The sequence below is a fragment of the Sciurus carolinensis genome, chromosome 11 (assembly GCF_902686445.1).
Source record: "Sciurus carolinensis chromosome 11, mSciCar1.2, whole genome shotgun sequence".
Lineage (NCBI taxonomy): Eukaryota > Metazoa > Chordata > Mammalia > Rodentia > Sciuridae > Sciurus > Sciurus carolinensis.
Genome location: NC_062223.1, coordinates 23,830,503 through 23,902,591, shown reverse-complemented (window position 1 = coordinate 23,902,591; position 72,089 = coordinate 23,830,503). Strand labels below are relative to the sequence as shown.

Genomic DNA, 72,089 nt, shown 5'->3' with positions numbered 1-72,089 from the left:
TCTCTGGATTTAGCATGATCTTAAAAAAACCTGACAATCAAAGGAAAGTAAAATCCTCTTCCAAATGTGATTTTCTGGCTACTATTTTTAGAGGAATTAAACTAGTTCAAATTATGTTTTGTATTTCACTCGTGTCTGTTGTGATGTTTCCTTGTTCATTCCGAATTTTAGTAATTTGAGTTTTCTCCCTCTTTCTCTTTGTTAGTGTGGCTAAGGGTTTATCAATTTTGTTTACTTTTTCAAAGAACCAACTATTTATTTTGTTAATTTTTCCAATTGTTTCTTTTGTTTCGATTTCGTTGATTTCGGCTCTGATTTTAACTATTTCCTGTCTTCTACTACTTTTGGTATTGGTCTGCTCTTCTTTTTCTAGCGCTTTGAGCTGTAGTGTTAAGTTGTTTATTTGTTGATTTCTACTTCTTGTTTTGAATGCGCCCCATGAAATAAATCTTCCTCTAAGTAGTGCTTTCATAGTGTCCCAGAGATTTTGATATGATGTGTCTTTGTTCTCGTTTACTTCTAAGAATTTTATTTCCCTCCTGATCTCTTCTGTTATCCATTCATCATATAATAGTGTATTATTTAATCTCCAGGTATTGGAGAAGTTTCTGTTTTTTATTCTGTCATTTATTTCTAATTTCAATTCATTATGATCTGATAGAGTACAAGGTAGTATCACTATCTTCTTGTATTTGCTAACAGTAGCCTTGTGGCATAAAATATGGTCTATTTTAGAGAAGGATCCATGTGCTGCTGAGAAGAAAGTGTATTCGTTCTTTGTTGGATGGTATATTCTATATATGTCCGTTAAGTCTAAATTGTTGATTGTGTTGTTGAGATCTATAGTTTCTTTATTCAATTTTTGTTTGGACGATCTATCCAGTGGTGAGAGAGGTGTGTTAAAATTGCCTAGTATTATTGTGTTGTGGTCTATTTGATTTCTGGAATTGAGAAGGATTTGTTTGACGTACGTAGATGAGCCAATGTTTGGGGCATAGATATTTATGATTGTTAAGTCTTGCTGATTTATGCTTCCCTTAAGCAGCATGTAATGTCCTTCTTTATCCCTTCTGACTAGTTTTGGTTTGAAGTCCACATTATCTGAAATGAGGATGGATACTCCAGCTTTTTTGCTGTGTCCGTGTGCATGGTATGTTTTTCCCCATCCTTTCACCTTTAGTCTATGGGTCTCTCTTTCTATGAGATGAGTCTCTTGCAGGCAGCATATTGTTGGATTTTTCTTTTTAATCCAATAGGCCAGTCTGTGTCTTTTGATTGATGAATTCAGGCCATTAACATTCAGGGTTATAATTGTGATATGATTTGTATTCCCAGTCAATTGACTCATATTTGTTTTTGACATGATTTGGTTTCTCAAATTGTTTTAAAGAATCAGCATGTGCTGGATTCAAGCCAAACACCTCTTCAAAGATATTTTTCAAAACTAATGAAAACTTTTTTTTTTTTTTTTATAAAATAAAGGTTAACAGGAAATGTTATATGGTAGATTCATCACTTATGTATAAAAATGCATTGGATTTATGAGCATTGATCTTGTAACCTGCTACTTTACTGAATTCACTTATGAGTTCTAAAAGTTTTCTGGTGGAATTTCCAGGTTCCTCTAAATATATAATCATGTCATCAGCGAACAGGGATAGTTTGAGTTCTTCTTTTCCTATTCGTATCCCTTTAATTTCTTTGGTTTGTCTGATTGCTCTGGCTAGAGTCTCAAGGACAATGTTGAATAGAAGTGGTGAAAGAGGTCATCCCTGCCTTGTTCCAGTTTTTAGGGGGAACGCTTTCAGTTTTTCACCATTTAGAATGATATTAGCGATGGGCTTATGTAGATTGCCTTTATAATATTAAGGAATGTTCCCACTACCCCAATTTTTTCTAGTGTTTTGAGCATGAAGGGATGCTGTATTTTATCTAATGCTTTTTCTGCATCTATTGAAATAATCATGTGATTCTTAACTTTAAGTCTGTTGATATGGTGAATGACATTTATTGATTTCTGAATGTTGAACCAACCTTGCATCCCTGGGATAAAACCCACTTGATCATGGTGCACTATCTTTTTAACATATATTTGTATGCGATTTGCTAAAATTTTGTTGAGAATTTTTGCGTTGATGTTCATTAAGGATATTGGTGTGAAATTTTCTTTCCTCGATGTGTCTCTGTCTGGTTTAGGTATCAGGGTGATATTGGCTTCATAGAATGAGTTTGGGAGGGTTCCCTCCTCTTCTATTTCATGGAATAGTTTGAGGAGTATTGGAATGAGCTCTTCTTTAAAGGTTTTGTAGAACTCGGCTGAGAACCCATCTGGTCCTGGACTTTTCTTTGTTGGTAGGCTTTTGATGACCTCTTCTATTTCATTGCTTGAAATTGGTTTATTTAAGTTGTGTATGTCCTCCTGGTTCAGTTTAGGTAATTCATATGTCTCTAGAAAGTTGTTGATGTCTTCGAGGTTTTCTGTTTTGTTGGAGTATAGATTTTCAAAATAGCTTCTAAGTAAAACACATAGACTGGCAGTTGGATTAAAAAGAAAGCCCCAAGATTATGCTGCCTTCAAGAGACTCATCTCATAGAAAAAGACATCCATAGACTAAAAGTGAAAGAATGGGGAAAAGCATCACACACATGGACTTAGTAAAAAAGCTGGGGTTTCCATCCTTATATCAGATGAAGTGAACTTCAAGCCAAAGTTAGAATGGATAAAGAAGGACATTTCATACTGCTTAAGGGAACCATAAATCAGGAAGACATAATGATAGTAAATATTTATGCCACAAACAATGGTGCATCCCTGTACATCAAACAAATCCTTTTCAATTTTAGGAATCAAATAGACCAACACAATAATTCTGGATGACTTTAACACACCACTGTCACCACTAGATGGATCTTCCAAACAAAAACCAAACAAAGAAACCATAGAACTCAAAAACACAATCAATAATTTAGATTTAGCAGACATATATAGAATATTCCATCCATCAATGAGTAAATATGGTTTTTTCTCAACAGCACATGGATCTCCCTTTAAAATAGACCATATTTTATACCACAAAGAAACCTTAGTAAATATTAAAAAAATAGAGATACTACCTTGTATTCTATTGATCAAAATGTAATCAAATTAGAAACCAATGATAAAATAAAAAATAGAAACTACTCCAACACCTGGAGATTACTAATATGCTATTGAATGAAGCATGAATGACAGAAAACATCAGGGAGGAGATAAAAAAATTTTAGAGGTAAATTAGAATGATGATACAACATATCAAAATCTCTGGAACACTCTGAAAGCAGTACTAAGAGGAAAATTTATTGCATGGAGTCAATTCAAGAAAAGAATAAAAAGTCAAGAACTAAATGATCTAACATTACATTTCAAAGCCCTAGAAAAAGAAGATCAATGCCAAAAGTCATAGAAAACAGGAATATTTAAAATAAGAACTGAAATCAATGTAATTGAAACAAAAGAAACAATTCAAAAAATTCACAAAGCAAAAAGTTTGTTATTTGAAAAAGTATATAAAACTGATGAACCCTTAGCCACAGTAACAAAAAGAAGGAGAGAGAAAACTCAAATTTCTAAAATTTGTGATGGAAAAAGGAAATATCACGACATCAGTAATAGGCCATGAACATTCAGGGTTATTATTGAGATATGATTTTCATTCCCAGTCATTTTGGCTTATTTTTTGATTTGAAACTTGATTTGGTTTCTCCTTTGTCTTTTCCTTTAGGGTAGTTCCTCACTTTTCTGAGTTACATTGTTGTTTTTTATTTCCTCCTCATAGAATATTTTGCTGAGAATGTTCTCTAATGCAGGTTTTCTACTTGTAAATTCTCTTAACTTTTGTTTATCATGGAAGGATTTATTTCATCTTCAAATCTGAAGTTTAGTCTTGTGGGGTATAAGATTCCTGTTTGGCTTTCATGTTTTTTCAGAGCTTGAAATATGTTGTTCCAGGAACTTCTACGTTTTAGGGTCTAGGCTGAGAAATCTACTGATATTTTTATTGGTTTCCCCCTATATGTAATCTGATGCTTTTCTCTCACAGTCATTAAATTCTATTTTTATTTTTGATGTTAGGCATTTTCAGTATAATGTGCCTTGATGTGGTTCTGTTGTAATTTCATACATTTGAGTTCTGTACACCTCTTGTAGTTGATTTTCCATTTCATTCTTTAGATATGAAATGGAAATGCACAGAGGCAGCACCGCCAACAGCCAGCACCAGTTCACCTGACATGAGCAGATGCCATCTTGGGGTGACAAAGTGTGAGCACAGGTTGTGTTCCCATAAGTGCTGCACTGTGCAGGCACCCTAGTGATACTGGCAGAAGATCTAACCAGTCAGCTTGCAGAATGGCAAGAAATACTTTTTAGTTACTGAGTTCTGTTTATTTTTTCCCCCTCATTAAATAATAACTGAAATTTATTTAGTAGAGGGCTGCACAAAAGCATGCACTGCCCCAGCTAAGGAACAAAGAAACACTGCCAGTAGAGAGAGGGGCTTCAGGTGGCGCTAGCGGGGCTGTACTTTCCACTCCTAGGCCTCTGCAACCTCTTGCAGGATGCTGCCTCTGCTGCACCGAAGTTCCCCAGCGTTGGGCGCCACCCCTCTGCTGTGGCAGCTGCTGCAGTCGGCACTGCGACTGTGCGTTTGGTCCTTTGTACTGCTGTCCATGGAGCCAGGTTCCATCTTGGACGCGGTGGCCCGGCCTTCTGCAATGTCCGGGACCCTGCGGCTGCTGCTGAGGCTGCTGCGCGCTGCACGTGGATGGAGAAAAAGCTTTTGTTGAATGCCTGACGGATGAAATAGAGGAACCGGAGCCCAAACTGACATCCACTTGCAATTTCGTGGTTGAAGTTAGGAAGAGTGATGGAAAGAAGTCCCTTGTACTGGACGTCACAGGAGGAGATTGGACAAGAGGAGGAAGATGAGAGCAACATTTTCTGTGTTAAGAAAGTTAGCTTTAAGGCCACCGGCGAGTATGAATGGAAGGACTCTAATTATACACTGGACACAGAGTCCCTGAACTGGGCCTGGTATGACCACCTATGGGTTTCCTTGCAGACTGAGAGGTGGACGACACTTTTGCAGATGAGTTGGTGGAACCCAGCACAACTCTGGAGCACCAGGAGTACATTACTTTTCTTGAGACCTCAAAAGTTTCGTCAAGAGCCAGTAGAGCAATCAGAGACACTGAAGGCTTTAATTTTATTGTGAGCTTTGACCAATGAACAAAATCTACTCTGACTGCAGACTGTGTGCTTCAAAGTGCTTATAATTGTAACATCATGGGTAAAATAATAAGAAAATTTAAATTATTGCTGTTATGCTCTCATTTACTATTCATTTGGGAGTTTTCCTGTACAAATTTATTATTTCTAGATTTTTGTATAACATAGATGGGCAATAAAATTCTTTTATCTCCTCAAAAAGAAAGAAAGAAAGAAAGAAAAAGAAAGAAAGAAAGCAGGGAGTCCATAGGGTTGAGAGAGGACAGCAGTAGAAGTCACAGGGGGAAAATTCTAAGTTTACTCTGTCCCATATGGTAGCACTCGCCACAGGTGGCTTTTGAGATCTTGAAATGTGACAACTCTGAATTCAGGTGTACTGCATGTGTGAACTTCACACTTTTTAAAACTTAGTAAGCAAAAGAGAATGTAAAGTATTGTAAATTTATTTTCTAATTTTATGTTGATGTTACAATATTTTACATATATTAGTTTAAATAAATATCATTACAGGTAAAATAACTAAAATTTGTACTAAGTTGCAATTTCAATGAATTCATTGGTTTAAAAAATAGTTGTAATATGCATGTGGTGGGTTTCAAAAGCATCAAGTGTATTGGAAACCACATACCCACACTCGCACACATGCACACTTACATATTCATGTATACAGACAAATAGAAATTGGAATATAAATAAAAGTACGTAGGTCATTTCTTGTCATTAGAAAATCATGGAAAACAGATACAATTTTTCAAAACTGAGGTGAACAAATACCTACATACCTTATTCCTTTTACACAGTCAGTGTGTGTACTGATGTGGTTATATTTTCATAAATAATATTTGACCAGGGATGTGTGGTGTGTGTGTGGGGGGGGAGAGAGATAGAAAGAGATAGAGACTGAGAGAGAGAGAGACAGAGAGAGACAGAGAGACTGAGAGACAGAGAGACTGAGAGAGGGAGAGAAAAAGGTGAGGGAGAGAGAGAGAGAGGGAGGGATAGATTTAAAACAACTAAAACATAAAACAATTCACAGTGAGCCATTCTATATTAGTAGGTCTCACGTAATGGAATCATTTATGGTTTGTTTCCATTCTAGTGGAATTAGAGAAGAATACAATATTGGTTTTCTCTAGATTCATGGATGAACTCACTGTTCTCTATTCTTTCATCTAATTTGCATAATGTATCCAAAGAGCTAATACATTTAACTTTGCACATAGCTGACTCTATGAAACCTGATTTTACTTTCTATTTGTTTCTGTGAGCTATTTTGTAATTCCTTCTAGATGTTAAATGATATTCTAATGTACTTATTTTACATGTCAAACAAAGTTTTAAGCCTTTTTTGATTGATGATGTTGATCGAGAGATTTAGACTTCTCTGCAGTTTTCTGAAATGGTATGATGACTCCTCTCGGGTGTGGCCACCACATGGTGCTCTTCACAGGAACAGGGACTTGCTCCACACCTGCTTCAAGAGACTGCTCTCCACTTTCTTCCTGCTTTCCTGGGTTGAGGTCAGGCAGAGGAGTGGAGGGCTCTTTTTCCATCTTGTCATGGAATGGTAGGAGCAGACGCTCTTCCTCTCATTCAGGTCACCTGATTGGCTTGTGCTCTTGCCTCCTCCCAGTTAGTGGGTTCATCAGTGTCTTGACTAGTGCTTTTATTTACTAACATTCTGTGTGTATACCTTCTAGGAGTTAAACTTAAATAATGTTTATACAGTTGCCATGCAATGCCAGACAGCAAGCACACCTGAGCCTCTGATCTGTTTCCTGATAACTTATTTTCTTCTTCTTTGCCCATTATGGGAGGAGTATAGTTACATATGTAATATGAAAATGTTGTTGAACTTTTGTACATTGTTTACTTCATACAAATAACCTTCATTTTAACATTAGCCAATTTTTGATGAATTAAAAAAGTTCACACCCATTGCTTCTCAACATTCATACAGTTCAACCTCTACTGTTAACCCTGCCATCCATTGAATAAAAAGAAAACTAAGAACATTTACCATATGCCAGAGGTAGTTAAAAAGATAGAAAGTTAAATAGCATCAGAAATACCTCGATGACAGCATTGATACACACCTTATATATTTTCCAGAATTTTGTGAGTAAACACGCATTATCAAAATTAAATTTGATGAAATACTGTGAGGTCAATAATATTAGTCAAAATTAGGATGGAAGAAACTGAGGATTGAAGAAGTTAAATTTTGACAAACTAAAAACTCAGAGTCAAAGTACCAAGTCAGGCTTTCATGAACTCAAGCATATTGTATTTCAAACGTTATTATAGATAAAGGACACAAACTTCATTGAAACAAGTGAATACAATTTAGAAACTAAAATATTAATGCAGCTACAAAGTGTCAGTGGTATACATCAATCAAAAATGAATGAGTAGATATGATTTAGAAAAAGTTTCCCTATTTTCCTGGTGAATTATTTGAATGCATAATTTTATTGAACCTAACACATGAAATATAGGTGAACATGAACACCAGATCTGCAAATTTATGTTTCAGTTATTTGTGCCTTTGCTTTGCCTCCTTCCCACATTCTAAATCACCCTTTCTATGCTAAATGAAATTTGCAAACAAAGAATATTTTATCAGACCAAAGATACAAGCAAAGAACTTGAACAGAGGTTAGAAATGCACTTGTTTCATCAATCATTTCATCTACAATGAATTGCAGTGTTAGTACGAACAAAAAGAGAAATCATGCAGTGAAAAAAAAAGACAATTCAGAAATTTTGTTGCCCATAATAATGTTTTCTAAATGGTTACAAATATGTATGAGGGAGAGAGAGAGAGACAGATATAGAAGGATTAATTATCTACTAGGGATCAATCTAAGTTGATGCTTTCAGGCTCTATAATTCAATATTCCTAAATTATTTGTGAAATTATTACTATATTCTACATGAAATGAGATATTATCTTGGGTTCAAACAATACTGAACATCTGGATGACTGAAGTAAAAAGGAAAAAATAGTAAATAATACATATATATATATATATAAAATAACAAAACAAAACAAAAACATACATGATTGAGTATGTACATATAGATTTGTCATTCTATGGGCACACTCTCAATGCTATCATCTTCATTATAAAATTACAGAGATTCTTTTCTGACAAGAATCATAGATTCATGAATCATGGAAACTGATATAATATTGTGATTCTTATGTTCATCTTTAACTTGCAAAGATTTTATACCAAACACAATATGTGTGTCTTAGTAGGCCATTAACCATATTCATTTTAACATTACTGATTATTTTAAAATTTAAAAAAGGGGCTAAATTTTTTGAAGAATATTTAAGGCCACAGTTGTAAATTAAAAAGACACAAATATAAATAAATCAGAAAGACTCACTCATGACTGTTTAACTCATTCCTCTTCTCTCCACTCCAATGCTACAGCCCACGTATCACCCCTCCAGTTACCTCTGCTTTGCAGCCTGAGTCCTGCCAAGCTCACATTCTCTAGGAATGTGTATTAGAGCTGAGAGCTTTTCTGAGGAGCTTCATTCACATCCTTGTTCCTCAGGCTGTAGATCAGGGGTTCAGCACGGGAATCACCACAGTGTAGAAGACTGTGGTCACTTTGTCAATGTCCAGACTAGTGCCAGAATTGGGCTGGCAATAAATAAACAGAATTGTTCCATGGAAGACGACTATGGCTGTGAGGTGGGAGGCACAGGTGGAAAAAGTTTTGCGCCTCCCCTCTGCAGAGCGCATCTTCAGGATGGTGATGAGGATGAACAGGTAGGAGGTGAGGATGATGGTGATGGTAATGACCTCATTGAAATTGACCACAATGAAGAGCAGCACTTCATTCACAGTGACATCAGAGCAAGCAGATTTAAGAGTGGGGGGAGATCACAGAAGAAGTGGTTAATCACATTTGACTTATAACCTGGGATCTCAAGAGTTAAGCACAAGTGAACGAGAGCAGACACTGATGCTAAGAGGTAACAGCCAGAGACTAGCTCTGCACAGAGCTTCTGGGACATGATGACCATGTACAGCAATGGGTTGCAGATGGCCACAAAGCGGTCATAGGCCATCACTGCCAGCAGGAAGATCTCTGTGACCACACAAGTGAAAAACAAATAGAATTGTACCATGCAGGCTGGGAAGGAGATGTCTTGTCCTTGGTAAATATGTTGGCCAGCATTTGGGGCACTGTGACTGAGGAGTAGCAGAAGTCCACAAAGGACAAGTGACTGAGGAAAAAGTACATGGGAGTGTGCAGGTGAGGGCTGAGCTGGATCAGTGCGACCATGCCCAGGTTGGGCAGAACTGTGGCTCCATAGATGAGAAAGAACACCAGGAAGAGAGGGACTCTCAGCTTGGGGACATCTGACAATCCCAGGAGAATGAACTGTGTCACAGTGCTGAGTTTCTTCAGTCATGTACCCACTTTAGATGTGTCTAAGGAAAAGAAAACCTAAAAATTATTTATTTATATATTTATTAATTTATTTTTCAGACTGCATTTTGATTCATTGTATACAAATGGGGTACATCATTTAGTTTCTATGGTTGTACACATTGTAGATTCATACCATTCATGTATTCATACATGTACATAGGGTAATGATATCTGTCTCGTTCCACCATTTTTCATACCCACCCCTGATTTCCTTCTACATAATCTAAAGTTGCTCCATTCTTCTCTCATTCCTCAACCCCTCAACCCCATTATTTTTCATCATTCACTTATCATGGAAAACATTCAGCCTTTGGTTTTTTTGGGGATTGACTTATTTCACTTAGCATGATAGTCTCCAATTGCATCCATTTATTTGCAAGTGCCATAATATTGTTCTTCTTTATGTCTAAATAATATTCCATTGTGTATATACACCACAGTTTCTTTATCCATTCATCTGTTGAAGGACATCTAGGTTGGTTCCACAATCTAGCTATTGTGAATTGAGCTTCTATAAACATTGATGTGGCTGCGTTAAAATTTATACTTTATTATGTGATCCAAATTTAGTTTAGGCTGGTATAAATAAATAAATGAAAAAATAAATACATAGATAATTTTAAAAAACAGAAGCAATAGTATAGTTAATATTATCCACAATGAAATAAAGCATCTTTCATATGAAATTTATCAAAAGTTAAGCACAGCATAATGGAGATTCATAGCGTCTTTAGTTTAATTCTGAGATCACATGAAATCATTAATATTTATAAAAACTTTTATATATGCTTTGATTAGTTTTCAAAATTTCTAACTTGGTATTGAGTCATGAGGGATCATGTTATCATTTTATTTGATCGAACTTTTTTTCTGTATAATATTCAAAGCCATTTTACCTAGCTTATTCTATGATCAATGCTTTAAATATTGTGATTGTAGGAAATAAATTTTATAATCTAGGGTAACATTTTCTGAGTTTCCACTCTGACAGCTGACGAGATAGGCTTCTTTGTGACTATTAACCCACAAGAGTTTATGTTTTATTGATTTATTTTATATGGGAAAGTAGTTAGTTATTATACTCCCTATCATCATTCATTTTTCAAAAATTAGCCTAGTGTTTCAGTTTAATAAGATTGTCTAATGTTGGTCATGGTTCAGGGAATTAGTACTCTTGAGAACAGTCTTCCTATATTGATGCATTTTCCACCTTCAAAAGATGTTTTTGATAACTAATTTTACTCTTTGGACTGTATATCAAGAACTTTTCAAAGAATTGTACAAGACGTAATTGAGAAAAATGACCAAAGCATCACAGCATTGCTTATGATACAAAAATTTTAGGAATGAACAGTCAGGTAGAAGGAAATGTTCAAAATCATAATATATATATATATATATATATATATATATATACACACACACACACACACACACACACACACACATATCTGAGAAAATACACTTCTCTTTAAATGACCATGTCAAATAATTTAATGACATAATAATTGACCCTGATAAATTAATACTTTGTGAACAATAAAACTGAGGGACAGCTGTAATATTATGTATATGTAATCATATGCCTTTCTTTCTCTAAATGACCAGGAAAAGTGATTGTCTTTCTCTCAGTGCAAAGTAACACATAAATTTGAAAATGTTTTCCTGTTTTCAAGTTTGAACAAATAAATCAGGTGATTGTTTGCTCACAGAGCACTGCTTTTACACTAGGAATGAATGAAACTACTATGTGACTTTGGTTGGTGACATTTTGGTTGTCACCATGGCAGGTGGCATGTGCTGCTGACATCTAGTAAGGACCCTGCTAAACACTCTACAAGGTACATGACCACCCCTCTCCCTCACCCCCACCTCCAACACAGCCAAACTCCACCAGGATGATACTGTAAGTCATTCCACAGTTGAGAAACCTGCCGATAAGAGATATTCTAATGTGCTTTATACAGAACTAATGTAAGTCTTCCCTTTCCTGCTTCAGGGATGATTCACTTGTATATGTCCCTCCATGGAAGTTCTCATGGCTGTCTCATTGCCACCCTCAGCATTGGGGTGACCATCAGGATCCTCTCCATGCAGACTTGACCAGGTTGCACAGATGGACATGTTGTAAGAGAGATGTGAAGGGAGGGTGGAAAAGGCATTTATCCCCCTTGTTCACATTGATTTTCCTCTCTTGCTGGCATTTCTTATGAGATATGTGCTTCTGCAGATTAAAGTGTTCCCATTTCCCATTGAAAATGTCCTTTACCTCAAAAGGAGAAGTATATTTTCTTAAAGGAATGATTAAAACTTGGCATCTCTCAAAGGATTCTTCAGAGGAGAAGGGAATAGTACAAAGATTTAAAACAAAATCTGTAATACTATTTTCCTCCTTTACACATCATTCTTCTATCATAAAAGAAATCAAGTTTCTATTTCCCAGAAAATATTATTCATGTCCACACCCGGCAAAGTAATGAGCATGTATTCCAACCCACCGAGGAGTAGATATTCAATTGCTTTGCCTGTTTCTGAAGATGTTATGATGGAAAATGTCATAGACTTAATGGTTCTGGATGTTTCTCTGGGATACATGTTCCCTAAGCTTCTCAACACAATTACTGATCTCTGTGGAACATCCACAAAAAATCAGGAAAACTCTTGAGATTCAAACAATTTTTTCCACTGTGGAATATAAATGGGGAAAATAAATAATGTAGTACACTTTAGAGTTCTGTTTTTTTCATATGTTATTATAGATTAACATCATCCATTCAGAGTTTCTGATGAATTTGAAACACTGCACCCCACAGCCATTGCATCTTTGAGATCTAACCTTGGCATTATGAACTGTATGAATAAATCTATTTATTTTAATTTTTTTGAATTATATTTGCTCTTTTTAGTTATACATTATGGTAGAATGTGTTTTGGCATATTATACTACATAATTAGGATTCTATTTTTGTGGATGTACATGATGTAGATTTTACTAGTCATATATTCAAATATAAGTCTAAGAAATTTATGCCTGATTAATTCTCTGTCCTTCCTATTTCCCTCCCCACTCCTTTCCCTTTGGTTCCCTTTGTCTAATCCAGTGGACTTCTGTTCTTCCCCTCCACCCCATTTTGTGGTTGAATATTTGACCTTTTTGTTTGGGGATTGGCTTATTTCACTTGGTATAATATTATGTAGTTCCATCCACTTACTGGCAAATGCCATAATTTCATTCTTCTTTATGACTGAGTAATATTCCACTGTGTGTATATAATACATTTTCTTTATCCATTCATCCATTGAAGGACACCTACATTGATTCCATAGCTTGGCTACTGTGAAGTGAGCTTCAATAAACATTCCTGTGACTGTATCACTGTAGTATGTTGATTTTAAGTCCTTTGGGTATAGACCAAGGAGTGGGATAACTGGAGAGAACTGTGGCTTCATTCCAGGTTTACTAAGGAATCTCCATACTGCTTTCCATAGTGGTGACACCAAAGTGCAGTCCCACCAGCTGTATGAGAGTAACTTCTCCCCACATTCTCACTAGCACTTATTATTACTTGCATTTTTATTTACTGTTCTGACTTGAGTGAGATAGAATCTCAGTGTAGTTTTAATTTGCATTTCTCTTAATTGCTAGAGATGTTGAACATTTTTTCACATTTCTTATGATCATTCCTATTTCTTCTTCTATGAGATGCCTGACCAGTTCCTTTGCTCATTTATTCACTTGGTTATTTGTTTCTTTGGTCTTTAGTTTCTTTAGTTCTTTGTATATCCTGGAGATTGCTTTTCTGAGGTACAGGTGATAAAGATTTTGTTCCATTTTGTAGGCTCTCTCTTCACATTCTTGATTGTTTTCCTATAAGGTGCAGGGTCTCTGGTCTAATTCCAAAGTCCTTGATCAATTTTAAGTTGAGTTTTGTGCAGGGTGAGAGACAGGGGTTTAATTTCATTTTGCTACATATGAATTTCCAGTTATCCCTGCACCATTTGTTGAAGAGGTTATCTTTTCTCCAATGAATATTCACAGTGCCTTTGTCTAGTATGAAATAACTCTATTGATGTGGGTATGTCTCTGTGTCTTCTATTCTGTTTCATTGGTCTTTATCTTCATGTTTGTTCTTGTGTCAATACCATGACATTTTTATTACTATAGCTCTGTAGTATAACTTAAGGTCTGGTATTGTGATGCCTCCTGCTTCAATTTTATCTCTAAGGATCGTTTCAGCTATTTTGGGCCTCTTATTTTCCCAAATGAATATCATGACTGCTTTTTCTATTTCTATAAAGAATGTCATCAGAAATGTAATAGGAATTGAATTAAATCTGTATAGTGCTTTTGGTTGGTAGTATTTCTGTTTTGATAATATTAATTCTGTCCATTCAGGAACAAGGTAGAACCTTCCCTTTTCTAAGGTCTCCTTCAATTTCTTTCATTTATCTTCTTCAGTTTTCATTGTAGAAGTCTTTCGCCTTTTTGTTAGATTGAATACATCTTACTAGTTTTTTTTCTATCTTATACACAACAGTTTCTTCCTGCAAAGTATAGAGTCTGAAGATACATCATTCTCCACAGAAAGAATGGGGACAATGAACATTCATTAGTGAGAATAATAGCCATTTCTCACATTTACTGAGCAATTCCTACATTCCAGGTACTTTTCTAAATCCAACATATTTCTTCTCTATAAAAAAAATGATATCAGTGATTTTATGTCTCTTGCAAATGAAGTGACTGAGGCATAGGCAAGTATAATTTTCCAAAAGTCACACGGGGAATTCCTGGTGGAAATGGGCCACATGCTGCTTGTCAGTCTGCACCACCACAGGACTGTGGGAAGAGCATAGTTGCAAGGGCTTCGGGAGAGCAGAGTCCCTGTGCAATGCCAGAGGCTGTTGTCCTGGGAGCCTCACCAGCTCTCCATGACGGAGAACTCAATGTTCAAACTACAGTCTGTGCACCCCTCGATACAACAAAATTTAAACATTTCATGAAAGTAAGTAGGTACAGATAAGCCTTTCCTAAATTCTCAAAAAACTATCCCTAGATTGATCTGAAGATTTTCTGAATTTAAGATATCTTGGGTTTCCTTTCAAAGCTATCATTCCCACAATACCTTTTCTCCTATTCTTCAAATTCAAGGACTTTCTTTATTCATTAACATCTTCCTCTGGGAATTATTCTAATATGAAAAGAACAACAACCAACAGCCAAAACCTAAGGCAAAAGGGCAACTTGAAATGTTATTCATTAGCTGAAATTCTTTCATCATGACAATTCAAGTCTTTTTTTCCTCTGGTGTACACGAATGTATTTTCATGGAAAAGAACATTTTACATGTATTCTAGTTCATGGGGGACTATTTTGAAATTAGATATAAATTATACAGATGAAAATATTTGCTTAATACCAATTCAGTGTGCTCCTGGTAAACCCAAAAACATTTGTCACATGATAAATTACTACTGAAGAGGAGGTTAATTGAGAGCAAAGTTAAAAGAACACCTGTAAAGACCATGTTTGGCTATGATGCCTAATTCATCTAACAAATGCCACACAGAAAGCTATTTGCTTTTCAAAACCTTTTACTTAAAGACACGTGAAGCATTTGTGAAAGTTGGGTGATTGTTATTGCTTGAAGAGAAATGTAGGCTCACTGATCCAACATATTGGAACAGTCATCAACTTCTTTAATGAGATTCTTACAGTGCAAAAAATAGAATCAAAACTCAATTAATGAAATGGAATAAAACTAAAATGTTTTTCTTCACAGCAAAAAAAAAACAAGTAAGAGTATGGAGAGAGAGATTGTGGAGTGGGAGAAAATCTTTGCTACCTGCTGCTCCTCAAGGGATTAATATTTAGAGTACATAAGGAAACCAGAAAAGCCTAGTTCTAAAACTACCAAAATAGTTCAATTAATAAATGGGCAAAAGAACTAAACACACACTTCTCAAAAGAGAAAATGCAGATGTCACACAAATACCTGAAACAAAATCAAAATTTCTAGCAAGCAGGAAAATACAAATCAAATCCACACTGAGAATTCATCTCACTCTAGGCAGAATGACAATTTTCAAGAATACAAATAATAATAAATGTTGATGAGGATATGGGGATAAAGGTACACTCATACATTGTTGGTAGAACTGTAAATTAGTACACATACACTCGGAAATAACTATGAAGACTTCTAAAAAAAGCTAGGAATGGAACCACCATTTGACCCATCTTTCCCACTCCTCGGTATGTATCCAGAGGATTTAAAATCAGCATACTATTGTGACACAGCATCACATCAATGTTTCTAGCAGCACCATTCACCATAGCCAAGCTATGGAATCAACCTAGGAGCTCTTCAACAGATGAATCAATAAAGTGTGGTACATATACACAATGGAGTATTATTCAGTCATAAAGAAGAATGGCTTCATGGAATTGGTCAGTAAATGAATAGAAGTGAAGACTATCATGCTAAGTGAAATAAGTCCAGCCCAGAGAATCAGTCTAAAGTTCCTCCATTCTTCTCTGAGCCCCCACCCTTCCACCCCATTATACATCATCATCCAATTATCAGGGTAAGCATTAGGACTTTGGTTTTTTGGGATTGGCTTATTTCACATAGCATGACTATTCTTTCTACAGCATCAATTCTTTAGTTTTAACATATAGGTAAGAACCTGTAGTACGTTTTCTGTACCAGTTTATTTCACTTAGTTTATTTTTCTCTTCCATCCATGCTGCTGCAAATTTGAGAAATTCATTCTTTTTATGAGTAAATATTACTCCATTGTTTTCTTTACATCCCCCCATCCATCAATGGATACTTAGTTTGATTCCATATCTTGACTATTGTACATGGTGCTGCAGGAAATATGTGAGTGCAGAGGTCACTTCCACATACTCACTTCAGTTTCTGATGTAACTGTCCAATAGTGGGATTACTCAATCATATGGTAGTTATATTTCTGGTCTTTTTAGAAAACTCTATGATAATTTCCATAATGCGCTATATTGATTTTGATTCCACCAAAAGTGTGTAAGTATTCTTACTTCTTAGGCTCATTAACATTTGTTACTTCTCCTCATTTAGGTAACTGCTATTCTAAATGGGGTAAGATAACACATCACTGTGGTTTTAATTTATATTTTCTGATAATATTATTGAGCTCTTCAGATTATTTGCCCAGAGTTTATTGCACCATTTCTGGGGTTTGATGAGTTGTTCTAGTCCCTCAAACACTGTGAATATTAATCCCTTTTTGGAGGGATAGTTAGTCCTTATTTTTTCCATTGTGGTAGGTTGTCTCTTTACTCTGTTGGTCATTTCCTTTGCTCTACAGATGTATTTTTCTGTATGTTATCACACTGGTCAATTTTTTTCCTTGTCTTGCCTGTGCTTTAGGGGTCATACCCAAAAAACCTTCCACCAGGTCAATGTCCTGATGCATGTCTCTAAGTTTCCTTCTACTACTTTCATAATTTGTGATCTTTGTTTAAGATATTAATGAATTTTCAATTGATGTTGGTATATGGTGAATGATTGGAATCGGATTTAATTTTTTTGTTTCTGCATGTGATATCTAGTGACCCCAGCACACCATGTATTAAAGATTTCCTTTCTCCAAGTTTTTTTTTTTTTTTTTTGATCTTTGCCAAAAGTCCATCAGCTGTAAGTACATGGATGTATGTTTGTGGTCTCTGTGGTGCTCCTTATGTGTCTACTCATTCTGGTAGCATTCTGATCATATCTGGTACAATTCACCTATGAAGTCATCTATTTGATCCTGAGTGTTACTTTGTTGAGGAAGTTTGTATTGCTGACACAATCTTTGCTGAGGAAGTTTGTATTACTGACAGAATTACTAATGTTCTGTTCAGGTTTTCTATGTACTAATGGTTCAGTTTTGGGTAGTTATATGTGTTCAGAAATTTATCCATTTATTCTAGGCTTTCTAATTTGTTGGTGCAGAGGTGTTTATCATATTTCTAATGATCACTTGTTTTTTTCTGTAGAATAAAGAATTTTGAATAGTTCAATATTAAGAAATAGCAAAAGTTTGAGGAGACAGATACATTTAACCTGATTGAAATATTACTTGATGTACAAATGGTACTCTATTATATCTGCAGATTTTCTGTTTTTCAGTATAAGATAAAAGTAAATTTAAGTTGGATAACATAACTATGATGTGGAGTGGAGAAGGAGGATTGATTTTTTTTTTTCAATGAAGGACATGTGGCTTCATGGCCTTTGACACATAATAAATGCAAAGATTATTTATTCTCTTTCCTCAGACCACGGTGGAAATATCCACTGCTACGGGTAATGAAGCCATGATATTTTGGTGTTTGTAGCCATGGAAACACAATCTGAACTAGAGACCAACAATTCCAAGTTCATCAACTGATTTCAAAGTTTTGCAGGAAAAGTACATTAATAAATCCCTATTAGGAAAAAAACATATTTTTTTGATTACATGCTTTTTCTAGTATCAAAAAGATAGGAAAGTAGGTTGTTTGGCTTTCCCTGAGTTCAATGCAGAATATAATTTTTTAAAATTTATTCATATTTTCAAGACTAAAGTTGGAGTATTGGGCTGCAGGTTCCCCACAGAGCACCACTCTTTCCCTGGAGAATTTGATTGCAATGGAACATTTTTCAGTGTCTGGGAAGAGTTTAGTTCTCATAACAGGGAGTAAGGGCTACTGATGCCAAGGTGCAAATCTTCCCAGTCCCTCAATATGCACTTCAGTTCCCTCCTGCTATACTATCTAGCCCAGCACAAACACATTTTCTGAATTAATTTCATGGTCCCTATCCATAAAGTGAATAATATGAAGGTGCAGCTTTAAAATTTCTCATTGCATTTCACTTTTGATTCTCACATTATATCTGTATGCATTTATGAGGTGCAATGTGAGGCTTTTATTCTTGTGCATATTGGGTGAAGGTCAAACAAGCTAATGTTCATCTACATTGCCTTTTATCATTTCTTCATAGTGAGTGTATTTAGAAACACTCTCTTCTAACTAGTTGGAGATATATAGTACTTTGTTTTTAATTATAGTCACTCTTTCATGCCAAGCGGCAATGAAACCTCTTCCTACCTAATGGTAAAATCTCCCCTCTCCCTACTCTCCCCAACAATGACAATTGCTCTTTTATTCTTAACTACCATGAAATCAAATGTTTAATATTCTACACATGAATGAGATCATGGAGATTTTGTTTCACTGTGACTCCTATTTCAATTAACAAAATTCCTGCATGTCTGGTGGTATGAGATAAATATAGTTAAGTCACATAATATAATAATACTCTATTAAAATGTCTTATTGGCAACATTAAATTAAAACACATGAATGTATCAAGAAAATGTGGTATATATACATAAAGAAAATGAAATCATCATTTACCAATAAAGGGATAGAACTGGAGAATCTGATAAGTTGAAAAATTCAGACTCAGAAAATGAAGGATCAAATGTCTTTTCTCATATGTGGAAGCTAGAGGCAAAAAAATGGGTTATTCATGAAAATAGAAGGAGAACAGTAGAAAGAGGAAGGGGATTGTTGTTTAGGGAGGAGGGCAGAAAAAAGATAGGCACTTAGGAATTAAATCACCCAAACTATCCTGGGTGCAAAAATGAATATATTACAGTGAATCACATTTTTATATGGAATTATAAAATGATTTTTGAAATTAAATAATAGGAAGACCAGTAGAATAGAGGATGGGGATCAGTGGGAGGGAAGCAAATGCAGTGAGGTGAATTATGTATTTGCATGTATGAACATGTCACAAAGAATGTAACTATTATGGAAAATTAAAATGCATTAAAGGTAATAAAAATGAATCATTAAATAAAGTGAAACATTATATATCTTTCACAGGTATGCCATTAGGCTTGAAAAAGTCTTTGTGACAGCTTCTTGGATTTGAGAAAGTGAGTGTAAAGACAATTACATAAGACCCTCCAAAACCCACTGGTTAGAAACAGCAACCATACATTGGATGTGTCAACTGGATAATTTAATGCAGATCTGATCTGGATATGGCAGGTTATGACTTGGTTTATGTATTTGTATAAGACATAAAATATTCCTAACACTACTACATTTAAAATGTTATTTTTTCATGTATGTGGTACTTAGGTTTGAAACCAGAACCTGCACAAACTGATATAACTGACACTTAGCTACATCCTCAGCCATATTTTACATATTATTTTGAAATGCGGTCCTATGAAGTTCACCAGGCTGACCTTGAACTTGTGTGATTGTCTTCCTGCAGTCTCCCAAGTAGCTGGAATTACAAGCATGTAGCATTGTGCCCAGGTCACAGGAATGATTTGATTCCTTTCTAAGAGTGTATATGAAAAAACATTTTTAGTACTGATAAAGTATGTAAAATTATATCACAATAAAAAATTACTGTATAAGCCCACATGAAAATATACCCCAGGTTATTTTTTCTCACTTAATAAATACATGGAAATTTATATTTTGCATTGTATTGATGAATATTTGGAATTTTATCTGGACACATTTAGTAAACAGAGGAAAAGGCAGAGAAAGTTATTCAAATAGAAGTAGTGATAAACTAAATTTTGATATTTTAATTAGTTATAATAATTAGGTGATATATGGTTTTTAAATTTATTTTGAAGATTATATACATAGTTTTTGATACATAAAATGAGATAAATGAAATTTTTCTTGAGAAGAATTAAGAGTTCATGCTCAGAACAAAAAGTTTCTGTAAAATCGAGAATATGTGTGATATCTTCAAAGACAGAATAACAGCTCAAAATACAAGCTAAGCAAGAACTCATCAATTCAATCATTTATGGCTTAACATAAGAGATTTTCTAAGAAGATCCAGATACAGTCTGAGCTTCTAGTGGGGTCCATTATAGGTTATCACACCAACATACAGAACTACTTATAATCTGTATGGCAATAGAACATCTTTAATTCAAATTTCTATTCATACAGTGGAAATCATTTACAATACACACCACACATAGACACATAGGCATACATACACAAATGTGTCATATTAACTCAATAAAATATATTTTAGACCTTTGACTCAGTATTGCATTCTTACCTCCTTGGTATTCTGTTGATACGGTTTTCTTCTGACTGAAACTCCATCATCAATAAACTATATCTCCAAATTCCTACCTTTCTCTTATTTTGGACAAGTTCACATGATGCTTATTTTACAAAAACATTCCTTTCAAATTACTTGGTGCATTTAAACATTCCCATCTCTGAAGTTCCCCATGAGTGTTAATATTATCTTTTTTATGAATTGGCCACTTACTGCATAGGTTTTCTGAGAATGTAGTTCATGTCAGATATCTTGTAAGAAATAAATACAGAAGTAATATTTCTTAAGTTACAAACCATATCCTATATGATATGTATGTTTTCTTTAATCTTCAGAGTATGATTGTAAGTGATCTCTTTATTCCAATTTTTTAGGTAAAATAAGAAAAATGAGAAAGATTACTGATGATTTCAAGCAATAAAAAGAGCAAAGTTTATTCCCTTGTAGGAAAAATCCATTTCAATTTCATTGTACAATATTAACTCTATTCATTTTAATGCTATCCTTAAAACCAACTTTCATGAACACGATTTAAATATTAGGAGCAAATTCCATGCTAATATGATGCTCAAAAAGAAGAGACTTTACTGCCCAATACTTTGCTGACAGTGTCCTTAACATCCTTATTTCTCAGGCTGTAGATGAGGGGGTTCAACATGGGGATCACCACTGTGTAAAACACAGAGGCCACTTTGACCGTGTGCCTGGAGTTCTTGGAGTTGGGCACACAGTAGAGGAACAGGATGGTGACATGGAAGATGGAGATGGACGTCAGGTGAGAGGCACAGGTGGAGAAGGCCTTGTGACGCCCTCTGGCTGATGGCATCTTGAGGATGGTAACCAGGATGAACACGTAAGACGTGAGGATGATGAGCAGGGTGCTGACTTCTTTGAATGTGGCAAAAACAAAGAGCAGCAAAGAGATGATATACATAATATATCTATTATAATATAATATAATATATATTATATTAAATTTAATATAATTAAATTTCTCTTGTATGAATTTACAATTTTCAATGATGGTTGACAGTTTTATGTGAAGATTTATTAAAATGACCATTAATAAGTTGATCTGTTTTTCATATTTGTAAATATTAAAGGTTCTCAGGAAAATATAAAAGAAACATATTTCTGTTATTGCTACACAAAACCTCTCAGGTCTATCCATGCCAGCAACCTTTCTTTTGTATTTGTAGAAAAGTTATTGCAGTCACACATTATAAGAAATATTTTTCATATAGTCCATCAATAAAGATATCTCATCATATGCAATATTGAGATATGCCATATTTGTTCCTGTACTTATAAATTTACCTATTAAAGACAACCCAGAAACCAGTCTAATTAGCACATATTTTCTTACTACCACATTTTATTTATCTAAAGAATTTCAAATTTTATTCAAAATATTTTGACATTTAATGAAATGAATCTTATCACAAATGATATCATTAAATCCCTGGAAAAAAATTTTTATTAACTTTTACTCCAGGCAAAAATGATAGCTGAAAAATCTCTCCCAGCATTTTTTCCCAATTGTGGTTTTTATTTTTGCTGTCAATGGATACACTCTTGTAACCTTAATCAAATAGTGTTCTTTATTTTTTTACTAGTCTTTTTCACTTTAGTTAAATATTCTATCTTGACAAGTCCTTCAGAATTTGCAAAAATGAGACAACACATAACACCAAATCCTCGGAGATTTTTTTCCCCTCCCTGGTAACTTTTTTTTGTGATACTGTTGAGGTGCTTAGCTGAGCTACTCTCTAATATGAACCTTTGCAGAAAGAGTACACTCACTGTTCCTGGCTCACTCATATCTATATCTTCAAAAAATTTCTAGTTTTAACAGGGTCAGTTTCCCAAAATAAAATTTAAATCCATCTGTCTTTTGAATGTTAAAACAAACCTGCTGATGGCTAAGGCAAGAGCTCTCCTGGTTGGGGTGATGAAGTATTCTTATATGTACAGTTAAACTTGGAGGTAAGAACCCTAGAGACTATCAACTGCTTCATTCTCTTCAGGTCACAAATGAACAATTAAAATTAATCACTTCAATTTGATGCCATTTTAACACCTGAGAAAACTTAGAGAAAAATATAGCAGCATCGGGACCTTTTCATATATAATATATATTGAATTCACCTTTCCCATATCCTGATCACTGCCATATGCTGCATAAATTTCATGAACTTTATGTGCCATAAATTTCATTTATGAAAATACATGTAAGAATCCTCATTTCTGGAGAGTGATGACGGAGAATGGAACAGCAGTGACTGAAATTGGGAGTCTCCAATGACCTCATGGCTGTGGTGGGCTTGCTGCCTGGGAAAGTATTTGGGCAGGAGCATAGGATGCCTAGCTGCTATAGTAAAGCCCTGGCTGAGGAGGCTCTGCCCAAGAACCGCATCAGCTTCGACCTTGATCTCAGGCACATAGCTCCCGGAGACAGATGAATTCTCCTGCCAGACATCCACAGTGTTTCACCATTTCCCCAAATATAAATAAAGATTGATGGAGTAACTCTTTAGATCTGCTTCTCCACCAGAGAGCAGCACTTTACCGACTCCAGTTTAATCTTCACAGTCTGTGTGTGTGAGTCTTTTTTTTCAAATCCTCCTTCACCCCTCATGAGAACTGCAAGTTTGGCCACGCAGTTAGCAACACTCATTATCAATAATTTGCTAATATTCATGAGGTTTAAATGCTTTTCTACCATTTTAAGGAATTTGTTCATATCGGAAAAGTGTGAGTACCCAACTTTTCAGGTTGTAATGCTCCGTTGAAAGTTAATCCAGAAAGTTGTACAAAGGTCAACATTCAAATGGATAAATGATCAAGTCCTTGTTAAATCTTGGCCATTTGTTATTCCTTTCCTCAACTGTTATGGTTCAAATGTGGAGTGTGCTCAAAAGGTTATGTGTGACACAATGTCAAACTTTTCAAAGGTGAAAAGATTAGATCATGAGAGATGTGATTTAAATGGTGGTTAATCCACTGATATGGATTAACTGGGCAGTAAGAGTAAACAGATATGGTGTGGATAGAGGAAGGGGGTCAATGGGGTGGTCCCTGGGAGTCTACATTTTGTCTTAGGTGAGCAGAGCTCTCTGCTTCCTGGGTTTCTTCTTCTGAGATCCTTCCCTCCCCTGTATCCTACTACCATGATCTCTTGCCTTATGTTAGGCCCTCAGTGCAGAGTTGGCCAACCATGGACTGACCCTCTGAAACCACAACCCTAATAAACTTTTCATCCTGTAAGTTTTCCTTATAGGTCACAGTGTCTAAAAGCTAACTAATACACCATATGCCCTGCAGAGATGCTGACCTCCTCATTGTTTCTTAAAATAAAAGCACACTCCTTCATTGTTGCCTATTATACTCCCTCTGACTGGAATACTTTCCTTTAAATTTCTGTCCATACAGTTTTACAGTGAAATGATATATGAATGCACTATTATACTGAAGGCATTACCTTATTTCTCAATATTACCATTAAAGTACTTAGTACAGGAAAATATATTTCTTAAATCATTTTGTACTTCAGTTTTAATATACTTAGTTTTAGTTTTGTTTCCCTGCTAAACTAAATTTACTGTGAAAGTGAGAAATGCATTGTTGAGTTCAATGATATATTATAAGCTGCTAGACTAATAACTAGAACAAAGTGTACCATGAATAATTATTGAATAATAAATACAACCTTTCATGCAACTGGGGTAGATCAAACCTACAAGAATTGTGGGAATGTAGAGGGCAGAGAGAAGAGAGTTCCCAAAAAGAAATTCTGAATACTTCTACATGAAATGATTGATTATTTAAAGTAAATATATGCAATTATAAATTACTTATTATAAGGTGGGGAGTCAAAATTAAAAAAATATATATATATTGATATTTCTATTTCTCGCCAATATTCAAGTAATAAATTAATCAAGTAATAAATTAATCAAGTTCCTTATGATAGAAATATTTTATCTTCAAAATAACATGTAGGATTTATGTTATCTTTCCAATTAAAGTTGTACCTGCAAGGTAATATAGGCATGCTTACTGGAACTTAAGTTTCGTCTGCAGAAAGGAGCCATCTTAAGTTTGGGAACTCTGTGGTCAGAATGGAGCCATGTTTAAAATTCACTGACAAGTGTCCAATCACAACTGAAGCCCTTTTTCAGGCTGGCCCCCAATTTAAATTAGCTAAACTTGTGGAGGGTACATGGAACTATTCTTCTCAGGAGCCAGGAATGATGGGAAATATCTCTTTAGGGATGAATATTGTCCTACTGCCTGCCTAGGTGTGCTTGCCCTCCAGATTCCCTTTGGGAGTTCACCCTTCTGCAGAAGTACAATCGTTCTTTGCCAACACACTTCCCACCACCTGTATGATTTTTTGTGGCATCTCAGTATTTTTAACAAATATACAGCATGGAGAAATTACTTGCAAATCAAAACTGATATCTCAATTATTCTCTTCTAGAAAAATCTTAAAATAACTTCATCAGAATATTTTCATGCCCATTCACTGAGCAACCATGCTAGCATACCATTTATGTCCAAGGATATGCTATTTATGCAAGAATACAAAAATGGAATCTCACTGAAACATTCCTCTCCAAAGATATCTCATCCTTCTGTAGTAATAAGCAAAACCATTGAGCACAGATTGTTTTAAGTGTATGAATTTCACAATCAGGATAACAACATTTACTATTTCATGATCACTGTTTTCTGGTACAGGAATCAGAGAAAGGAGATTGAGTTCACATTGAAGATCTGTAATTACTCATTTAATTTTTCATTGAACTTTTCATTAAATAAATATTTAAGACAGACTTACAAGCCAGATCCTGTTTGAAAAATTGGTAAGATAGTGTTCCTGTGCTCATCAAAGTTATATTTAAAGTAGGATGTAGAAATAAATAAATATGTGATCATTTCCCTTAGTGCTAAAATACATACTAACTTCGTTGTCATTTTAATGAGAAAGGTCAGGTAAGCCCATAGGAAGGTGCCTTTGTGCAGGAGAAGAGTTTCTAGTTTGTTATAAAGAGAAGAACAAATCAATTTATTTTGAAATAGAAGGTCTTTTCTTGATGTATTTTAACAACTCTGGAGTAAGTGAACCTGCTGTGCCTTTCCTGAATCTCTTTGTAAATATATGACAAGGACAATACAGGATATATCTGTGTTTGTCCTTTGAGGCTGCATTTATGCCACTAAGTTAGTTTTTCACAGGACAATGAAGAAATATTGCATGGCATTAGTAGACTTCTATTGTGGTACACTTTTGTTAATCCATTACTGGTAAAAAAATTCAGATCAGCAGAAATAATCTGCAATTATAAAACCAGAAACAGTATATCAATGTTACAGTAAAACTTTCAGTCATTTGAAGACTTCCAAGGAAATGACTGTAAAATACTGTTGTCAATACCGCAAGCCCCAAAGGAGGAACTATGGGAATTGTTGAAGAATGGATTAATTTTCCCTGTCCTGAATGTATTTCTTGAGCATTCCTATACGAAGCCTATGTGAAATGAACTTTGCATGTAGGAACAGTGAGCATCTGAAGTTTTATAAGTTTGGATGATTTAATTTAAAAAATTGGATCATTTAAATCACAGTCATATTGCATAAAATAATATTTCTTTATCAATTTATCTCACTAAGAAGACTAAATCAACCCAGTTTGGTGGCACAGTCTTGTAATGCCAGCTGCTGAGGAGGCTGAGGCAGTTGGATTACAAATTCAAAGTGAGTTTCAGCAACACAGTAAGGACCTATGCAATTTGTGAGACTCTGTCTTTAAAAGAAAAAAAAAATGGTCCTGTGGAGGGGTCCTGGGGAGGTGCCTCTTGGTTAAACATGTACTACCAAAACTATAAGAAAAACAAAAGGGACTTAATCAATGATAGTTTATGAAAAAGTGTAACCATTCACAGAAATAGACATTTGATTGAACACTCACACCACTTGGCTGGGGTGTAGGTCATGGGCGGGTATGTGTGTAGCCTGGGCAAGGACCAGGGTTCATTCTCTACACCCAAACCAGAACAAATGTACAAAAATAGCTCCTGTCAAAGTTGAACTTACCAAATATAAAAATACCGTCTTAATAATACTCGCAATTCAAACCATTTTGAATTCTCTTACTTGTCCAAAATATATTTATTTCCTGTTAGGTTGAAAAAAGTCAAATTTGATTGTCACCAAATGTCCCCTTTATCATGTCACCAATCTGTGTGCAAGAGTTTGTGTGTGTGTGTGTGTATGCATGTTCATGAGTTTTGTGGGAGGTGGGAAATGGACCACTTGTGGAGTGCTGCTTTCTCTGTATTTAGCTAACTGCTATATTTTATGTCATTGAATTGTTCCTGCACCTATTCTTTTAAAGGGCTATTCAGATAAAATATCTTTACTCGTTCAGATTCACTCTTGGTTTCTTTTCAGCAAGAATTCTGGCAGTTGGTTCTGAGCAGTGCAAGGTACACCCCTTTGGGAACCAACTTTTAACTGGTTCTTTGGCTAGCAGTAATAATCATCCCTACCCATGGTTTCAGGTAGTGTCAGGCTGATTATTTCATTTTAAAATTATCCACATTTATTTGCCTAATGATTTTAATAACCATTGAAATCATCACCATGGTCTTTTTTTTCCCCCAAATTAATAGTCCTAAAGTTGTGATTTTCTAATTTCATGTTTTTTCCAACCATGATTTCTTCTGAATGACCTCATTGTTAACTGTTAAATGACCTTAAAATGTAATTCATACAGGAAAGATTCACTGAATACATTTTCTTTAACAACTTCCAGAGTAATGAATTGCTATCGCACCAACTTTCATAATAGCAAAATGATTCCTTCCTTCCATACATTCTATATGGACTATAGTAGAAACTGCTAGTAGAGATTCCTAGGTATGATAATTCAGGGAGTGCAACCTTTTGGCTAATAATACCAGTGTGCTATCTAGAAATATTGAAAAGATTCTCATGTTAGTCTTTTCTGAAAGACAAAATTAATTTTTATGCCCTATTCCACTAAAATTCTCAGCAGTGCTGTACAGAAAGAGTACTAGATTTGTAGTCAGAGAAAGAATTCAGTTCCTGTACCAAGTCACATTAGTCATTTCTCAACTAGTTCCTTCAAGGTTGGTTTAGCCATCTACGCAACAGATGTAATTGTTCTTATCATGTGTATCAACAGAAGATGACTCTTTCAAGTGCCAGACCTTACACTTAGAAATTTCACAGAACCAAGGAATGAAGGTAACAGAAAGGAATGGTTTTTTATTTTGGTGTTTTTTGTTTTGTTTCATTTCATTTTAATCACAGAACATATCTGCCTTTATCTCCCAACACTGACACAATACTTCTGTGACACAATCCAAATGACCTTAAAAGTCAGGCACTCATTAGCATACAAATGAACCAATCAGAAAAAAAAAAAAAAACATTCTTAGAGTGACTATAGCCCCCATACTACATGATTGATCATTTTTTGTGCCTATTTTATATCTGAGTTCAGAGACTTCAAAGAAGTAGTTGTTTAATGGATCAAAATCTTATGGAATTCATCTCAGTATTAAACTTCTTTGCTTTCTTCATGGGATTTGAATTCATCAGTCCATGCTTCCCAATCACCTATACAAACCTCACAGAAACACATGCTATAGGTTTAGAAACATGTTAGGTTCTGTTTTGTTCTGTTATTCATTAGGATAAAACCATCTCTTGCGACTGCTTCAGTGAAACAGGACTTTTTTGTCTACCAACTTCCAGACAGCCTCTTTGACAACTTTGTTCCTCAGGCTGTAGATTAGGGGCTTCAGCATGGGGTTGTTGACCGTGTAAAACACAGAAGCCACTTTGACAGTTTGCCTGGAGTTTTTGGAATTGGGAACACAATAGAGGGAAAGGATGGTCCCGTGGAAGATGGTGATGGCAGTCAGGTGGGAGGCACAGGTGGAGAAGGCTTTGTGACGCCCACTGGCAGAACAGATTTTCAACACAGTCTCAACAATAAACACATAGGAGGTGAGGATGATCAGTAGGGTACTCACCTCATTGAAGGTGGCAAAGCCAAAGAGCAGCAGTTGGGGGAGGTGGATGTCAGAGCTGGAGACAGCAATGAGGGCCGTGTACTCACAGAAAAAGTGGTTGATGACATTAAATCCAGAAAAACTCAGTCAAAGAACATAGCACAGGAGCACCAAGGGACCAAACATACCCCAGATATATGACCCTGCCACCAGCAGGGCACAGAGTTTCTGTGACATAACTACTATATACAGCAGGGGATTACAGATGGCCACAAAGCGGTCATAGGCCAGCACTGCCAATAAGAAAGACTCAGTCACCACAGCTGTGCAGGACAGGAAGTACTGCAGCATGCAGCTGGAGTAGAAGATGCTTTTATCTGCCAAGACCAGGTTCTCCAGCAGCTTGGGGGTGATGATGGAGGAGTAACAGAAGTCAACGAAAGAGAGGTGACTGAGGAAGAAGTACATGGGGGTGTGAAATTTGGGGTTGATCTTGATGATCACGATCATCCCACGGTTTCCCACAACGGTGATAATGTACATGAGAAGAAACACGAGAAAGAGAGGAACCTGAAGCTCTGGGTGGTCTGTGAAGCCTAAGAGGGCGAAGATTGTCTCCACACTCAGATTTCTTACTGCCATCACTGTAGCTCCTTTAGGAGGGAGAGTGTGGTCGAAGACACTTGCTCCTGTCAAATATGAGATGTGTGGAGGTGAGTGACCATTATGTCATGACTGTCTCTGAGCATGAACGGCACAGAACTGATGGGAAATGGGCATAAATACACAAACCAGCAAAGGGTCTGTGATAAAATATGAATTATTTGTGTCAAAATATAATATACATTTCAACTGTATTTTGTTTATTTGCACAAATCAATTAAAGCCAGTGAAAGAATATACTCTACTCTTAAAGAAACTATTTAGGGGAACATAGATAAACAGGAACAATCCCTTGACAGCAACTTTTGCCCATGGTAAGTTTACTTCCTTAATGAAATATCTTACTTGCTAAGTGATCCAGGAGAAGGATGGCCCACTTTCCACCTGAGAGGAACATACACCTTATTAGGGCCTATGGCCTGTGTTAGCTTCCATTTTAGTTCAGACACCAAAGAAACATTTTGTTAATATCTCAAGATGTATTCAGCAGTAGATCTCTCAAAATTAACTAATTTTCATTCTTATAGCAGCCTGTATACCAGTTTATGGTACATATGCGGAGAGTATAGCAAGTTCATTCTTTTCTTTCTGAAATGGTTGTCAGTGGAACTGAAGCCAAAAATTTACATGAGTTTCAAATTTTTTCATGTATGAGAGTTGAATTGCATTGATATCAACTTAGAATAAAAAGAAAAAGTCAAAGAGAATCCCAGTTATAATATTAGGAAAATAATATTTTCACAATTTCCAAAGAAACCTGAATAAACTTACCTACCACAGAGAAACAGGCCACCGCCCTCCTGTTTCTCTGTAGGACAAGTAAAACTGGGACATCAAAGATCTTATATCTAACTGTATAACTCTGGGGACTGTTACTCTAGAGAATCAATGGCAAATTATTCCTTACAAATATCCAAACAGTTAATTAAGGCAAATTCCAGGTCTCTTATACCATCCTTAAAAACTGGACTTTTCTTGAAATTACAAAGAAATATTGCATCATGATGTTAACTAGGATACTTTGTTTATATATAATTAAAATGCCCTCTATAATTAACAAAATAAAGATGAAATACTACCTTGTCTACTTAAAAATCAGTGCATCTCTTAGATTTTGAAGGAAACATTTAACAGATTCAGCAGGTTATTCTAGCCAGCCTACAAAACTCACCAAAATGTGATCTCTTTGGTGTGGGTCCCATAACAAGAGAAAACTCTGTAACAAGTCCAACCCACCATACAGGCTCTTAAGTTATTTAAGCCGCATAACCCGGTGTATACGATTGTCCTTGAAGAGTGAATGGCAAATAGAGGTTTTCTGAATGTTGCATAGGCCACATAATCAATTACAGATCAGACGTTAAGAGTTTTAAGGAAAATCAGTAACATCCTCCAAATAATTATTCAGTATTTGAGAAATAGCCTCTGTCATTTTAACAGATCCCGGTGGAAACAGTGATTGGCAAGTGGTTCCCAAGTTACCGGGCAACCTGCACTTCCCATTTCAAAGAGGGTATTGGTGACCCTACCAGTCTATCACATTAGGCATGGCAGCAGTCAACCACAGTCCTCTTCCTGATGTCACAATAGAATGTGGAACCGATATCCAGGGTCTGCACTCTTGTCTCATTGCTTCCTTCTGCTCAGCCTGAACTCATAAGCTCAGGAGTTCATGAACTCACTTCCTTGACAACGCAAATATGAAGACAATTTGAGACCTTCTTTTCAGATGATTCCCCATGACATACTGACACAACATAGATAGCTGCAGCACCATCATCCTGCTCTGCAGTGGCGATGAAGGACAGCAATGAAAAAAAAAATACTTACATTAAGAACCAGAAATCTAAAATGGTGGTCATCTTTTCAAGTTGGGTTCAGACAAGTTCCATGGCAATATTTTAGAAGGATAGAATGAAAAAATTCAGAATACTATCCTCTGGAATGTGCTCTCTATAGGCTCAACATATATAGACTCTGCCACCAAAATGCATTCTGGTTTCTGTAATATTTTATGAGATCAGGATATATGAGCCCGGAGTGTAAAGGAAGTGGCTCTTCTACCTATTGATGATCCAGCTGCTGAAAATTGCTTCCTGTGAGTGAAGCCATGGACTCCCGTATTCAGGAGGTCTCTTCTCTCCGGGGACATGCTCCTGCTGGGAATACAGTAAGCAATGGAAGCAATAAATCAGAATTGTGACTTCCTTGACCAAGAAAGTGTGGTAGGAGTACCTTGTAGATTCCAGAGGGAGGCAACAGGATGTCTTGTGGCTTCTACTTTCACTCTCTTTAAACTCTGAGAGCACCACGTAAGGAGGCCAGTGGAACTTACAAGCAGGTAAGTGGCTGCTGGAGAGCACAGAGGCAGCACCGCCAACAGCCAGCACCAGTTCACCTGACATGAGCAGATGCCATCTTGGGGTGACAAAGTGTGAGCACAGGTTGTGTTCCCATAAGTGTAGCAGTGTGCAGGCGCCCTAGTGTTACTGACAGAAGATCTAACCAGTCAGCTTGCAGAATGGCAAGAAATACTTTTTAGTTACTGAGTTCTGTTTATTTTTTCCCCTCATCAAATAATAACTGGAATTTATTTATTAGAGGACTTTCACAAAAGTATGACTGCTCCAGAGAAAAAAAAAAGAAGCAGGGCATCCACTGGATAGGAGAGAGGAAAGCAGGAGAGGTCACAGGGGGAAAATCTTAAGTTTACTCTGTGTAATATGGTGGCCACTTATCACAGGCAGCTTTTGGTATCTTGTAAAGTGACAACTCTGAACTCAGGCACTACATACTTGCTTTCAAAAACATAGTAAGGAAAAGGTAATGTAAAATATTGCAAATTTATTTTCTGATTTTATGTTGACATAATATTTTACAAATATTAGGTTGAATAAATGTATCATTAAAGTTAAACATAATTAAAATATATGCTAAGGTACATTTCAATAAATTCATTGGTTTAAAAAATATAATAATGTTCATGAGGCAGATTTCAAAAGCATCAAGTGTATTGGATGACCATGTGTACCCACACACTCACACATGTAAATTTACATATTCAAGTATATGGATTGAGAAACAGGAATCAGAATGTAAAGAAGACTATGCAAACCATTTCTTGTCATTAGAAAATTATGGAAAACTAAGATATAATTTTATAAAACTGAGATAAACAAATACCTAATAACTTATACCTTTAACACATACAATGTGTGTACTGATGTGTTTGTATTTTCATAAATAATATTTGGCCAGGGATGTGTGTGTGTGTGTGTGTGTGGGTGGGTGGGTGGTGTGTGTGTGTGTGTGTATGTGTATGTGTGAAAGGGGGGTGAGAGAGAGAGAGAGAGACAGAGAGAGAGAAAGGTATTTAAACCAACCAAAACATAAAAGAACTCAAAGCAAGCACTCTGTGTTGGTAGGTTCTTGAGCAATGGAACCATTCATAGTTCCTTTCCATCTTAGTGGAATCAGAAAATAACACAATATGAGTTATCACTACCTTCATAGATGAACTCCCTGTTATTTATTCTTTCATCTAATTTGCACAATACATCCAAGAGATCCAAGAGCTAATACATTTTACTTTGCATGCAGCTCAAAAATTGTTTTTTGCCAGCTCAATGAAAACTTATCTTGCTTTCTATTTGTTTCTGTTATTTTTTAATTACTTGTATGCTTTGAATAATATTCAACCATACTTATTTTACATGTCAAACAAAGTTTTAAGCATTTTCTGATTGATGATATTAATTGAGCAATTAGACGTCTCTGCCAGTTTTCTGCCATGGTCTGATGACTCCTCTCTGGTATAACTACTGCCTGGCGCTCTTCACAGGAACAGGGACTTGCTCCACACCCTCTTCAAGAGGCCATTCTCCACTTTCTTCATGTTTTTCCTAGGTGGAGGTCAGATGAAGTAGTGGAAAACTATTTTTAAAATCCTGTCATGGAGTGGTAGGAGCAGACACTCTTCATGTCATTCAGGTTACCTTAGATTGGCTTCTGTTCTTACCTTATTCTCTGCAGTTAGTGGGATCATCAATGTCTTGATTAGTGCTTCTATTTACTAACATTTACTAACTTCTACCTTTTAGAAGTTTAATTAAAAGAAAATGCTTACACAGTTGCCATGCTACACCAAACAGCACATCTAGGCCTGTGATCTGTTTCCTGATATTTAATCTTTTATTCATTGCCTATTTTATATCTAGCATGTTATATATTTGATGTAAATATTCTGTTGACCTTTAGGACATTGTTAAACTCATCCAAATAGCTTCAGATATTTAACTTGAACCAATTTTGTTGAATTAAAAAAGCTCTCAGCCATTGCTTCTTCACTTGGATTTTCAATTCAGTCCCTAAGATACCTCCTTCCAGGGTGCAGTGGAGTCTCTGAGTGCTTATACCCATGTTGAACTCATAAATGTGAACACATTTAACAAGAGGTATGAAACTTTGAGTTAGTCTGCACAGAAGTTAGTAAACTCCAAAACATTTTAGCACTACATGCAATTTGAGTAAATATATTCTTGTGAAATTCTGTATATTTCTATTCAAATATCTCCTTTTTTACAGAATCCTTCTCTGAAAATCTAACAAATTGTTATTCTCTTACCTAATTTATGTACTTTCAAAACTGTAGAAAAATATTTTAATACATATAATAATTTAATTGACAATTACTGATTTTGATTACCTTGCGTCTGGCAGACTTTCTGCTGATTGGATAATATATTGTGCTATTAATAAATAATCACACTCAGTTTTATTCTGACTTTTTTTTCTATGTTGTCCTTTATCATCTTCTTTCTTATTGTATTCACAACCCCAAGATCAAAAGAAATTCATCCTCTCTCCATATACATGCCAATGTATCACAAAGACTTAACAAACTAGTTTATTGTCAAGGATATTCATTAATAATGCTCAATTTGTCATAAATGTGCCAGAAGAGGAAAATCATGTTTCTTAATCTTCAATAACAAAATGTCACACCCCCATCTCTGCCACACACACAGAAGCACAGGGTTTAGTAGTGGAATTAAGACTTAAGATCCCCATTTTGTTTCCCAGAGTGAACCAATCTTCAGTTGCATTATCTGGAGAATGTGTAATACAGTATAACAGTATTGCCCAGAATCATGGTGATGTGTGTGTTACCCCTGCATTACAACTAAAATATAAGTGATGGACCTATCAGTTTTATGCTTTAAAATGATCTACTATCATATAAAAGGTTTGGTGATATATATTTATAGCAAAATGAAGTTAAAGGTTTTATTTGCCATGAATAGAATTTCCTCTAGGGATATAATTAATATTTAATCATTAAGATTCTGCAGAGTAACATTTCAGATGTGTGCACAGGACATATCCTGAGAGACCTTGGCAACACAAAGTGTAATTAGTAAGGGAAAAGACAGATCAAATTTTGATCTTTTTTCAGAGTCAGAAAATCTCTAGTTTAAACCAAACCTGTTTGGTTTAGAGGATTGGTTCAGAGGATATTTGAATCAAAACAGTAGCAATCATGCCATAATTATCTAGCAAACAAAGTCATTCCATGAAGATTTAATGTGTAATCAACTAAAATGTTGCAAAGTTTATACAAACTGATTCTTAACTTTATTATACTATCTGCTCTATTAGTAAGTAGAATCTACACAATCAACTTTGACACTCGCTTTTTAAAATTAATAGTTTCTGCTTTTTCCCCCCTCTTGATCATTTCTCAGGAACTTCAAATAAATGCAATGTTTTATTTATTGATTGATTTTACAGTGCAAGCTACTACTGAGCTTCATCCTCAGCCCAAATCAACATTTTGGTTGATAGTGAGAGTTAAGTCTAACATCATTTACTGTAGTATAACAAAGTACAGCAGGCTGTTCAAGAGAAAGGAAAGAATTTGGTAAATTTTTAAGACAATGTGTTCAAGGTGTTCATTAGTACACACATTCTTCCATATACACATTCCTATTCAACTCTGAATGCTCTCTGTATGTGCAGATTTCCACTGTAACCCTGACATTCTCATTGCTAAAATGGATTTAAAGAATCCCTCTTTACTCCTTGACTGGTGGCTAAAATTCCAATCTGGTTCCTTCTTCACATGACCCTCTTCCTCATGTGTCTGTATTTTCCTTTATTATCTCTTATAAGAACAATCTTGCTGGATTTAGGTTCCCCAATCCTCTGTGATCTCATTTTGATCCTTACCTGAATTATAACTGCAAAGATGCTATTTCCAAATATGGTCACATCAGTGGTTCTGAGTGGATATTTTAGGGGACACTATTCAACTTGTAACACATTAATTCACAGAGCTATTTTGCTTAACATTGAAATGAACAAAAACCAAATGGTCAAATAATTGTCTTAAAACATAGATTTGAAACTCTAAGTAGTGAACTGAATAAATCATTCAAATCAGTGAGAACCACTGAAAAACTACAGGATGGTAAATCAAATTCCTTTGGAAATATAAATCTTCAACAGAATAGTTTGGGGTGATTCATCAGCTTCCTAAAGCTCTCCTTCACATTTTTGTTCCTGAGGCTGTAGATCAAAGGATTTAGCATGGAGATGACCACTGTGTAAAAAACAGAACCTACTTTGACAATGAGACATGAGTTTTTGGAGTTGGGCACACAATAAAGGAACAAGACAGTCCCATGAAAAATGGTGATGGCGGTCAGATGGGAGGTGCAGGTTGAGAAGGTTTTTTGGCATCCACCAGTGGAGGACATTTTCACGACAGTGACAAAGATGGATATATAAGTACTGAGGATGATGAAGAGGCTGCTCACCTCATCAAATATGGTGATGATGAAACAAAGCATTTGACTGACAGAGGGGTCTGAGCAGGAGACAGAGACAATGGCAGAGTGCTCACAGACAAAATTACTGATGACATTAGACCCACAGAAGGATAATGCCAAGACAAAATAGGTGAGTGTCAGGGAGTAGACTATACCCCATGTGTAGGTTCCAGCCACTAGTGATGCACACAGCTTCTGGGACATGATGACTGTGTAGAGGAGAGGGTGACAACCTGCCACAAACCAGTCATAGGACATCACTGCCAACATGAAGGTTTCCACCACTACAAATATGCAAGCCAAGAAGAATTGTGTGATGCATCCTATAAAGGAGATGGTTCTGTCTTCCATAACCAGGTTCTCCAGAAGTTTGGGGGTCACCGTAGTGGAATACCAGAAATCAATAAAGGACAAGTGGCTAAGAAAAAAGTATATAGGGGTGTGAAGTTTGGGATTGATTCTGATGATCAGGATCATGCTCAGATTTCTGACAGCTGTGACTGTATAGATGGTCAGGAACACCAGGAACAGGGGCACCTGAAGGTCTGGGAACTCTGAGAAGCCCAGGAGGATGAAGGTGACTTCAAAAGTCTGATTTGCCTCAGCCAACAGCATGACTGTTGTGGAAGAAAAATCTGAAATAAGAATAAAAGTATAAAGATCTAGTAGTCATAGAATATTTACCACATAAAAGGCAATGTTCAAAAACATTAAAAATATTTATCTAGCTCTCCAAATGAAACAATGAATTATAAACTAGTAGCTCCACATACATATGAGTAAAATGGGGCATATACAAAATGTGGCACTTGTTCACATTTAGACAGCTTAATACCTATGAGCTGAGTTCTGGAGCAGATCCTCAGTGGCAGAAGTTAAGTGAAGCCATTTCCTTTAGAAGAGAGAAAAGATTTATGCGGTGTTATAGAAAACATGTTCCAGAGTTCCCCATTAAATTTAACAGCATGAATGTAGCAATGACTGTGCATTTAATGCTAAAATGTATAAAGGAAGTATTGGAGAGGAAAAGCAGAGAGGGGCCAATCAGACCAGGATGCCCCGTCTGAGGTCCTAAGTCTTTAGGAGTTGCCCCAGCAACCTATGAGTCATAAAACAGGTGGACATTAAAGAAAACCAGCTCTCTGTCAATCCCTCCCTGTGTCACGACACTTGCCTCAGTGCTCTAGAATAAGATAGAACCTGGTAAAAAGAGGAGGACATATTTTTGGTACATTGCTTCACCATTTTTTCTTTTCCTCCTCACTGGTTTTCTCATAGGCCCTGATGCTTCTAATGTGCTCATCCAGATCCATTTTCATCTTTTTAAACTTTTCATTAACTTTCAATCTCACAACTTTACTATCCCATTATGTTACTAAATATTTGCAGAATCTCAGAATTTGAAATAAAAATAAAATGCATTTTCCCCAAGTCATCTGTGTTCTTCAGAACAGGCTGGAAAATATGGTAATAGTAACCAAAGGCTAGGTAACTACCCTCAACCTCTCTGGCAACGGGAACATTTTCACTCTATGTATTGAAGAAGGGTTTGATTGAAGATACATCAGTGATCATCTTAAGAGTTTTGAGTGATGCAATCATTGTTATATTTGTATATGTTATTTTCAGAAAGCAAAAATGTATTCTGTTTGCAGGGAGTTCATAATCACAAAATTCCCTATTCATTTCATCATCATATAAAAAACAAATTGAGCCAATAATAAGTGCAACTCTGAAATGTTCAAGTGAACACAAGATAATTAGTATGAAACCCATAAGCAGAAGACTCTAGTTTTAGTTTTGTACTACCAGCTCAAGGTAAAAAGAACTTGCATCTCCTTTATAGCTAACGGCTATGTTTTACACTCAAAATGTTCTTCCTTCATGAGGAAAAAGAAATCATCAGGAGAGTTCAAACAGCTCACCACAGAACACCACCACTAGAGAAGCCCAGACTTCAGAGATGGAGATTTAAAATCAATTTTAGGCTTTGGTATTTGCTGTGTTATCTCTTGTAACTCACTCAGATTTTCCTTCTTTATGGATAAAGCAAGACTAATAATGGAAAGATAATAACTATTTTGAATGTAAGCATTAAATTAGGAAATGATGTTAATATGTTTATTTAATTCTAACATTTATGCAGCCCAGGAAATGGAGGTTCCCTCAGCCTTTCCAATTTTAATTTTTAGTTCAGTGATGAACTGGTGCTGTTTTTCAAACTTCATATTATTATAAAATACTGAAGAAACAGAGCAAACATCAACGAAGGCAGCAATGAACACGTGGGTGCAGTTTAGTACTTCAAAGGCAAGTTCAACTGTTCAACTCTCATTCCTAGGTCTCCCTCACCTCCTAATTCACAGTCATCCTGCAAGAACATTTTCTGACTTTCCCTTTGTTTTCTCATGACAATCTGACTCCTTTTGGTTCTCCACTTCTCATCTCAGGTTTTTGCCTGGGGAAGATTTACCAAACTGCAACGTTCCCTGGTGGATTATGGGAATAGAGGCTCCGTCTCCTCCCTATAGGGCTTCCACCTGCCTGTGAGAGAATCCTTTCCTCATCCCTCCATTCCTGTGGTTCTTAACAAGCAATGGCTTCAAACACTTCAATTCCTCTCTATCACTTAGTTTATTCAATTTAAATTTATCATTTTAATTTGACTTAAGACTATACCTAGCTATTCCCCAGTGTTCAACCTTCTTTAATCATGCCAATATTCTCAGTTTATTCCTTGGTTTATTTAATTTTCTTTCACTTTTACCTAAATATACTATTTCCTTGGTCAATTGATGCAGTATTTGTAATACATAAGGTCTTAGATGAAAATCAGTATCACAAAGAGATGTTCCCTTTGTACTCCACTAATAGCTTCTTAGTGTACCTACAGTTGTTACTATCAGGGCATTGCAATGTCATGAGATGTCTGTTCCCTATTAGCTTATACTCTTATGTCCATGAGATTTTGAAATGTTGAGAGTATTCCTAGATTTTATAAAATTTTTTTCAAAAATTTGAAGTGTGACTACTAGGCACATGGTGGATATCCTGAGAGCACAAAACAAAAACAAAACAGGATTGATACTCAAAAGAAAGAAGGAGAGATTAGAACTTAAATATCTGAGCTCTGAGAAGATGAACTAGGTAGGATGGTCTTTGGAATAAGAGAGTTCCCTGCTTTAAAAGGTACAGAACTTCAATGACTCCTAAATACTATAAAATAGCAAATGACACATGGTCTATCTGAAACCAACTCACCTGAAGATCTTGTTCTTATTTTTTGATAGACTGCAGGGAATTCAGAACTCAAATATTATTTAAATATTAAGAATTTATGATATCATCAGGCATCCATAAAGAACTTTAGTTAAATTTTCTAGGAATATGTTTCAGAAAATTTTAGGGATAAAAGGGATAGAAAGGAGGAGGAGAAAGAGAGATGGGAAAAAAGAGAAATTTAGAAGCTTATTCTGACTTCTAAGCAGAAAATAAAATGAAGGACTTACTTATACCTCTATGACCTGACGGATTTAGACCATAGAGAATTTTTACTAAATTATTTTGAACACAGAAATTAGATTAAATGTTTTAGGTGGCATTGAGCAAGAATGTAATTTCTTCTTAATCACTTGAGACAATGACTCATCAAGCCTACTCCATTAATTTATTTTAGAACTTTTGACTATGGAAAATGTACAAACTGACTTGGAAAAAATGATAATTATAATAAAATATAAAAGAAAAGGTAAATAAATTGTAATGTAATAATTAAGAATTAACTGCTCTTAGCAATTGCTATATTATTGTTCTCATTTTCTACATGTCATGTGTGTCCTAGGATGTATAAATGACAGAATATAACCTCTGACTTTTTCTTTTAAGATAAAATAACCATCCATGTCCTTGGAAACACTGATTCACATCATTCCAATGAATTTACGTTTTCTTTCAAATATAACCACACTATGCTTCCAAGCTTATACAATACAATAAGTTAGATATATTCATGCCCACACTTTCTTAAAAATTACTCAAAATATTAAGTAGTTGGTAAACATAACAGAAGTCTGAAGTAAACAGGAATTATTAATCATGGGACATAAAGACTTTTTATTATGAATGACTCAGCATTGTTCCAGAGTTCCAGAGTTCTCCCTTACGGGAACAGCAGTCTTTTCCCTACCCCTGGCACCTCTGCACCTTGCATTCACTGTGAAGTCAACTTCTGCAAAAGAGAAAATGATGAAAGCCTTCCATGTCATTTGTACATCAGTATTCTTATGCATCATGACAAACAGCTCACAGCTCAGCGGCTTTAACTAATGCATTTTTTTTAATTTCACACTCTTCGTGGGGTAGAAGTCATGTCACAGCTAAGCTGGATATTGGTATATGAGGTCTCACCAAGCTGCCATTAAGTTTCCAGCTACAGCTAGAGTTTGAATCAGAGGTGAGACCAGGGAAAGATCTTCTTCCAAGCTCTTTGAGTTATTGACGGAGTTTGTGTTCTTGAAGATGCTGAACCTCTATGGTTTGAATATGGTGTATGTCACCCAAAGCCCGTTAAAATTAAAAGCAGACCCCATGGGTGGTGCCGCTGGGATGTGGTGTGACCTTCAAGAAGTGGGGCCTGGAGGGAGGTCCTAAGGTCATTGAGGGCATGAAGTATTTCTCATGACTCCTTAATAGTTCCAAGAAGGTTATTATAAAAACCTGAGTTTGTTCCCATCTACTTCTTTCTGTTCCTGTTGGAGATGTGACCACTTGCTTCTGCTTATGGACCCCCCACCATGGTTCTCCATTCACTACACTCACCAGAAGCCAAGAAAATGGGGTCACTAATCTTAGCCTTTGAACATCCAACAATGTAAGCTAAATTAAAATTTTTCTCTATAAAAAGTGAGCTGCCTCGGGGCTTTTGTTGTAGTAATGCACAACTGACTATTTCAGGGGCTAATGCCACCTTTTCTTGCTAGTCATGCCTCAGCAGTCACTTTTAGATTCAAGAAAACTCTTTTAGCTTCTCACTCCATCTCCCTCTCCACAGGCCCTCACAACATGAAAGGATTGTCTCAATGCCTTAAATGATTTCACGTATGAACACTTCATTGGAATGTCAGGTCCTTGAATTTGTTCTATCCTGTGTCTAAGACTCTAATGTAATAACTTCCCATTTCAATCAAGTTTAATTTCTCTGATGCTATCAATGTAATAAGTTGGGTCATGTTCAGGTGGTTCAGATGTCTTCAAATTATTTTATGAAAGAGAGCTGGGGAGTTAACATAACCCTATGCAAAATGTTTAATAAATGCTTTTTATCTATCTCATGGGAATGTGAGCTGTTTCTAATTTCCTATTAAAATTAAGAAAACATTCATTTTGTCAATTCAGATGACTACATGCTGTATATCTTAAGCCTTATTAATCATCTTAGGACCTACTACTTGGTTGGGTTTGCCATAACCTACAATCATCTTCAAGATTCATCTGGTTTCCTTCTGTTAGAAGAACTTACCTTATTTTTTACTATAATTTCACTGAAGACATAGTTTTATATTTTAATGTTCTGAAAAATCTCTGTACCATCTATATTTTAGAAGGTTATTTCTTAGCTATAGGAATGAAATTCTACCTATTTTCTTCACCAATTGAAAAATGTCAATCCTTGCCTTCTAGTCTGTCACTAGAGGGTCAGCCACAGTCTTCCACATCAGGTAGGATGTGGAAGATAACAGTTCATCGATGCTATCTCAAGTGACAATTTCTTTTTCCAGGCTGCATAGTGTGATATTGCATATATAAACCACATGTTCTCATTTCTCAATGGACATTTTGGTGGTTTCTTTACCTTGGCTATTATAAAAAAATGCTGAAATGACCACAGGAGGGTCAATATCTCTTACACATACTAATTACAATTCCTTTAAATATATGCCCAGAAATAGAACTGCTGGATCATATGTTAATTCTATTTTTGCTTTTCTGAGGATGCTCAGAATTATTCTTCAACATTGCTGTAATAATTTGTATGCCCACTACCCGCATGACAGTGTTCCCTTAAATGCTGCATGCTCTCAGTTTAAGTGGAATCAAAAAAAGTCAAACTCATAGACTCATCTAGTAGATGTGGTTACCAGAAGCTAGGAAAGTTGAGAAATGGGGAAAGTGGAGGTGTTGGTCAAAAAGTATGAGGTTTCAGATAGACATGAAATATGTAATTCTATGCACAGCATGGTTGCAATGATTAATAAAATGCATTGTACAAACAGAATGCTCCTTGATAAAATCCTAAGAGGATATCCCAAAAAATGCATTGCACAATTATAAATTGTCAAAAGAATAGTATTGAAAAATCTCTTCACTAAAAAATAAAGGTAGGTAATTGATGTGATGATAACATTAATAAGTTTGATTCAATCATTTCACAGTGTAAGCATACACCTGAACATCATATTGTACACCTTAAGGATATACAGTTATTATTTGCCATTTTGTACAAAGGCAAATTGCAAAAATCACATTTTAAGATAAGTTGGAAGCAAACAGAAATAGATAATTAAGTTTCTAAATAAGTTTGAGACCTTCACTGATGAGCTGGCTGTGGCGGGCGAGACCCGGGGCACAGGGTTATACCACATGCATCTAAGATGGTGACTGGTAGAGAGCCAAAGGGCGTGCTGAATGCGCCTTGAGAAAAACAGGAAGCATTTACTATTGGTTGTATGATAATTAGTTCAGCCGCCTAGCACGTGGACAGATATATCTTACATGTATGCTTGAGCTCGTGATTGCTTGACCTTTAATAGGATTGGATGGACATATCTGGTTACAATTGCATATGCATGAGACTGCTTATATATTGAGGGTGTTATCTGAATAAAGCGGAAGCTGCTTCGGGACCTTCTGAAGAGTACCTGTCATTGTCCCGCTGGTCGGAGGCAAGCAGCACTGGCCGTGGCTAGCATTTTGCTCCATCCCATGTATTTTGTGATTCTTTTAGTAGATGGGAATTTTGGTTTGGTGCTTTCAAAGGGTTGTGACTAGGATAACAATAAAACCCAGCAATTCTTTGTGAATATATACAAAACTATATTTATAAAATAAAAACTTAAGAACCCAAAATGTAGCTTGTCTTTCTTTCTTTTCTTTCCTTTCTTGATTTGTTTCCTTTCTTTATTTCTTTTCTTCATCCCTTAAGATATGAACTTAGGTTTTTAATTTGAAACCTGTCTTCTTTTTTTAAGGTAGGCACTTATCATTTTAAAACTTCCCTCTTAAAGCTGCTTTTGCATAGTTATATAAGTTTTGGTATGTTGTATTCCCATTTCTGTTGACTCAATGTATTTTTTTTCCTTGTTCTTTGAAAATTAGTATTGTGCATGATCACTGTGTAAAAACCATAAGCCAGCAAACAAAAACACAGATGCACATAGTATGGCTCTCCAGTCCAACACCAAGTATGTCCATAATGTGGGCTTCAGTGCCCCAGATACATGCTCATTCCCAGGCTCTTCCTCATTTTGGCCTTATCACTGTCATTTGCTGAGACTCACAAATCATACCATGCTTTTTGTTTCTCGTTCTGTTTATCCTCATAAAGAACCTCAGAATCCCAGGTCACTCCTCATGTCCTGCTCTCTCCTACCCTTATACCATTTCAGGAAATCATGATAAAGAAGTTTCTAGGAACTACAAGGAATTGACCATGATATCCACTAGATATTCAGCAGACAAAAATGCAAGTGCACATGAAAGGGTTCTTCAGTCAAGAACACCAGATCTTTCTTTGAACCCAACCTCACCTTCTTGCTCCAAATGGAGTAGGTCCAATGCAGATCACCCCAGTGGGTGTTAATTTCTTCCCATTCATGCTGTGCTAGAGCTGTGTTTAACTTCTCCCATATTTCTGTCTCTACTCCATTTTCCCGCCTCTCCAAATCCTCCCAGCTCTGAATTTCATGTCATCTATTTTTCTACCACCACTTTCCTTGTTGCAATAACCTGCCAATCCCTAGGTCACCCCCTTTTATTACTTGAAGATTTTGCTCCCAGCACATAGCTTCTAATCGAGCTCTGTCATAACTCCTGGAGGTTTTTAATATTTTCAGAGGTGATCCTTCTACACAGGAACCTCTCAGTTTCTTGACCTCCTCCTGCAGTGAAATGGCTTCCCCCGACCATAACCAGTCATTCACTCCAGGGTCACATCTTCAACCTTCTCATTACCAAAAGCCTTTCCATAATCCTAGTTTCATGCTTCCCCCTTGATGACCTCTACCTCTTGTTTTTTTTAAGCTCAATCTGTCTAGTATCTTGACTCCAACAATCTTTTAAGTCCTGTAGGAATCTATATCCTGTCCTTTTCACTGTCCTTTACATATCTTCTATTTTTTCTTCTCTCCTTAGGCAGGTTAAATTTACTGTTTAATTAATAAAATCATCATCTCCTAAATTCATTCTCAACATTCTCAGTTGTGGAAGGGCTGATATGATAGTCTTGGAGATGTATTGCTCAGATACTCCTTTGATGGAGCCTTAGGCAAGGGTTAGCTGATAAGCTGACAAGCCTCCAGTTTTCAACCCCTTTGGGTCTGCTGATAACTTGTTGGAAGAGTCACAGTCAATGACTGAGCAAAATGCTGGTACCGAGGTATAGCCATGTCCATCCAATGCAGGATTTATCTAGTGAGCTTCTCATTCCACTGAGGCATTTGTCACTTGGCATCATGGTCTGCTGGGTCTTCTTTCATTTCAGAAAAATTACACCCCAATAAATCTTTCATTTTCCAAATTGCATCTCAACAACTAGTACAACTGGCAAAGTACAACCCTGGTTAAATCTCTCCCTCTGCCATATTTGGGCATTGCTTTCTGGTTTCACTTTATTTTATTTTATTTTTTTTTAATTTTTTTACATTTACATAGGGTAATGATGTTTATTTTATTTTTCCCCTCCCCCCACCCCTCCCACCCCTTTTCCCTCTACACAGTCCTTCTTTCCTTCATTCTTGCCACTGTCCTTAGCCTAACTCTAAACATAACCCTAAACCTAATGCTAGCCCCTCCCACCCCCCATTATATGTCCTCATCCGCTTATCAGCGAGATCATTCGACCTTTAGTTTTTTGAGATTGGCTTATCTCACTTAGCATGATATTCTCCAATTTCGACCATTTGCCTACAAATGCCATAATTTTATCATTCTTCATTGCGGAGTAATATTCCATTGTATAAATATGCCACAGTTTCTTTATCCATTCATCAACTGAAGGGCATCTAGGTTGGTTGCCACAATCTGGCTATGGTGAATTGAGCAGCAATGAACATTGATGTGGCTGTATCTCTGTAGTATGCTGATTTTAAGTCCTTTGGGTATAGGCCAAGGAGTGGGATAGCTGGGTCAAATGGTGTTTCCATTCCAAGCTTTCTGAGGAATCTCCACACTGCTTTCCAGAGTGGCTGCACTAATTTGCAACCCCACCAGCAATGTATGAGTGTTCCTTTTTCACCACATCCTCGCCAACACCTATTGTTGCTTGTATTCTTGATAATCGCCATTCTAATTGGGGTGAGATGAAATCTTAGGGTAGTTTTGATTTGCATTTCCCTTATTACTAGGGATGTTGAACATTTTTTCATATATCTGTTGATTACTTGTACATCTTCTTCTGTGAAGTGTCTGTTCATTTCCTTAGCCCATTTGTTGATTGGATTATTTGTATTCTTCGTGTAGAGTTTTTTGAGTTCTTTATAGATTCTGGAAATTAGCGCTCTATCTGAGGTATGGTTGGCAAAGATATTCTCCCACTCTGTAGGCTCTCTCTTCACATTTCTGATAGTTTCCTTTGCTGAGAGAAAGCTTTTAAGTTTGAATCTATCCCAGTTGTTGATTCTTGCTTTTATTTCTTGTGCTATGGGTGTCCTGTTAAGGAAATCTGATCCTGAGCCAACAAGTTGAAGATTTGGACCTACTTTTTCTTCTATAAGATGCAGGGTCTCTGGTCTGATTCCAAGGTCCTTGATCCATTTTGAGTTGAGTTTTGTGTAGGGTGAGAGATAGGGGTTTAATTTCATTCTATTGCATATGGTTTTCCAGTTTTCCCAGCACCATTTGTTGAAGAGGCTATCTTTTCTCCATTGCATATTGTTGGAACCTTTGTCTAGTATGAGAAAATTGTATTTATTTGGGTTTGTGTCCATGTCCTCTATTCTGTACCATTGATCTACCTGTCTATTTTGGTACCAATACCATGCCATTTTTGTTACTATTGCTTTGTAGTAGAGTTGAAGATCTGGTATTGCAATACCCCCTGCTTCGCTCTTGCTACTGAGGATTGCTTTAGCTATTCTAGGTTTTTTATTCTTCCAGATGAATTTCATAATTGCTTGCTCTATTTCTGCAAGGTACATCATTGGGATTTTAATTGGAATTGCATTGAATCTGTATAGCACTTTAGGTAGTATAGCCATTTTGACGATATTAATTCTGCCTATCCAGGAACATGGGAGATCTTTCCATCTTCTAAGGTTTCCTTGAATTTCTTTCTTTAGTGTTCTGTAGTTCTCATTGTAGAGGTCTTTCACCTCTTTTGTGAGATTGATTCCCAAGTATTTTATTTTTTTCGATGCTATTGTGAATGGGGTAGTTTTCCTAATTTCTCTTTCTGAAGATTCATCACTTATGTATAAAAATGCATGGGATTTATGAGCATTGATCTTGTAACCTGCTACTTTACTGAATTCACTTATGAGTTCTAAAAGTTTTCTGGTGGAATTTCCAGGTTCCTCTAAATATATAATCATGTCATCAGCGAACAGGGATAGTTTGAGTTCTTCTTTTCCTATTCGTATCCCTTTAATTTCTTTGGTTTGTCTGATTGCTCTGGCAATAATGCAACCATTTTCTTACACCACACACACAAAATAAATTCTAAATGTTTGAAAGACTTAAATGCAAAATGTAAAATGTATAGGAGAAAACAGGAAATAAGCTCCTTGATGTTGGAGACAGTAATGATGTTTTGGACTTTTTATCAAAAACACAGGCAACAAAAGTATAATTAAACAATGGGGAATATATTAAACCAAAAGATTTCTGACATAAAAGGAAATAATCAACAAAATGGAAAGGAAATCTGTGGAAAGGGAGAAAATATTTGTAAGCTATACATCTTTTAAGAGTAATAACCATACTATCCAGTGAAAGTTTATCACTTGAAGCAAATAAACAAGACAATTTAAAAAAAAAAGGCAAAACCTTAAATAGTCACTTTTCCAAAGACTTGCAATTAGCCAACAGTCATATGAAAACATGCTTAACATAACTAATCACCAGGGAAAGGCAGATCAAAACCACAATGTGGTATCACCTCAGGTTTGTCAGTCTGGCTATCACAAAGAAGTCAAATTTAAAGAGGTGGAAGGCAGGGAACCCTCATATACTCTTGATGGGAAAGTGACATGAGGCATTTATTGTGGAAAACAATGTAGTGCTTTCTGAATAAATCAGAAACAGACCTACTTGTTATTTAGAAATGCCATGATACACACTTGCCAATTTTCTCCCTAATGATTATTCACCCTTTTAAAAGAAGGAGATCCTGCCATTTGTAACAATATGGAAATACCTGGAGGACATGAATCTTGCTGAGCCAATTAAGCTAGACATAACATGGTCTCACTTCCATGTAGAATCTAAAACAAATTTTAAAAGTCAAACTTGTAATGGGGAGTAGAACCATAGCTATGAAAACCTGGGGTTTAGGGGATAAAGAGTAGAAAATGATCAACTGAAACAAGCCTTCAGTTATAAGGTGACTAGGAACTGCATGTAAAACATGGGGACCATAGTTAATAAGAATGTAGATTATTTTATTTCTTATTTGTTTTTTTCATTTACTTTTTTTGACAGTGATAAATATATTTTTTTAGATTTTTCATACATGTATATAGGGTAATAATATCTGACTGATTCTACCATCCTTCCCAACCCCACTGGCCCCCACCCCTTTCCTCCTTCCCCTCTGTACAATCCAAAGTTCCTTCAAGAATGCAACTTATTTTAAATATTTGCTAGCAGAGCAATATCAGGGATCTCATATCCAAAAATTGGTGATGATATGAGAGGATGTTAATTATCTTGATTGTGGTAATCATTACACAACGTGTACTTTTTCTTTTCACATTTTTATTGGTGCATTATAGTTCTACATAATGATGGGATTTGTTATTACATATTCATATGTGCACATAATAAACAGTACAGCAGTATAATTTGGCCAGTATCTCTCCCCAGACCTTCCTCCCACCCTACCACACACACCATGGACCTTTTCCTCTGCTCACTTCCCTTTTCTTCTCCTGAGATCCCTGCCTCCCCAACTTTCTTTTCCTTTTTCCTCTTTATCTTCTACATATGAAATAAAACATATGACTCTTGACCTTCTGAGTTTGACTTACTTCACTTAACACAATCATCTCTAGTTCCATCCACTTTCCTGCAAATGACATAACTTTATCTCTAGAGCTCCTCCATTGTGTATATACATCACATTTACTTTATTCAGTCATCTATTGATGGATGCCTAGAATGGTTTCATAGTTTGGTTATTGTGAATTGTGATGCTAAAAACCTGGGTATGCATATATCATGCATGTAACATCCTTTGATAACATCCTTTGATAACATCCACCCATACTGCAAGCCCCTTTCCTCTTCAGTAAAAAGTCCCCTGTATTTCCATATTATGTTTTTGTTATTGTTGCTATATTTTAGATTCCACATATGAAATTTAAAAAAATACAATACTTGTTTTTTTGAGTCTGACTTATTTCACTTAACATGACCTCCTGTTCCATGCATTTTCCTTCAAATGACATGGTTTTGTTATTCTTTGCGGTGAAATAGTTCTCCGTCCTGTGTATAGGACATGTTTTCTTTACTCATTTTTCAATTAATGGGGATTTAGGCATAATAGCTTGGTTATTATGACTAGAAGAGATCTGCCTATATCAGCTTTTCAGATTTGAGGAAGACACACACCTGTCAGGACTCAGTGCAAACCCCAGGAGAGCCATCCCTAAGACACATAAATAAATTATGGGATGACCGAGTCATGAAAACTTTTGTTCCTCCATTTTGATGGCTTCCATAGTGCTCCATGGAAGATCTCTCTTCCCTTTTTAAGTCAAGCAGAGCTTCTAACACTTTTAGGATAAATCCCTATTCTAAATCCACTAGGTTTAACAATAAAGAGTAGTTATTTTCTTGTCCTGATAAAACATTGGCTAATACAAAATCTATATTTACCAGAATTAACAGCAATGGACAAACCATTCTTTATGAACAAATTACACTTCTTATCTTTAATCTCAATAGTACAATTACATGGGAGGACAATTATACCTCATCAGTCAAATTCTCCAAGGTGAATGTATGTGGTTACTATGAAGAGGTCACAAAAAGCACAGTGCACATAAAGGATTACACACATTATGGAATACTTGTATGTTGTACCATATCTGAAATGTACATAATTATGCTATATGTTGGAATATGTACGTACATATCTATATGGGCTTACTTAAGCTCAGTTATATGTAATTACATGCAGTATATATAATTAAATAAGTAATTTTAACTTTCTATAATCAGTTTCTCTAGGATAAAATGATAAGATGCATCAATATTTTTTTCTGCTTTTGCCCATTTATCCTTAATAGGTCTACAGCATAAGTCCTTCATGAAAGAAAAGTTGCATTTTCCAAGAATATCACTTTTTAAAGGAACTGGGTCAAGAAAATCTCATCAATATCTCCTCCTACTAATCTCCCTTCTCTTTTCCCTATATTATTGAACAAGTCATAGAGAAGAATTTTATTCTGAAATATTCAATCTCACTTCTCATGAACAAATAGGAAGAAAGGAAATTGCTAGGTTCTTTGAGAAATTTTTCTATAACATCATATAGCATTTTACAAGTGTCTTCAAAGTCATTTTGCCTTTTACCCTCATCTGAAATGTATGAGCATTCCAGTTGTTCACCATTACGTGGAATTTCACTTGCATGCATTTTCAATTATTTGTTCTTTTCTAACTGGAGAGTCTGAATTTTAGTCATTCATTTTTTTCAAATATAGAATAATAAATATAAGAATATTATATTGAGTGTCAAAGAGATTTAATGACAACTAATTTTCTGAAAGTGTCCTTCACATCTCTGTTCCTAAGGCTGTAGATCAATGGGTTCAGCATGGGAATCACCACTGTATAAAACACAGAGGCTACTTTAACTGAGAGCCAAGAAGTCTTGGGACTAGGAGCGCAGTAGAGGAACAGGATGGTTCCATGAAAGATGGTGATGGTGGTCAGGTGGGAGGCGCAGGTGGAGAAGGTTCTCTGACGCCCATTTGCACAAGGGATCCTCATAACACTGATGAAAACAAACACATAGGGAACAGTGATAATGATCAGGCTGCTCATCTCATTGAATACCACAATAATGAAACATAGCATCTGGCTGATATGGGGGTCTGCTCTCTCTCTCTCTCTTTCCAGAGACCCATATTCATGCACCACAGATAGATACATATTCAAGGGAGAATGCAGGCTATCTCAAGAGAAAACACTTCTTTGAAGTAAAGCAAGAAATACCCATTTAAGTGAGAACCAGTTCAGTCTTCAGAGAAAGAAACTTTTGAGGTGAAGCAAACAAATACACTCAAATGAGAATGCAGGCTATCTCCAGAGGTAGAGACTGTCCTTCTCTTATCTTTTAAAGTACCTTGCCAACTTTGATTAAGCACTGAACATTATGTTCAAAACTCAGGTGTAAAGATAACTTGAGGTCTCAAAGCATCTAATCAGGACCAAAATGTTTCTGCTTCCAAGTTACTTAGAGCACAGGCAATCCAGTGCTCTTTCACCCAACCTCCAGGCCCAAGGTTTTCTGGTCACTGAAATGAGTCACATCTCCGTAAGTGTTGTCTATCACATGATCATTTTTATACCTGTGTCATCAGTTCAGGGTCCCAACCTGGAAATTTTCCAACTTTGGTTACCATTAAAATTTAACCCTTTCCCTATATGTGTCTGTGTGACCATAAAACTTGTAGCTCATACGTTCAGTGAATGGTTTCCAGGGAAATGCAGGTGCAGGTATCTGGCTCATCTTTCTGGGATCATATCTTATTATCAAAATTGGCCTACTGTACATTCTTCCTTGAATTATATAAATTCATTTTTCTACTGACTGGGCATGGTAGCTATAATTGGGTACAAATCATACTACTTCATATACTTCATAAATATTTCAGATATATAAAAATACTAAGTCTCTATTCCTTGAGACAGAGTCTAGCTAAGTTGCTTGGGCCCTCCCTAAATTGCTGAGGCTGGCCTCAAATTTGCATTCCTCCTGCCTCAGCCTCCTGAGACAGTGGGATCACATAATGCCCTACCATACCCTGCAATAGTTTTCTTTAGAAGGGTGGCAAATCCAGATTCGGTGGTGCACACCTATAATTTCTGTGATTTGTGGAGCTGAGTGGGAGGATTATGAGTTTAAGGCCAACAAGATTAACCCTACCAAGACCCTGTTTCAAACTTAAAAAGTAAGAAGTGTGGCAAATTCTACAATATACACAGCTTGCGAACTACCAAAAACAATTGAAACATGAGCTGAGGATTTGTTTTTTGGACCCAAGGGCACTCTCCCACTGAATCACCTTTCTAATGTTATTTTTAGATATACTCACTGGGTTGCTGAGACTGACATTTGGAAACAGTTGAGGCTTAGAAGACCTTGAATATTGCCTTTTGATCTATTATTTTTCTCACATGTCCATTACTTTTTTAGATACTTTTTCTGATGCTGTGACCAAAAGACCTGACAAGAACAATTTTAGAGGATAAAAAGTTTATTTGGGGCCTTACAGTTTCAGAGGTCTCAGTTCTTAAATAGCCAACTCCATTGTTCTGGGCCTAAAGTAAGTCAGAATATCCATGGCAGAAGTACAGCAATGGAAAGCAGCTCAAGACATGATAACAGGAAGCAGAGAGAGAGAGAGAGAGAGAGAGAGAGAGAGAGAGAGAGAGAAAGAGAGAGGAGAGGTCCCTTCACCATGGACAAAAATGTGGAATGCCCCCAAAGACCCACCTCCTCCAGCCATACCCAACCTGCCTAGGGTTATCACTCAGGTAATCCCTATCAGGGGATTAATGCATTGATTGGATTAAGACTCCTGTAGACCAATAATTTCATCTTCAAAATTCCTTGCATTGTCTCTCACATGACCTCTTGGGGGACACCTCACTTCTAAACCACAGTACATAGATAGCCAGTTATTCTAAAGATGATGAGAGATGGTTGAGCAAACCCATACTCAGTAGCAATGTGCTGTGAAGCAAGGCTTTCCTAAAGTACATAGCATACAGCAGCCCCACATCAGATTGCCCATAGTTTCTAGAAAATTAATTAATAGAACTCTTGAAATATTGACTATGGAATGGTTTTAAAGAGTTGCTGAGGCAGTAGTTTCGAGTGCTCCTGAGAATCACAGACTTAAATGCTTTCTTTATGACATTCTTTGGCATCTTTAGAGCATAAGACATAATATTTTATTCAGTGAACAGCATGTGACAAATATATATGGTTCTGGGTAAAAATGAAGGAGCTAAGCAGTGTTGACGCTGACTGCATCTCTGCTCTGCTGGTGTTCACTATCGTTGGTTAACTTTCTGTAAATGTTAATTCCAGAACCTGGGTTGAAGGAATGCTCACTCTTTCTGTTGTGCTTATCTGTAGGTGGAAGGCATCCACCCCAGGAGGAAAGAATCAAACCAGGAAGAGACATTTAAGGCCCCTACTGTGCAATAGCTTACAACACATTCACCAACTTCACATTGTCTGGGCGAGTCACATTGAATTATTCTTCCAACCTGCAGGATGAATGCAGACAATAGAACAAATAATGATGGTGACTATATCATTATCCTCTACCCAAGCCTCACATCTGCCACAAAATGAATGTGAGGAAATTCATAGGGAAAATATAAAGAATTTAATGCACTCTTGAATATAATAGAGTAGAAATTCTCTGGAACTTCTAGGGAAGATGAATATGGTCTTAAACAATTACAAAACCATTATTCAAAACAAGTTTTTTTTAATTCTAAGTTAAATTTTTAATTTTAATTTAATTTTGAGTTAAAATTTAACTTTCTCCTTTTCAAAGGATATTAATTATTGAAAAATAAAGCAAAATATGAAAATGTTTTATGTTACAAACAGAAAAAGGAATAATATCCACAATACACATAAACCGATTGCAAATGCAAAATAATTCAAAGGGTTGGTAACATGGCATACAAAGATAATTTGGAAAAGAAATATATCCATGGAAATATTAAAATATGTCCAACCTCAGTAATTGCAAATATTTAATCATGATCTACAATGAGCAAATTATTAAACTTCCACAGGTCTGAAAATACTGAGAGCTGATGGAGTAGATTATGACTTTGGAATATTCAGTCATTGCTATTTATTATAAATTGATATAACCTTTTTGAAAAAGTAGAGCTACATAAATGTGCACAAACTTGTTATCTCATTCTCATGGAGATTCCTCAGAAAACTTGGAATGGAAACACCATTCGACCCAGTTATCCCACTCCTTTGTTTATATCCAAAGGACTTAAAATTAACATACTACAGTGATGCAGCCACATCAATGTTTATAGCAGCTCAATTCACAATAACTACACTATGGAGCCAGGTTAGATGCCCATCATCAGATAAATGGATAGAAAAAATGTGAGATATATTTTATCTCACAGGAAGCAGAGAGAGACAGAGAGAGAGAGAGAGACAGAGACAGAGAGAGACAGAGAGAGACAGAGAGAGAAGAGAGATTCCTTCACCATGGACAAAAATGTGGGATGTCCCCAAAGGCCTACCTCCTCCTGCCACACCCAACCTGTCTAGGGTTATCACTCAGGTACATACATATATACACACAATGGAATATTACTGAGCTTTAGAGAAGAATGAAATTCTGGCATTTGCTGGTGAATAGCTGGAGTTAGAGAAGATCATGCTGAGTGAAATAAGCCAATCCCAAAGAAACAAAGGCTGAATATTTTCTCTAATAAGTGAATGATGATATATAATGGGGGTCAGGGGTAGGAGGGGAGAGAAGAATGGAGTAACTTTAGATTTCATAGAGGGAAAAGAGAGGGGGTATGAAAAATTCTGGAATGAGACAGACATAATTACTGTATGTACATGTACATGAATAGTATGAATTTACATCATGCACAAACATAGAAAGGAAAAGATGTACCCCATTTGTGCACAATGAATCAAAATGTGGTCTTTAGAAATTAAAAAATAATTTAACAAAGAAAAAAGAATAAAAGCCCTTCCCCCTCCCTCCCCAAAAAAAGTTAAACAGGGACAAGATTGTACAAACTATAAATATATGCAAAATCTTGAATGATTTATAAAGTCATAGAGTACACAAAGTATGATACATGAAATAAGCAATATATCATTATAAAGTTTTTGAACAGGAAATATCATTTACTATTTTGAGTGAGATATCTTTAAATAGTGAATCTCTATAACAAGTGCATCTTTATTGTGAAAGTCTTAATTTTGGCTATTGCACAAGTGGAGAGAAATAGCCAGACATTGATTTTTATAGTACTGGAAATAGTTTTGCTCTGATATATTTGGGAGTTACACAATATTTCCTTTAAAATGCACTTCTGTATGTATTAAATTTTAATTACTGATACAAGAGAGGCAAATGCCATGTTTTCAAAGAGACTGATTTTCATTTTAAAATAGGAAAAGGTTAGATAATTCTAACCATTTAGGAAACAGAAATAAACAGATTGTATGTTTTACAAAACAATGAGTAATCTATGATTAATTAATTATGAAAAGTAAAGAAAAAGAAATGTAGGGAAATTTTATATTAACTACTATGAGTCAAATGCATTATTATAATGGTTTTGAGAACTGAAAAGTGAAGAAATTCCCAATTTTGTACATATAAATAATATGACTTATTGGCAGATATGTAGAGGTTGGGTAGGAATAATTAACATTTTTTCCATAACAATGCTCATATTCTTTATTCAAGATTTTGGGGGATTTACAAGGAATTAGCAAAAGCAAAAAGATGAATGAAGATATTTTGAGTAGTATTATTTATAAGAGAAAAACATGGAAACAACCTGTGTTTGAAATTAGAAAACTTTAAATATCATATTACATTAAAATATTGTTATAGTAAAATACCTAAAATAACTATGTAGATGTTTATTTTGTTTATTTTATTTTGATTCATTGTACACAAATTGGGTACAACCTATCATGTCTCTGGTAGTACACAAAGTAGAGTCATACCATTGCATAATCATACATGAACATAGGGTAATGATGTTTTTCTCATTCTATTATTTTCCTTCCCCCACCCTCATTTTCCTCTATACAAGTCATCCTTCCTCCATTCTCTCCTCCCTCTCACCCTGTTATGTGTCATCATCCACTTATCAGAGAAATTGTTTGGCCTTTGGTTTTTATTGGCTTATTTCATTTAGCATGATATTCTCCAATTCCATCCACTTACCTTCAACTGCCATAATTTTATTCTTCTTTGTGGCTGAATAATATTCCATTGTGTATATATACCACAGTTTCTTTATCCATTCATGTACTGAAGGGCATCTAGGTTGGTTCCACAATCTAGCCATTGTGAATTGAGCTGCTATTAACATTGACGTAGTTGTATCACTGTAGTATGCTGATTTTAAGTCCTTTAGGTATAGACCAAGGAGTGGGATGACTGGGTCAAATGGTGGTTTTATTCCAAGTTTTCTAAGGAATCTCAATACTGCCCTCCAGAGAGGCAGCACCAATTTGCAAACCCACCAGCAATGTATGAGTGTACCTTTTTCCCCACATCCTCACCAACACCTACTGTTGTATGTATTCTTCATATTAGACATTCTAATTGGGGTGAGATGAAGGTAAAAGACCTCTACAATGAGAACTACAGAATATTAAAGAAAGAAATTAAAGAAACTCTTAGAAAATGGAAAGATCTCCCATGTTCTTGGATATGAAGAATTAATATTGCCAAGATGGCCATACTACCAAAAGTGATATACAGATTCAATGCAATTCCAATTACAATGCCAATGATATACCTAAAGAAATAGAGAAAGTGATCTTGAAATTCATTTGGAAGAATAAGAGACCCACAATAGCTAAAACAATCCTTAGCAGGAAGAGTGAAAGAGGCAGTATCACAATACCAGACAATAGTAACAAAAATGGCATGGTTTTGGCACCAAAGTACACATGCAGACCTATGGTATGGGATAGAAGACACAGAGACAAACCTACATAAATACTGTTACCTCATTCTAGACAAAGATGCCAAAAACATACAATGGAGAAAAGATAGCCTCTTCAACATATGGTGCTGGGAAAGCTGAAAATCCATATACAGCAAAATGAAACCAAACCCCTATCTCTCACCCTGCACAAAACTCAACTCAAAATGGATCAAGGACCTAGGGATTAGACCAGAGGCCCTGTACCTAATAGAAGGAAAAGTAGGCTCAAATCTTCACCATGTGGGTTTAGGACCAGGCTTCCTTAACATGACTCCCAAAGCACAAGAAATAAAAGCAGGAATCAATTATTGGGATAGATTCAAACTAAAAGTTTTTCTTTTCTTTTTTTTTAAACAGCAAAGGAAACACTCAACAATGTGAAGAGAGAGCCTACAGAGTTGGAGAAAATCTTTGCCTCACACACTTCAGATAGAGCACTAATCTTCAGAATTTATAAAGAACTCAAAAAGTTTACACCAAGAATACAAATAACCCAATCAATAAATGGGTTAAGGACATGAGCTGATACCTCACGGAAGATCTACAAACAATCAACAGATATATGAAAAAATGTTCAACTTCTCTACTAATAAGAGAAATGCAAATCAAAACTACCATATGGGATAGTTAACATTTTTCACATCATTTAAATAACTAATTAGATGGGGATGTCATTTATATTTAAAGAGTAGATAAGTTGATGGTGAGAATGTGTAATCAAAGGTCAGATTTTAAAAATTATCATTTAGTAGTACTAAAAAATGTATATAAGTATTAGAAATGAATTGGGGATGGAATGCTTATTTCACACAATAAGGCCTTTATTACTAAGGTAGTTTTTAATTACAATGGTTTCACCTAATATTCTTCAAATATAATAGCTTATGTTGATGTTTGATTGTTGAACCAACCTTGCATTCATGAGATAAACAGGAATTGGTAATGAAATACCATATATTTCTGGATTTGGCTTGATAAAGTTTTGTAGAGAGTTTTTATGTCTAATAATCTATCTATATCTATCCATATACTGGAGGGAAAATATCTATGTAAAGTTATTCCCCAGAGTCTTTATCAGTTTTTTATAAAAGGACTGCCTTACTCCACCTGCGCTCTTTCTTTCCTGCTGTAGTTAGGAAGCTGTCTCTGTACAGAGAGCTGTGACACAAGTGGAATTTACTGGGAAGTTTTAATTCTTTCAGAGATTGCAGCATTTCAGTACTTTTTGTTCAACATCTCACACTGTTGCCTCATTTATTTTTCTAGTTTATAGTTGTCTATTGTATCAGAACTGTCAAGAACAAGTCAGTCATGGCCAGCTCTGACCACTATTATGACCTCATGGATTATTCTGATTTAGGGTTACCTTAGTAATAATGGCCTTATTGTGTGAAATAAATATTCCAACCCAAAGTAGAATAATAAGAAATACTTAAAGAAGGTCTAAATAGAACAGGTTCACATAATTTGGAGGAAACAATAATTTCTAAGAGAACAGAAAATGGAAACTGACATCAAGACCTAGGCCTAGCCCTAAACCTAGACATAGATATAGATATATAGATTATAGAAACATCATTATGTAGTTATCTTTATAGAGAGAGACTTTTTAACCATCTCAGCAAATCCTTTAACTTCATCATAAGCCTGAGGTAAGGAACCTTTCTGGTTATTCCTAGGCATGTACATAGAAACACCATAGATATTGTTTGGCCATCAGTGTTCAGTGATTAAATGGATAAAGAACAGTAAATTGGGAAAGATAGGAAAATGACTCAGATATAACTTTCCTATGTTCATATATGAATAATGGCCAATGAAACCCCACATCATGTACAACCATAAGAATGGGATCCTAATTAGAATAAGTTATGCTCCATGTGTGTGTCCTATGTCAAAATATACTCTATGGTCATGTATATCTAAAAATAAAAAGTATAATAGCCAAAAAAAGAAGTGAATTTCACTTACTTCTTGATATCAATACCTTAACATTTATTGAACTTCAATATATTACATTATACATTACATTTATACTTGAGAAAAATGAGTGACACATAGATAGTAACTAATATTTTCTACATATTTGCCTAAATCAGATAATCATTTCATAATATAAACCAGGGGTTCCTATTTTAGTTGAAATAGTATAAGAGGAAATGAAAAGCCATGTTTTGTAAAACTTGAGTCAAAAGTATGAGTTTCAAGGATTTGAGAATGCCTCCAAGTGAGGACTTTTATAATCTATTTGTTCTTTATTTTAAGAACAGTTTAAAGTTATGCCATGACATAAGGTTCAAACACTAAAATAAATATATCTTCAATTTTCCTTCCCTAGTGTTCAGTGAGGAAATGATGAAGCATAACTATTCAGATATCTTCAGATTAAGTAGAGATAAGTGCATTATATTTGTGTGAAAACAGAGAAAATAGTAACTCAATTTTCACACTGAAAACCACTCTATATTTAATATTCAATTGATCTAAAGTATAACCATGTATTAACTTCAAGTTAAAGTATCATCAATAAGTATATGAAAAAATTAATAAGATTAGGACATAAATAAGCTTTTTAAAAATTATACTGGATGAGAATGCAGTTTGGAGTTTATCAGCCTCCTCAGTGTCTCTTTACATCTTTGTTCCTGAGGCTGTAGATCTGGGGATTCAGCATGGGGATCATGACTGCAGAAAGTGCAGTCGCCACTTTAACCAGGAGCCAGGGGTTTCTGGAGTGGGGTACGCAGTAGAGAAGGAGGATGATCCCATGGAAGATGCTGATGGCAGTCAGGTGAGAGGTACAGGTGGAAAAAGCTTTGCAGAGGCCACCCTTGGAAGGCATCCTGATGACAATGACAACAATGAAGATGTAGGAGGCAAGGGTGATCAGGAGGCTATATGCCTCACTAAATATAGAAATGACTAAACACACCATCTGGCTGAAGAAGGAATCGGAGCAGGAGACAGAGATGATGGCAGAGTACTCACAGCCAAAGTGGTCATGAGGCCTGATCCACAGTAGGATAGTTGCACAAGCAAATATGTGATTATCAAGGAACAGAGGCCACCCCATGTGTAAGTTCCAGCCACTAGGAGGGCACAGAGCTTGTGAGACATAGCAACTGTGTAGAGCAGGGGGTTACACACGGCCCCAACCCGGTCATAGGACATCACTGCCAACATGAACATCTCTGTAATCACACATGCACAACCAAAGAAAAACTGTGTCATGCATCCATTGAAGGAGATAGTTCTGTCTTCCACAACCAAGATCTCTAACAGCTTAGGTGTAAATACACTGGAGTAGCAAATGTCCAGAAATGAGATAGCTGAGGAAAAAGTACATGGGTGTATGCATTTGGGGACTTATTCTTCTCACTAGGATTATGCCCATGTTCCCCACCAGAGTGACAGTGTAGATGGTGAGGAACAGTAGGAAGAGGGGTGCCTGGAGGTGTGGGAATTCTGAGAATCCCACCAGGATGAATGTGAACACAGAGCTCTGGTTTCCTGTGTCATGTGCCATGTGTACCACAATCCTTTGTGAAGATGGAGAGAGAGAAGAGAGAGAGAGAGAGAGAGAGAGAGAGAGAGAGAGAGAGAGAGAGAATAAAATTGAGCATCAGAACTTGAGAATTCCCAGAAGGAGAAGCTCTGTAGATGCTCTGTATAAACCAGTGTAAACAAATGTGGTCAGTTCACCCTCATAAGTGGTTCTGCTTTGCTTGGGATTCTTATTAGAATACTCATTGACTTTTTATAAGAGAAAATCAGTTTTATCCTTCAGCATTATAGTTTTCTACAAAACACAGTAGTACCTATCAACATTATTATTTCCTACAAATATTTCCTAAAATGTATTTGTAAATGTATGTGATGCTTAGAATGTTCATGATAAATATAAATATAATTAGGTAAAAGAAAAAAGGCAGAGAGCAAACTCAGGAAATCATTGGGCAGATTGTACCAGTTATCAGGTGATGGAAGAGCATATCCTTTTAGAAGAAGAAGTTACGATTTAAAAAATAAAAACTTATTTGTAAGCAGTCACGGAGGAATACTCTGAAAAACTGAGGTGTTTGGAAGGAGAATCACTAGAGCTTATGATTTCAAGACCTACCATGGCAAGATAGCAAGACCTCATTTCTGAAACAAATAGCAGTTAAAACAAACAAACAAACAAACCACCAAATAGTATGAAATGTATTTTCCAGACATTCACAATTGTATATTGATTCATTGAAATTTTACTTCTTCAAGGCATATTCTATTATCAAAGGTTCATAAAACATCCAAGAGCATCTTTAAATGGTCTGAACAATAACAACAAAAACATTCCACTGGTTGACTTGACATGTGGCTTAGTGGGAACACTTCCCTGGTACCTGTGAGGCCCTGGGTTCCATCCTCAGTACTGCATATAAACAAATTCTACTGATAGCTATGTTCAGTAGAATTATCACCAGCATATAATCTTTTATAAGATCATGAATTCAATATATCAAGTAATATCCTAAGAAAACATCTGAATATATTCTTAACCTTTTCACATTTTTCACGTAACTTACACAGTTTGTTTTTAGTACATAACCTATAAAACAGCAATAAACATCCACTATTTATTAGCAACTAAAAACTACAAAAAAGGTACTACTAAAAATCAATCTCTCATAGAAAACAAAACAGAACCAAAAAGCCCTTTTGTCCCCAAGGCAAACTTTGTTGTGGTAGCCATGGAAAAACTACATAAAAAGATTGAAAAATAGAAAAAATATTGTGATCTGTAGGTGTATGAATATTTGAAATTTCACATGATACAATTTAAATAAAAGGTTAATTTTGAAATGAATGTGGAGACCCATAAAATATGACAGAGCTACCTTGTGCTTATCTGAACTCTGACAATTATTTTTCCAGTCTGTAATAGCTGAGAACCTCAGTTATTACACTGGATCTGCTGCTACTCATTCCAGCAGATCATCAACTCTACCACCACAACGTCCATTGCACACAACATCCAGTGGACCTTGGTGAACCATATTCATTTGAGCTCATGTGTTAACACAAAAGGCTCGTCTTTATATTTAGTCATGGAAATTACATTTGTTTCACTACAATTATGCACGTGAAGACTTTGGAGACACAATCTACTAAGATAGCAAGGAAACTTGTGAAATGATGACTTTAGTTAAATTAAGTGACCTTTCCAAAAATTCGTATGCCAAGATTAGAATAAGATGTGGAGTAGTTTAAAAGCAGAAAAATCCTAATTCTTTCTGCATATTTTGTGCAGATGTTCTTAGCAATATTACTTTTGTCCTTTCCTTACATCGAGGTTCTTGAGCTCACATCTAGTGATCCTTCTTCAAAACCTTTAACTGAAGAAAACCATGTGCCTAATCATCATAGTCAATTCTCTATTTAATTATTTATCTTAATGTGTCATTATCAATAATGACATTTCTGTTTTTAGACTCTAATAATTATGTTTCAGTCAGCTAAATTAAAGGAGAAAAATTTGATTCACTCTTTTTCATAGTAGAGACTTTCCATATGTTTTAATTGGTTCTTCTGCTATTTCCTCAGGATACATCTACATTTGTTTATGCTTTTCTGTCATTTAACTTTCACAATGATTAAAAAAAATTGTTCATAGAGTTCACTCAATACTCTTGGTGCATAATTAACCTTCCTAAACAGGTGTCAGCATGAAGCATTCTACCCAAGTCTGGATGGGTTGAAGTCAGGAAACTGCTATCATTTGCTATATACCTAATGCTTAGAACTACTTGTGGTTAATTATGTGAAATGAACTCAATTCACTGCAACAGCATAATTATTCAATGATTTACTGGTACAACACAAACCCCAAGCATATACACTTTGAATTTTAAGGTCAAAATTGAGGATTGTGCATTATTATTACATTTAGTGCCTTGTGCATGTCCTCTGGTCTCCCATTGCTGCCTGCATGGCCTTCCATTTTACCTGCAAGTATATTTGACACCCTTCTTGTCTTAATTTGGCACTCTCTGTCTACCCAGAATCCTTCACTATAATTTCAGTTTCCCTTATTCTTACTGATCATCAGTGATCATTCTGGTGTTCTACACCCGAGTATGATTTTGAAAATGTGTGAAACCTTTTCAAAATGTTGTGTCATTTCTACTTTGGAAGAATACCTGTATTGTCTAAATCATGTGATTTAGTTTAATAAGTACAGGGGCATAAATATGTGGAAGGATTCCAGATGACATAAAGGTTGTCATCTCACAGTTGTTTTGAGTGCAAGGTGTGCACTATGTATTTATTTGTTTATAAATGATCAGGTACATAAAAACAATGGGCACCATCATTGCTAAACTATCACCATGGTGATAATTCTGTGAAAGTAGTTAGGTGTTCCTTGCAGCTAATTAAGCTAAGTATTTGAAGGATTCCTGGCATAATATGTATTAATTACCCTTATGTCTACGGCATTATATACAAAAAAATAAATGTTCTAGAGAATTTACATTCTGTAGTCTTTAGTAGTAACTGGCTTGATGTCCAGTTTGGGCCTCAACTGTCCACTCATTCCTCAATCCAGTCATGTATTAATCTTAATTTCCCAAAGTTCCTAATCAATGTCTAGTGCTTTCTGCTCATCATTGAGCAGATTTCATGTTGTGCCTACAATAAATTCAGTCAGGAAAACGTGAAAAGCAGAGAAATTTGGAAGTGTTTCTCCTTATTCACTTCTACTGTGAACATCTGTCATTTATCTACAAGGGTATTTGTGACCCATGAAAATCCATCCCAGCTACACTTTAACCTTGAACCCAACAACTTAGTTGTGATTGACAGCTTTTCATCTCAAAAGCATGAAATCGACACAGTTCTACTTGGGTCTCTATGATATCCTCAGGAAGTATTAAATATATTAATTTGTCACTAAATATAATGCTCAAATCATATTATTGTTTGAAAATGTTACTATATAAAAATGGTTATTTCCTCTAACCCTCAAAAATGGCCCCAATTTTTCCTCTAGTATTTTATAGCATGTCCTCTTGCAATGAAAAGATCTCTAAGTAGCTTTCCCAAGAAAATATTTCTGGTTATCCAAACCTCACTGTTGTTTTCTGTTTTGTTTTGTTTTCTGGCTCAATATAAGGGTTATCAAAATACCAAATTTTTTCTGGCTCCTATTTATTTTGCATGTGTGTTATTACACTATTTATCAAATACTTGGCACATTTTGCCATTTTATCTGCATATTCATGTTTGTGCATGGTACTTTCTTTTTGCTGAATTTATTAATATAAAGAAGACAAAGTTTACATTTAATATTTCATTAAAAACCTCTCATATCTCACATGTTAAAGGACATAGTTTCATAATCAGTAAAATGATTCCAGGAACAATGAGAGTAGAGTTTGGCACCTTTTGTAACTGAACATTGTAGACTTCCTCTCCCTCAATCCACATAATTTTTCTTATCACAAATTTTTTCTCAATCTTAAAATACCCCATATAAGAAAAATAAAAAAAGTCCCCATATAGAAGCAACTCACCAAACCCCAGATTTTCTTGATATGCTTTTAAATTGTTGGCTTCCTTGTTAATGTTAATAAGCTGATGCACAATCATCCTCTAAATTACAACATTTCTCTAAATTTTTGCATTCCTTTAAAAGCAATGAGTGAGTCTTGTAAAATAGAATTCAGTAAAGAATCCCACTCTTGACTTTTATCCAATTGTTCAACATTTTTTTTAAAGGAGCATAGAAATGCCTTTGAAAAGAAACAATCATTGGATTTGTCTTCCATGACCAAATTGCTTGTTTTCTATCTAACTACTCAACTTTGGGGACCCAGACCCTGGAGAATCCATGACACCTTGTTGTCATGAACTACATGAAAAATAATTAGAGGTAGTTTCCTCTTCTATTAGTTAGAAGATAAGTTCTCTAAATCAGTTATATGTTGATCTTCACATTAAATAAACCAATTTACCTCTCTATATCGATTGTTCTTCTAAAAATTATAGGGAAAAAAAAACAGGAAAAAACACAGCCATATCTCCTCTTTTAATTTCAATATAGTTACAGTTCATGTGTGTTTCCTCTACCCTTTGTGGAATATTTGTGTATTTATTTACAGGGAAACATACTGAACAATGTATTATACGTCTTTTTATACTCCACTCCACAGACCCAATGTGATCCCGACTATGCCTTCACTGGAGAATCAAAGAACTGTGAGAGGTTTGGAATCAGAATTGTGCTGCAGATCCTTCTCCTTCTCAGCATATGCCTAAAGCTGTAGCACTTATATTTTAAAAAGAGTTAGCATAATTCATAAAATACTTCCTAGAATCAAGGCAGTGAAGAAAAACAGTGATTCCACAGATTGACACATTAAAACACCATGAGACTGGTGACTGACCATGAAACCTTGAGAAACACACATATTTATAAGCATTTTGAAATAAAACATGCAAATATTAATTGTACAAATTGAATCATCTGGTGCAGGTAATTTGTATTATCCAGTATAGGCATGCTAAAATTAAGCATCAAAAAACTGTTTTCCTTAACAAGTGTGAATTTTTTAAAGACCATGGCTAGGAAAAACTAAATATTTGATTTGGATGCTTGAATACCAGACCAACACCAATGCATTTGGTCTGTATTTCAGTTGAAACCATGGCAGAGATTACATCAATGAGAACTGCCTTTAAAGACTAAACAAAGGATTACTTTAAAACCAATCCTTAAGAAAAAACTGCATTTTATTTTCATTTTTCTTTTCTTTCTATTTAACACATTGTTTGTATGATATATAAACTAAAAGTAAAAGAACAAAGGTAGGTGGAATTTATGTGGGCAGAACAGCAATTGTACAAGTTCTATTTTTGAAATCATTATGTTATGTCCAGTGATGAATATACCACAGTGAATTTTGCTTTTATAGATAAGTTTCAATGGCACAATTTTTCCAGAATGATATGCAGGTTTTGGTTAGGGAATCTGGGTATATGGCTTTAACTTCTTTTCATCATCCAATATGTGGTTTTCTTATGGTTTTAATTCATCACTTAAATTAACTATGAGCATACTTTTAGATTCCGAAACCCACTCACTGGCTGTATTAATATAAAAGTAGGATAGTGTGTATCACATAAACAGATGGGAAGTACAGATCTAAACTGTGGATTACATGTCCTATGCTCGAGTTAAAATGTAGAAATATCTCAATGAGATTCTGTATAATTAATGATAAGATTTATTTAAAAGAAAGATGTCATCTAGCGAGGTGGTTCACATGCATATAACCAACTCTAGAGGCAGAGAGATGAGGATTGCACATTGGAGTCAAGTTGGGGTAACTTAGGACAACCCTGTCTCAAAACGAAAGATGAAAATCTCACTATAGGTCAGTGGTAGATCGACCTTGAAGAAAGATGTCACACAACCAATAGAAAATGGAATTGGTCATACTATGTTTCATTTTCATTTCCACAGCAAATATAGAAAATAAGTAAGTAAATAAATAAGTGACAGTTTACACACACACACATAAATATATAAATATATATATATATATATATATATATAAATGTAGCCAGGTATGGTGACTCACACCTATAATCCAACAGTTCAGGAGGCTGAGGCAGGAGGATCGAGAGTTCAAAGCCAACCTCAGCAAAAGCGAGGTGTTAAGCAACTCAGTGAGAACCTGTCTCTAAATAAAATACAAAATAGGGCTGGGGATGTGGCTCAGTGGTCAAGTGACCCTGAGTTCAATCCCAGGCCTTCCCCTCCTCCCCCAGAAAAGAAGAAATATGATCCAGGAAGTATGACTCAAATTATAAGAAAGTTTAAATGGACCCAATCTTATTGATAAAAATATTAGAACAATAGAAAACAATTTTCAAAAGGAAGAAAATATTTGTTTAAGAAGTAGATTTGCCCCCAGTGAAAAGGAGTCTATTGAAATAAAATATGAAAGTAGACTTGGATAATAAATCTAGTACACTCAGTCTCAAGAACAAGTGATCCATACCTTCTTGGATTTTCAATAAGTTTTCCGTGACAATAATAATTATAGTCAGGTTCTTTCCACGGGGTGATCCAAGATGGCGGACTAGAGGGTGACTGCATTCCCAGTTGCTCCTGAACCCAGGAGTCAAGAAGGGGAGGCATTGAGAGACTCGGACTAAAATAGAGCCACGGGTGAGTCTGCCCAGTGGGTAAAGCTTGGCCCGGGTGGCAGGTCCAGATAGAGGTGGCTTATCGGAGCAGGGCAGGGCAGCTAGAGTCTTCCACAGGCAGCCCTGTGCACTCCGGTAGTGGGCCCCTCCCACACAGCCAGTTTCTCCAGGTTCTTGAGCAGGCCCCCTAGTGAGAGCCTTTCTGATCAGAACAAGCTCCAAGTCCCAGAGCCAGCGCAGCATGCTCCGGTCCCACAAGTGGCTTCAGGGACCAGGACAGGGCAGTCAGAGACTTCCCCAAGCAGCCCCCTGCAGTGGGAGGTGCCTTTCAAGGCTAGCTTCTCGGAGCAGACCGCCCAGTGAGAGCCTTTCTACACAGAGTAAACCACAAGTCCCCGAGCCAACGGAGAGATTCGATCTGCAAGCGGCCTCTGGGATCAGGGCAGGGCAGCCAGAGATTTCTCCAGGCAGCTCTGCCCACTCCGGCTGCAGGCTCTTTCCATGGGGCAATCCAAGATGGGGGCCTAGAGGGTGACTGCATCTCCAGTTGCTCCAGAACCCAGGACTCAAGAAGGGGAGGCATTGAGAGACTTGGACAAAAATAGTCATGGGAAGAGTCTCCCCCACTGGGCGAAACTTGGACAGGGTGGCAGGCAAAGATAGGGGTGGCTTATCAGAGCAGGGCAGGGCAGCTAGAGTCTTCCCCAGGTAGCCTTGCACACTCTGGCGGTGGGCTCCTCTCACATGGCCAGCTGCACAGTGCAGGCCCCCAGTGGGAGCCTGCACAGAGCCAACTCCAAGCCCTGGAACCAGTAGGGGGCTAGAGGCAACTTTCTTCAGAAGCACTGCATTATCAAGTTCCTCCAAGACTTCAGGCTACTGAAGGCTGGGAGGTGATACACTGGAAATCTACGGGGACACTATAAGCCAATAGAGGAAATCTGCAATATCTCAGATTCCCACTGACATCTGACCAATATGAGAAAACAAGGGAAGAAAATGTCCCAAACAAACCTAGATACAACATCAATAAAACCCAATGACAGCACAGCAGAAGAAATGTCAAAAAGGGAGTTCAGAATGTACATAATTAAAACAATCAGGGAAGCAAATGAGGAGAGGAAAGAGCAAATGCAGGCATTAAATGATCACACCAATCAACAGTTAAAAGACCAAATACGGGAAGCAAGAGATCATTTCAATAAAGAGTTAGAGATACTGAAAAAAAAAAACAAACTGAAATACTTGAAATGAAGGAAACAATAAACCAAGTTAAAAACTCCATAGAAAGCATAACCAATAGGATAGAACACCTGGAAGACAGAACCTCAGACATTGAGGAAAAAATATTTAATCTTGAAAACAAAGTTGGCCAAACAGAGAAGATGGTAAGAAATCATGAACAGAATCTACAAGAATGATGAGATATCATGAAAAGGCCAAATTTAAGAATTATTGGGATTGAGGAAGGATTAGAGAAACAAACCAAAGGAATGAACAATCTACTCAATGAAATAATATCAGAAAATTTCCCAAATCTGAAGAATGAAATGGAAAACCAAGTACAAGAGGCTTATACGACTCCAAATACACAAAATTACAACAGACCCACACCAAGGCACATTATTATGAAAATACCTAACATGCAAAATAAAGACAGAATTTTAAAGGCCATGAGAGAAAAGAATCAAATTACATTCAGAGGGAAACCAATAAGAATATCAGCAGATTTTTCAATCCAGACCCTAAAAGCTAGAAGGGCCTGGAACAACATTTACCAAGCCCTGGAAGAAAACGGATGCCAACCAAGAATCTTATACCCAGCAAAACTTACCTTCAAATTTGATGATGAAATAAGATCCTTCCATGGTAAACAAAAGCTAAAGGAATTTACAAAAAGAAAGCCAGCATTACAGAACATTCTCAGCAAAATATTCCAAGAGGAAGAGATGAAAAACAACGATGAAAATCAGCAACAGGAGGCGCTAGCCTAAAGGAATAGCCAAATAAAGGAGAATCCAAATCATGTCAAAAAACAAATATGAATCAAATGACTGGGAATACAAATCATATCACAATAATAACCCTGAATGTTAATGGCCTGAACTCATCAATCAAAAGACATAGACTGGCAGATTGGATTAAAAAGAAAAATCCAACAATATGCTGCCTGCAAGAGACTCATCTCATAGAAAGAGATACCCATAGACTAAAAGTGAAAGGATGGGGAAAAACATACCATGCACAGGGACACAGCAAAAAATGCCGGAGTATCCATCTTCATTTCAGATAATGTGGACTTCAAACCAAAATTAGTCAGAAGGGATAAAGAAGGACATTACATGCTGCTTAAGGGAAGTAAAAATCAGCAAGACATAACAATCATAAATATCTATGCCCTGAACATTGGCTCATCCATGTACATCAAACAAATCCTTCTCAATTCCAGAAATCAAATAGACCACAGCACAGTAATACTAGGCGATTTTAACACACCTCTCTCACCACTGGATGGATGTTCCAAACAAAAATTGAATAAAGAAACCATAGATCTCAATAACACAATCAACAATTTAGACCTAACTGACATATATAGAATACACTATCCAAAAAGAACGAATACACTTTCTTCTCAGCAGCACATGGATCCTTCTCTAAAATAGACCATATTTTATGCCACAAAGATACTGTTAGCAAATACAAGAATGTACTCTATCAGATCATAATGGATTGAAATTAGAAATAGATGAGAGAATAAAAAACAGAAACTACTCCAATACTTGGAGATTAAATAATACACTATTATATGATGAATGGATAACAGAAGACATCAGGAGGAAAATAAACAAATTCTTAGAAGTAAACGAGAACAAAGACACATCATATCAAAATCTCTGGGACACTATGAAAGCAGTACTTAGAGGAAGACTTATTTCATGGGGCGCATTCAAAAGAAGAAGTAGAAATCAACAAATAAATGACTTAACACTACAGCTCAAAGCCCTAGAAAAAGAAGAGCAGACCAACACCAAAAGTAGTAGAAGACAGGAAATTGTTAAAATCAGAGCTGAAATCAATGAAATTGAAACAAAAGAACAATTGGAAAAATTAACAAAATAAATAGTTGGTTCTTTGAAAAAATAAAATTGATAAACCCTTAGCCACACTAACAAAGAGAAAGAGGGAGAAAACTCAAATTACTAAAATTCGGAATGAACAAGGAAACATCACAACAGACACGAATGAAATACAAAACATAATTAGAAGCTATTTTGAAAATCGATACTCCAACAAAACAGAAAACCTCAAAGACATCAACAAATTTCTAGAATCATATGAATTACCTAAACTGAATGAGTAGGACGTACACAACTTAAATAAATCAATTTCAAGCAATGAAATAGAAGAGGTCATCAAAAGCCTACCAACAAAGGAAAGTCCTGGACCAGATGGATTGTCAGCCGAGTTCTACAAAACCTTTAAAGAAGAACTCATTCCAATACTCCTCAAACTATTCCATGAAATAGAAGAGGAGGGAACCCTCCCAAACTCATTCTGTGAAGCCAATATCACCCTGATACCTAAACCAGACAGAGACACATCACGGTAAGAAAATTTCAGACCAATATCTTTAAGGAACTTCGACGCAAAAATTCTCAACAAAATTTTAGCAAATTGCATAAAAATATATATTAAAAAGATAGTGAACCACAATCAAGTGGGTTTTATCCCAGGGATGCAAGGTTGGTTCAACATTCGGAAATCAATAAATGTCATTCACCATATCAACAGACTTAAAGTTAAGAATCATGTGGTTATTTCAATAGATGCAGAAAAAGATTTGATAAAGTACAGCATCCCTTCATGCTCAAAACACTAGAAAAAATTGGGGTGGTGGGAACATTCCTTAACATTATAAAGGCCATCTACGCTAAACCCATGGCCAATACCATTCTAAATGGTGAAAAACTGAAAGGGTTCCCCCTAAAAACTGGAACAAGGCAGGGATGCCCTCTTTCACCACTTTTATTCAACATCGTCCTTGAGACTCTAGCCAGAGCAATCAGACAAACCAAAGAAATTAAAGGGATACAAATTGGAAAAGAAGAACTCAAACTATCCCTGTTCACTGATGACATGATTATATATTTAGAGGAACCTGGAAATTCCACCAGAAAACTTTTAGAACTCATAAGTGAATTCAGTAAAGTAGCAGGTTACAAGATCAATGTTCATAAATCCAATGCATTTTTATACATAAGTGATGAATCTTCAGAAAGAGAAATTAGGAAAACTACCCCATTCACAATAGCCTCAAAGAAAATAAAGTACTTGGGAATCAATCTCACAAAAGAGGTAAAAGACCTCTACATTGAGAAATACAGAACACTAAAGAAAGAAATTAAAGAACACCTTAGAAGATGGAAAGATCTCCCATGTTCCTGGATAGGCAGAATTAATATTGTCAAAATGGCCATACTACCAACAGTGCTATACAGACTCAATGCAATTCCAATTAAAATCCCAATGATGTACCTTGCAGAAATAGAGCAAGCAATTATTATATTTATCTGGAAGAATAAGAAACCCAGAATAGCTAAAGCAATCCTCAGTAGCAAGAGCGAAGCAGGGGTATCACAATACCCGATCTTCAACTCTACTACAAAGCAATAGTAACAAATACGACATGGTATTGGTACCAAAATAGACAGGTAGATCAATGGTACAGAATAGAGGACATGGACACAAACCCAAATTAATACAATTTTCTCATACTAGACAAAGGGTCCAAAAATATGCAATGGAGAAAAGATAGCCTCTTCAACAAATGGTGCTGGGTAAACTAGAAAACCATATGCAACAGAATGAAATTAAACCCCAATCTCTCACCCTACACAAACCTCAACTCAAAATGGATCAAGGACCTTGGAATCAGACCAGAGACCCTGCATCTTATAGAAGAAACAGTAGGTCCAAATCTTCAACTTTTTGGCTTAGGATCAGACTTCCTTAACAGGACTCCCATAGCACAAGAAATAAAAGCAAGAATCAACAACTGGGATAGATTCAAACTAAA

General features: G+C 35.9%; 1 protein-coding gene and 4 pseudogenes across 1 annotated transcript; 1 reads left to right on the top strand and 4 right to left on the bottom strand.

Moving 5' to 3' along the window:
* Nucleotides 1-5,214, top strand: part of LOC124959218 (complement component 1 Q subcomponent-binding protein, mitochondrial-like) — a 20,382-nt pseudogene extending 15,168 nt beyond the window's left edge.
* Nucleotides 5,215-8,788: 3,574 nt separating this feature from the next.
* On the bottom strand, nucleotides 8,789-11,851 carry LOC124959217 (olfactory receptor 5L1-like; annotated as a pseudogene).
* Nucleotides 11,852-21,427: 9,576 nt separating this feature from the next.
* On the bottom strand, nucleotides 21,428-31,975 carry LOC124959216 (olfactory receptor 5D14-like; annotated as a pseudogene).
* Nucleotides 31,976-36,070: 4,095 nt separating this feature from the next.
* Nucleotides 36,071-37,015, bottom strand: LOC124959215 (olfactory receptor 5D13-like). Its single transcript, XM_047517803.1, has one exon. The coding sequence runs from the start codon at nucleotides 37,013-37,015 to the stop codon at nucleotides 36,071-36,073; it is 945 nt and encodes a 314-aa protein (XP_047373759.1).
* A 22,379-nt stretch (nucleotides 37,016-59,394) lies between these two features.
* LOC124960763 (olfactory receptor 5D18-like) lies at nucleotides 59,395-60,341 on the bottom strand (annotated as a pseudogene).
* Between the last annotated feature and the right edge of the window lie 11,748 nt (nucleotides 60,342-72,089).

What these genes read in the sequence shown, in the direction of transcription:
- LOC124959215 (XM_047517803.1), bottom strand. Translation starts at nt 37,015, where the DNA reads ATGCTGTTGGCTGAGGCAAATCAGACTTTTGAAGTCACCTTCATCCTC.